Genomic DNA, 72,089 nt, shown 5'->3' with positions numbered 1-72,089 from the left:
CTCATGAAAAGGCATAGTACCACGTGCAGTGCCGGGAGGGACTCTCGAGGGCGCGTGGGAGTGAGGATAAGATCGTCCGCAAAGAGCGCCACCTTGTTTTCCCGACCGCCATGGGGGATACCATGAATAACGGGTGCCGGGCGAATCATCTCCACTAGGGGTTCCACTACAAGGGCAAATAGCAGGGGTGAAAGGGGGCACCCCTGCCTTGTACCCCTATGGATAAAGAACGGCGCCGTAAGCTGCCCATTAACCAGAATCCTCGCTTGCAGCCCTATATATAGGGCCATGATCCTCGTGATCATCTTCGGACCTAGCCTAAACTTCTGCAGGACCACCCGAAGGAAGGTCCAGTACACCTGATCAAACGCCTTCTCCGCGTCTAGCGAGAGAAGGCAGGCCGGGAGCTTCCAATGATGCTCTTTCCACACAAGATGAGCAAGCTTACTCACATTGTCCGCTCCCTGAGGATTTCGGATGAAGCCGACCTGATCCGGGTCCACGAGGCCCGGCATATAGGGATCTAGGCGTTTTGCGAGTAGTTTAGTATACATTTTTAGATCCGTATTTAGCAAAGCTATGGGGTGGTAAGATGCACAGAGCGTGGGGTCCTTTCCAGGCTTCAGTATCAAAGCTATCTCCGGCATGCCCATGTCAGAGGACGGTCCCTCTGCATCCATAAAAGAATTAAACAGCCTCAGAAGGTAGGGTCGAAGGTTTGCTTGGAGCATGCGATAGAAGAACAGGGGTAGACCATCCAGCCCCGGTGTTTTCCCCAAAGGAAGGTCCCTCACGGCTGCCGTTATCTCCTCCTCGATGATAGGGCCCTCCAGAGTCTTTGCACAGAGTGGGTGCAATGGCGTCCCCTCGTAACTATTTCGAACGGCCGCCACCACGGCTGGGGGCGGAGACTCCCCCTTGTACAGGGCGGCATAGTAGTCCCGCAACACCTCACATTTATCTCTCCCCGAGATGACCCTGGTCCCATCCGGCAGCTGGATATTGGCTATGTGGGCTCTAGCCACACGCGCTCTCAGTCTCCCCGCCAACAGCCGGCCCACCTTATCCCCTCTCTCGAAATATCGCTGCTTCAACACAAGCAAAGAGTGTTCTGCCTTGTTAGTACGCAAAAGCCTGAGCTGCCCTCTCAGGTTGGCGAGCCGCCGCCTGGACTCCAAAGAAGAGTGCTCCCGGTCCTTTAGCTCAGCTCGCTTTATGTCCTTTGCCAAGCTATCCTCCAACTTACAAGCCTCGCGCCTCCGCGCAATCGTGAGAGAGGTGATGTGGCCTCGGATCGTGGCCTTAAAGGCGTCCCACACCACGGAAAAGGGTGTCTCCGGAAGGTCGTTACTAGCGAAGTAAGAGTCAATGGCGGCCAGGATGCTTTCAACGTCAGCCGCATCCCGGAGAATACTCGGCGGCAAGCACCACCGCGCCTCCCGAGCAGGGCAAGCGGCAGGGTCCTGCAGGAGCAGCTCGACGTGGGCATGATCAGACAGCGAGATATGTAAATGTAAATGTACATGTATTTATATAGCGCAAATCACTGACTGAGGTCAGTATCTAAGCGCTTGCTTAGGGAACCCGTCCTGGTATTCCCCTGTGAGATAACCCCGGCAGGGTATCCACAAGGTGAAAGCCAGGCATCCCGCCGCGAGGAGCCGTTGTGGAGATTAAGCAAGCTATTGCCCAGAGTCGCAGAGTGTGAACCCGTGAGTCGAGAAGGCACCGGACCGAGAATTATCGAGTCCGTGGAATTTTTGAGCCCAAGACCCGCCGAGGCGGGGAATTGAACCCTGGTCCAGGGCCGATCTCAGCTTCCGGGTCTGCCGCCTCTAACCCCTGAGCCACACTTCTCCACATATCCAGATATCCGAGATGGAGGCTCCAAGCAGGTCACGCACAAGGGTGTGCGAGGTAAATAAGTAATCTATGCGAGAGTACGAGCGGTGGGCATGAGAATAGAACGAGTAGTCCCTCAACCCCGGGGAGTGGTAGCGCCACGCATCTATCAGCCCCAGCTCTGTTATCTGCTTGCGCAGCGAAGAGGACATGGCCCCGGTTCCGCTGAACAAGGCGTCGCTACGGTCCGTCTCCGGGTCCCAAACTAAGTTGAAATCCCCTCCCAGCGTCAGTGAAGGGTCGCCATACGGAACATGTTTCCGCAAAAGTGTCTGGAGGTATCTATCCTGCATCTGGTTGGGCGTATAAACATTACACAGAGTAAACCGGCGCCTCCCGCTCTCCACAGTAACTTTAAGAAAACGCCCGTCCCCACTTCAAAAAGGCTTAGTGTCCCCCCGCCTGAAGCCAGTCTTGCACAGTATCGCCACACTCGCCGTTTTAGTATCTGCTGCAGCCCAAAATTAGAAAGAATATTTAGGGTGCGCCATGCGTTTCACATCCGCTTGCAACAGGTGGGTTTCCTGCAGGAATATGATGTCGGGTTCTGCTGGAGAAGGCAGCGCCACGTTTGCCTCCATTTATTGGGGTAGTTCAAGCCCTTGACATTGAGCGTTAAAATCTTTAAGGGACTAGACAAGGTCGCAGTCATGTTGAGTGCCAAGCGGGGCCCACCCACGTCCCCCAACTCCGCCACTGCAGGGACATAAGACACATAAAGGGGCCCCTCCACCCTCACCCACTCAGAAGACCGCAGCCACCGGATCCCCCACCCATCGCACACAGATAGAAAAAGAGAGAGGAGTAGAAAGACCAGTTAGGAGATAGAAGAGGAAGAAGAGGTCAAGAATCCCAAAGGCGGCCAACCGGGCCACACAGCAATGGGTGTCAACAAAGGCCAACAGGGCCACACTGTACCATCCCAGTCACAGGGCATCCTATACCCAAGGGTTCAGATGCACTCAGGGATGTCACTCCCCTAAGAACAGCCTGGGGGACTCCTGTAGGTGTCTCAAGGGCAAACAACGGTAGGGTCCCGATGACCCTGCCACGCTGGCCGGGAGCTGGAATGCAGGTTTAGGGTTCACTACATAGAACAGACCGAGGGAGGAGGGGACAGTATCAGTAGAGGTGCAGGTCTCGAAACAGAGCAAATCGATGATCAGTTGGTCATGGAGTGGAAGGGCGTGAAGGTGTCTCCTCCCGGTCCCCTTCAAGGGACCGAATGTGCACTATGATATCTTGTTTGACCTTCGAGGCAGATCGCTCATCAAGGGGAGGGGAACGGCGGTGACGCTGTACTGTGGTTCAGGATGGTCTGGCTGGGACCCGCTCCCGGCGCCGTTGTCGAGAAGGGCTGGTTGAAGGCGACTATGGTAGTCGAAGCAGCTGCGCCGCCTCCCGGTAGGACCTTATTACTCTTCGCTTGTTTTCCCACTGGAAGATGAGGGCAAAAGGATAGCCCCATTGATAAGAGATGTCTAGGGCCTGCAGCTTCTCTGTCACTGGCCTGAAGACTCGGCATCTGCGCTGGGTGTTGGGTGCAAAGTCTTGAAAAATGTGTATCTTGTGCCCTTCGTATCTGAGATCTGGCTTATCCCTTGCCGCCTTTAAAATAGCCTTCTTCTCTGTAAAGAAATGTACCCATGTCAAGCTGTCCGGGAGAAGTTCCGGTCTTCCAGTGGGCCCGGAAACCCGGTGGGCTCGGTCCAAAGCCGGCGGGGAAGCGTCCTCATCCCCTCAAACCTCATGGAGGAGTTGCGCCACATAGGTCATAATGTCCTTTCCTTCTGCCCCGATAGGAACCCCTTGAATACGGAGATTGTTCCAGCGACTCCGGTTCTCCAAGTCCTCTTGCTTGACTTGTAGATCTATGTTCTGTTCTTCCAGCGCTGCCAGGCGCTGCCACAGTTGCTCCTGGTCCTCCGTACGGGCGTCCACCGTTTTCTCAAGCCCATCTACCCGATCCCCCAGGTCAGTGACTTCCTTCCGGAGTTCCCGCACGCAGGAGTGCACCTCAGATCATAGGGAGCCAATTTCCATCTTAAGTTCAGACATGAAGGATGTCATAAATGTCTGGGTCACTGGCATTGAGTCCCCAGCGGCTTGCAGTGGCCCCTCAGCGGGCGTCGACGCTCCTTCTTTACGGCACATTGCCACAACCGAATTGTCCTTGGAGGCCACCGTCTGGTCGGCTTTGCCCCCTTTGGAACGTGTCATCGCCAGTTCCGCACTGGCAGGCCGGCAACCAAGCAGCACACTTTGTACCTGCCAGGAGTTGTGTGCCCGGGAGGGACCCCCGTCCAGCCCCGACACCACAAGGTCTAACTAGCAGTGAGCAAGGAAGCAACTAGAGGACCAGATGCACACGGGCCCCGCCAGCCCCCAGGACTCAAGCACCACCTCCCTGGAGGCCCCTATGGACCCCACCGCCCCAGAGGCGAGACCACAAGAAGGACACTGTTAATCTCAAGGACCACCCCGGGCCAGCAAAGTCAGGGAGTCGCTATGCAGAGAGCCAACCCTCCCTACCAAACAACATGGACCTCCCCTGGCCCCCGCAGTAAGCAAGCAAGGAGCTCAGTATGTCCAAAGAGTTTGCGTAAGTTAGTCCAATGGTCGCGCTATCCACCTGCTCCACAGCCTCTCCCCCCCACACTGGGAGCTTCGCTCTAGGCGCCTCCTCCCCCAACTTTGGCACTGTAAGGCACCAGGACCAGGGCTAGCCCCCCAGCAACTGCACGGGACATATAGTACACCAGTCCTCCACGCAACACAACAGAGGCAGACCAATGTGTAGGGGCCACTCAGCAGGAGGCCCAAAAAGGGGGAGGGGGGTGCGCGCCAGTTCACGCCGCTCCTTGCTGTCCGATCTGGGCCATATCCACCCCACTCCAGCTCACCAGTCACAAGGGCAGCCTACACTGGACCTCCTCACACCATAAGGCACAGGCCCTCGCAGCGCCACCTGCGCACCACCTGACCACCCCCAAACTCCTTTCAAGCCCCAGGGTAGCAGCACAGGCTAAGGAAGGGGGCCCCCGCTGTAGCTCCAGTCTCCGGGGACGACCGAACTTCGAGTCTGAGTCTCAAAATGGCGGCGCTCACCTGCAAGGCCTCCGGGGGCCCGCCGCTTGCTTCAAGGCCCCATCGAGTCCAGCTTCACTTTACTTACTGCGGGCTCCAGCAACCCCATCAAGGAGAGACCCCGGGCCACTCAATCCTGCGAGATCAGCTGGCCTCCGCCTCGCCAAAGCCGGCCACCCTGAGCCTCCGGGGCGACCCGCCGCTCAGAGCCAAAATGGCGGCACGTTCACCCTGAATTGGGCGCCCTCCGTCACCTGTGCCTGATGTCCCGGTCGCTCCCAACTGCAGCTGCTCCACACCCCCCCTCGCACCTCCCCGAGGGCTTAATCCAGAGTTCGCTCACCCCCTGGGCAGCGAGGCAGGGTAGGGCGGAATGTGAGCCTTCACTGTACCAGGGGAGATTGATCAGCACCTCTAGGCCGCCCCAGGACGAAGTCCCAAAATGGCGACCGATGGTGTTGCTGCCCTGCACTCTCCCCTGTCATCGCGCAGTGGCCGGCCAGCAGCAGTTTCTCGCAGGCAGTGGTCGGTCCTCCCCAGGCAACAGTTCACAGCAGGACGGGAGGCCGTAACTAGGGCACAAGCCTCCGGGAGCAGGAGCACCTAGGGGCTAGAGTCTCCAGGCTTCTCAGCGCAAAGAAGCAAAATGGCGGGGGAAGCGTGCGCCCAGTCTCGTCTCTCACCTCCGGTCCAGGTTGTCACGGTGCCCAGCAGCCCCAGGGGGCAGAGGCCGCCTGCCCCACAATCAAGAGGCCCACCGCCAAGACCTCTCCCGGATGCTCCACAGGGCTGGCCCGGCTCAGCTGCCCCTCCGCTATCTGCAGCCGCTCCAGCCCGTGTCACCGGGGGCACTCGCAAGGCCCCAAGCCGGAGCGCCAGCCACAAACAATGGGCGGAGCCTCCGTAGCTCCGCTCAATCTTCAATCCGGCGGGAGAGATCGCCAGCTCCGTCCGGGCCTCTGCCTCCCGGTCGGGTTTCCACTCTGCGGGCCCTAAGCTCTCCGCGAATGCCCAGGGGTCGCCTGTGGCTCCGCACTCGCTGGTCTCCGTCGATCCCCAGCTCGATCTCCGCCGTCTCCTCACCGCATCCACCGGCGCGGATTCTCTCCCCACCTCAGGGACGCTGGGACCCCCAGAGGTAGACAGGCAGCGGGACGGGCTCCACTATGAAGTGCACAAAATGCCGGCTCCCGCCTCGGTTCCGCTACGCACCCTCCGTCGCTGCTCAGGGGGACGCCGCAAACCAAAAAGACACTGCCCCTCTAGCTCGCCTGGTCACTGCGGTCAGCGTCCACCCCAGCTCCGCTTTAAATAGCTTCAAACGGTGGCGGGGGACCGGAGCTCCCAAGGAACATGTCTCACCACATCGCCAGTCAGACTACACCCCCCATTTTACACGTTTTAACAGATTTCGTTTAGCAGTGCTACTTTTACATGTTTTTCCGATATTATTCCGAGAAAATGCTGTACGTGTTGTTTGTTTTTAGGAAGCCTTTCTTGCTAGATAATCTGTACATTCCGTTCAAGGCTGGCAGTGAACAAGATATCCTAGTGCTTGCATTTGCCCGTTCAGAGATAGCTTCCGACATCTAGACACATCATTGCATCAGAACTGTACCTCAAACACAGTGGTTTCTATTATGTACACTGGCCTTCAGAGGTCAGAGAGGAGCACTCTGGTCACAGCTGTCCTGGAACTAAGGTTGTGTTCGATATGCAGATCAGGTGTCTCTGATGTTTGCCTCCTATCCTCACCCAATCTCTTCCACTGCATCTTGGGTGGGCAAATGTCAAGTTATGATAATTGTGGGGCACCTCGACTATGTTGATACCCTTTTGGAAAATGTGTTTTGTCATCCAGATGCTGTATACCGCATCTGGACTTTTCCATGTTACTTTTGTGACTTCAGCTTTGTTACTATTCTCAAGCACTTTGGCCTTCACTGGTTCTGTTATAAAGCAATGTGTGATTTGAGTAGAAGATCTACTTTGTCCCTATTAAAATATCCTGGTGAGACCATGCACGTTATACTCTGGCACAAAGTAGAGCAGCTGGAGGTCGTACATCTTTTTCATTTTCGAACTATGGATTCCTGGTATGGGGTTAAAGCACAAGTAGTTAGAAGAACCATTCATGAATGTACTCAAGAGAACTACAAATGCCCTTTCCTTCTCACAAACCATTGCCCCATAGAGTGGGGCAAGCAAAACGAAAGGCGAAGCACAGGGTTTAGGACTGCATTAAGTGTCCTCTCTGTATTACTTATATAAATGCCCAACCCCCCTAGAGCTTGGAGGACAAGGGTGTTCTATAGTGGTAGTAGATTCTCTCTGATACCCCTTATTCATCAGATTAGACTTGTGACCTGGCTGGGGATCACCCTTCCACATGTCGCTTTGCGTACCCCTTTAACAATACATTCCCTTCCTCTACCATTTTCGAGCTGATTTCTGTAAGTACTATTGCAGGACCATTACCCGAAGAAGAATCTTGAGGAATATAGTATAAGAAAGGTTTATGACATTATAAAACTAAATAAATCGCTTTTAACTGGGCCATTTTTAAAGTCGAAAATGCACTTTCATGGACCTGTAATTTGCCACATTACATACTTTACCTATGCTCATCGGTGTCACCGTACTGTATTGCCTCAAACATAGACTCTCTAATGGACTTTGGTTGGTTATGGTATTTATCTATTTTAACTTTTAACTATTTTGACTCGTCCTAGTGTTTTTTTACCTTTATGTGTGTGCTCAGAGTACGTGCACTGGGCTCTTCTGAGACAGTTGTGCAGCTAAGCCGTGCAAAGCCAATACCCTGTGATCTAGGTGTTGTACCTGCCTTTGTGGGTTTCCTTTGATCTTTTAAGAGCAGCGAATCACAGACCATCGTTGCTTCAGCAGAGCTACCTAAATAACAAATAAACGTCCATGGCTCTTAAGCAAAGGCTCATGGTGACTGTTTGGGGCAAGAGCTGTATTTACTGGATATGGTGCAAGTATTTAAATGCATCTGCCCCGCAGTGGTACCCCTGATGCTCAACAGCGCACCGATTTTATTTACCACTTGCACTCAGCACAGTTTAATCGGAAGTTGCAGTCTTCTGGGAAGTTTGCAATTTTTCCACGATGACTTTACGCCTTTCGTTCTTTTACTAGTTAATGGTATTAACTTATTGTTTTAATCCATTTGTATCTTATTAATGTGTTAGAACGTGATTTTCATTATTTGCACATTGTATGGCTTATGTATATAAGGTGACACAATAAATATATATTAAAGGGCCTATTGGATTGACCTTTTTAACAGCGAACTACAAAGGACTTGGCCCTTTTATTATTACTAATCTTTTTCAGTAATCTTGTTTTTCGTATGTAACAGGATCTGTGGTGGTTGGTTAACTGATGTAACCCTGGCTCACTTATCTTTTCCAATTCTGAATGAGTTGATGGGTCTGTTGGGGCACACTTCAAAGGGAAAGAACAGGATGTTAAGATAATTTTTGTCAAGTCACTGTCTGACTGCTAAAGGAGCCCACTTTTGTCCTATCAGACTTCTGACACTGAGTTTGTTGTGGGTAATATGCTTTCTTGAAATTGGATTTTAGTGTTAGATTAGGGAGGACAGTAGGAATACTGTTGTATCCAAGGAATGACAGGAGAAGGAAATAAACTTAAGGATTAAGTTTAATTAAGAGTTTCAAGTACAGCATAAGATCCATCAGAGTGCACATCCAACAAGCTCCAGTCTTCAACTGAAGATCAGGAGCAGAACATTCTACCATAACCTAGCAACCAGATGCTAGGATGCAAAACATAGGAAAAGCATTAGCAATGAAGGAACATAGGATATAACACACCTCCTTTCCCACAATAAAACAAAACAAATTAAAACAAACAGATAAAACAAAAGATGAAACAACAATTTTACAATTGGAAAACATATCAAGTAATGTAATCATTCAAATATTTAGGTGTAAACTTAACTCTAGATGATTTTGAACAGGAAGCAGAGACCTCAGAAGGACCTGAGGCAATTTCATTTATATCTAAAGAAGTCGAGTTATTATCATCAGAACTGGTCAAAGCAGTGGATTGAAGGGATTCTTCCTCATGAATATTAGGATTGTCAGACAATGACAGAGCCCCATCAGACACATTGGAACTACATGAAGGAAGGTTACATGGAGACAAAGCGTGAAGGTCAACTACATTTGGAATAGCGTTAGAACCTGAAACATCAACAGAAGCAACGTCCGAGCCCTTCACTTTTGAAACGGCCCTTTTACTCCACCACTTACCACCAGTAACTTTAACAGCATGTTTGCCGATTTGAACAATAGATGTCTCTGGATAAAACTTTGAGCCTTTGGCCTTACATGGTCTTCGGATTCTAACTTTGTCACCAACGCTTAAAGAAATTTCTTTCACATGTTTATCCAGATCATATCTGACTTTGGACTTGAGCTGAGCAGATACAACCTTATCTTTGACAAGATCAAGATCAACAACATCTTTACCTTGAGATGTTTTGCTAACAACCCAACCAGGGGATAACTCATTAAAGGATTGTCTCCCTCTTAATAAGAGGAAAGGTGTCACCCCAGTGGTTGAGTGTGGTGTGTTGTTGTACGACCAAACTCTGTCGCAGACAACATCCTGAACACAAAGGCTAGATGAAATAGCTAATTGGACTGCGTCCTTCAGGACACGATTCGCTCTCTCCACTAAGCCGTTGCCCTGTGGGGAGTACAAAGCAGTGGTAAGGTGTTTAATGGCAAAATTATCCAAAAAACTATTCATTTCATAAGATACAAATTGTACCCCATTGTCCGGAACTAGGAACTTGGGAATTCCTTCGGACTGGAAAAGTTTCTTAAGACATTTTATGACGTTATGAGTATTAGGTTCTTTTAAAAACTCACAGGCAACCCATTTGGAGTGATAATCTACAATGGTGAGTATAAATCTGAAACCCTGGTTTAAACCACCAATAGGCCCTAGAAAATCCATACCTAATTTCTCCCATGGACTGTCAGGGAAGGCAACGGGACACAAGGGTTTATTAACAGTCCGCAATGATTTCTCTGCGTGAGAACACTCACTACAGCCATTCAAGAAGGTATCTACACAGATGTCCATCCCTGGCCACCAATAATGAAGTCTCAATCTTTTTTTTGTACTTGTGATCCCCCCATGACCTTTGTGAGCAATCTCAATGATCTTGTCTCGAATAGAAGGAGGAGGGATGAGGGAAACACCTCTCAAAAGGAAATCACCCTCCAAACTTAATTCATCCCTAACCTTGGAAAAAGGAAGAAGATCCTTATCAATAAGATTTTCTCTAGGCCAACCTTCAGCAATATATTTTTTCAGTGTAAGAAAAGAAAAATCCTGCATAGACTCTTTAATCCAATCGGATTCAGAAACCACGTCCTTTGCTAAAACTAGTCCATCCAAAAGATTAACTACTACTTCTTTGTCATCAAGGACAGGAGAAAACTTCAAAGCACTTGAAGGACACCTAGACAAAAAATCTGCCGTGAAGTTCTTTCCACCAGGGATATGTCTCATGACAAAATTAAAGTCATAAAGCTTTGAAAGAAGACGACTCAATCTAGGGCTAGCATTCCTTAAACCCTTGTCATTCCAAATAAAAATCAATGGCTTATGATCTGAAACTAATACAAACTCACGACCCCAAACATATGTGGAAAAATGTCTAACTCCCCAAACACAAGCTAAAGCTTCTTTTTCGATGGTACTATAATTTCTTTCCGAAGAGGAAAGTTGACGGGAAGCAAAGGCAACAACATTTTCCATCCCACCATCAGCTTGACTCAGAACAGCACCTAAACCGGTATTACTAGCATCCACTGTAATGAATGAGAGAGAGTTCCCATCAAACGGTTTGAGAGCCGGGGCATGTATGATCAATTCCTTTAAGGAATCAAAAGCCACTCTATGTACTTCATCCCACACAAATTTGACATTATTCCTAGTAAGTGACCTCAAAGGCTCACTAACATGTGCAAAATTCTGTACAAATCTGGAATAAAATTCACTCAAACCCAAAAATGATCTTAATTGATCTTTGTTAATGGGTTGAGCGCAATCACGAATGCCTTGTAAAAGATCATGTTTTGGAGCAATGCCTTTGTGAGAGATGGTATGACCAAGATATTCAACCTCACTAAGGAGAAATTTGCATTTCTGTTTTTTAACAGTCATGCCATGGTCACTTAAAATACCAATAACTTGATCAAGTTTGACAAGATGTTCTTCCACAGTGTTAGTAGAGATTAAAATGTCATCTTGGTAGGCTAAGACGTCACGAACTTCCCCAAATAACTGAAACATTAGTTTCTGAAAAACTGAGGCCGCTGAGGCAAGACCAAAAGGTAACCTCAGATACCAAAAGGAGTGTTGAAAGCAGTTAAGTCTTTAGATTCTTCACACAACTCTATCTGGTGATAGGCTGCTCGTAGGTCTATGGTAGAGAAAACCTTTGTACCCCTTAATTGAGCCAACATATCTTGAATACGTGGGAGAGGAAAACAATCCACTTGAATGTTTTTGTTTAGGGCTCTTAGGTCTACACATAGCCTGAGCTCATCGCAGTTTTTCTTAAGTGCGACTACAATTGGAGAAACCCACAACGAAGAGTTGATGTTTTCAATGACTCCCTCTTTACTCAGTTGTTGAAGATGAGTCTTCAGTCTTTCCATAATACTCAGTGGAACATGTCTTACCTTATGAATCACTGGAACAGCATCAGGCTTCAAAATAATTTTATGTTCGTAGCCTTTAACTGAACCAAGATTGTCAGAAAAAACATTGTTGTACTTATTTATGATACTTTCCAGAGAAAGTTCTTCAGTGACCAGAGCATTAATATTGATGGAACGGTCTAAAGAAATGGGATTTCTGGTACCAGGTCTTAACACTAAAGGGAATTTACCTTGATCTCTCCAACCCAAGACATTATAACCTTTTTTTGAAACATAGATTTTGGCCTGAATAGAACGGTCTTCAAAAGTTAAACTGTCATTAAAGAAACCCATTAAATCAATGACTTTGCCATTAAATGCAACAGTACGTATATCGGGAGGTAGAAGTAAATTTTCATCCCAATGTTTAAGAAACAAGAAATCCGCAATGATGGTAATAGGGGATCCTGAATCTACAGTGACCTTAACAAGAATCTCACCAATTTTTAGATCACATACTGGATCATAGATAGAAGGATCTTCATGATCATCTATCATATCAACAGACAACAATATTTTTTTTACAATCTGTTCTTCATATGTATTGGAATTATCAGAATCAGAGACTTCAAGGTACATTGTCTTGGACTTGAACTTGCAAACTGCAGCAAAATGACCAATCTTTTTACAGTTAGTACATTGTTTTTTTAAGGCTGGACAGGAAGTTGAATTGGCAAGGTGTAATTTTGATCCACATCTATAACAAACGGGAGGTTTATCAGACTTTTCCATTCAAGTTTAGGAGGTTGATTACGTTGAGAATTGTTTTTTGAGGAGGTAGACTTCACTAAATCTACATGTGTAGGTTTATTATTGCCTAATTCTTTAGAAGCAAAAGCAGATCTTTCTATACCTCTGGCTAATTCTAATGTTTCTTGTAAAGAGGGATTACGACAACATAAAATTCTTTCCTGAACTTTGTTATTAAAGCAATTCACAACAATTTGATCCCTGAGATATTGATCAATAGGGCCTTCGAATTCACAAGTTGCAGCCAAAATTCTCAACTCAGCCAAAAATATATCAATTTTTTCATACTCCCTTTGTTTGCGTGTGTAAAATCTATGTCTTTCGACAATTACGCTTGGTTCGTCCTTAAAATATTTTTCTAAACGAGTAATAGCCTCAGTGTACTCATTCCAATCATCTGAGGGAGGTCTAATAACAGGGGGTTGATGATCAAAGATTCTTTGACCCTCAGCACCCATGGCACTGTATAACATTGCATTTTTCCTTGCAGCAGAAAATTTCACGGCATCTATGGCAATTATATAGCTATTAAAGGCTTTAAACCAATGGGACCATTTTATTTTTGGAGTACCTGGTTCTGGAAGGAAGGAAGAGGGAAGAACTGCAGTCTGTTGTGCCATCCTGGATAAATAAATAACAGTATCAAATAAGAACTAATAAGACATATTATTATTTAAAATTATTAAATGAGAAAGTTAACTGTAGTAAATATGGAAAGTAACTCCAGAGTTAACTGTGTGTATGAATATAAATGACGCAAGTAAAGTCAAACTATGAAGTCAGCTGTGTGTATCAGCGTAGAAGATACACGTTGTAACAGTCTTATATCAGCTGTGTGTATCAGCGTAGAAGAAAATGCACGATACACATTGTAGTAAGTATGCAATGTCAGCTGTGTGTATCAGCGTGAATAATACACGTTGTGGTAAATATGCGATGTCAGCTGTGTGTATCAGCGTGAATGATACTACGTAGAAGAAGATGCACGTAGTGTTAATTATGTAGTGACAGCTGTGTGTGTCAGCGTAGAAGACACACGAGTATGTTTCTCAATAATCGATATAGAAGACACGCGTTGTATTAAATATGCAGAGCCAGCTGTGTGTGTCAGCGTAGAAAACACACAAGTGAATTCAAATGGTAGTTTTGGTTGAAAAGTAAGATAATTATAAAGTACCTTGTAATCGTACATTCGAGTCGCGGAAGATCGTGATGTTGACGAAGGTATCTAAGCAACCGCAAAATGGCCGCTACGTTGTGCGTGCGTGATGACGTGTTCCTCACCGTCAAATCGAGATGACGCGCTTTGTTGTTGAAGAGAATGAAGGGCGAAGGAGAAGAAATGCAGCGCGCGTCGTTCTCGTGCTGCACAAACCGCCAAGGAAACGGTAATGGCGATTTTCGAATAGCGAGAATTCTACAAGGTAGAAGGCACTGTATATTAGTATTAACTTTATGAAAATTTGACAAAATGGGTTAAAAGTGAAATGGGGAGTATGTCATTTCTAGCAGCACTTAGTAAAATAAAATACGCTGCCGGGTCTGCCGCAGGTGCAATCAAGGGCACAATTCAGAGACAGTTAGGTTATCAGCCGCTGAGAAAAATGAAGAAAGTTAATTTATGAAGAAAGTAAAATAAAATAATCAAATCTGGCGCTGGTGCAATCAAAACACAGTAGAAAGAAATAACCAGGCGCTGGTGCAATCAAATCACTGCAATCAAATCACCAAAGGAGCTGATTGAGAGAAGTCATGGTGATTTTACTGGTAGATTATTTTACTGGTTGTTGTGAGATTTAAAAAAACAAAGTCAAATTAGGATGAAAGCTGAAACACTATATGAATTAGTGGGCAGCCGCTGGTGCAATCAAGACACACTGGGAAGTACAGGCGCTGGTGCAATCAAATCACAAGTAATAAAGTAAAGGCTTACTTTTGAAGTTAACGTTGTTTCTTGAAAGTACTCAGTTTGAAGCAAGTTGACAGAAGACTTAAGTTCATGGAGGAAGGTAAAAATATTGAATGAGCGCTGGAGTCTGATGAGATCTGTATAAAATTGAAAATCTTGAGCGTAGGTTCGTAGATAATGCTGACTTGACCACCTCGTCGCCAATTTATGTTGTATCCAAGGAATGACAGGAGAAGGAAATAAACTTAAGGATTAAGTTTAATTAAGAGTTTCAAGTACAGCATAAGATCCATCAGAGTGCACATCCAACAAGCTCCAGTCTTCAACTGAAGATCAGGAGCAGAACATTCTACCATAACCTAGCAACCAGATGCTAGGATGCAAAACATAGGAAAAGCATTAGCAATGAAGGAACATAGGATATAACAAATACCATAGTGCACTCCCCAAGCACACCCCAGACTCAGAGCCTACGTTTAGTTTGGTCAAACACTTTTGCCGTCTATAAATACCCTGACATATTTCATTTTTGTTCAATACAGATAGGCAGATGTGATAATAACACAAGATTTTGTACAGCACAAGCTGGTTGGGGTAGAACGTCTATAGAAAGAATAGGTATTTAAATTCTGGTGCTACCAGAGTATACAATGCTGGTAATTATGGTGTTACTTCATAGAATAACACACCACTAAAACCCAAAATAACCTCCAAAAGCACTCCAACAATTTGTTTCAATAACACGGTTTGAAGATAAATGACCAAAGAATTAATTTCATAAGTCCAAGGTAATGGGATATATTTTCATCGTCTTTATTGTGTTTACACGCTTCCTACCAAGTAAATGATCATCAGCTGACACGTGTTTCATCCCCACCTTTTTCAAGGCTATGTGTAGTAAACAAATATGAAAATAGGGTGAGACCAACCTGACATATAAAATCTGCTCATTTCCTACATGAGTAACATGTATTGCGTGCTGTCGATCGAACAAGTACAACTTAAAAATTAATCACAGAGAGAAAGCCATAGCAGACTTATAATACTTTTTCACAGGACCTTGGACTTATGGACTGACATTTTTGGTTATTTATCCTCAAACAGTGTTATTTCAACAAAATGTTGGAGTGCTTCAGTGTATGGATTTAGGATATCCAATTTTAGACCAGTTGCAGTAAGACAAAGAGGAACTACTTCACACATAGGTAGGTCAGGGCCTGCAAAAATTAACACCATGTGGTTAGGGAGGGGCCAGGAGTCACCTCCACCTATTCGCTTGGCCAGGCATAAATGTGGCATCCGCAGGCACCCTCTTCAGAACTCTTTCTGGAACTGCAGAAGGTTAGACGAGGACTGGACCTCCTGTTTATGACCCGAGAGAAGCCCTAAAGGACTGGATCTGCTCTCACGTTCCCAGGACAAAGGAGTGGACTTCAAGGGTCAGTTGGCTAACCTTCTGTGTGGCTACAGGGAGACAAGTTGCAACAGGCCTTTTTATGGGAGTACCCAGCTGACCAGTGACAAATGGACCTGGACTGGACCCTGCTGCTACTTCTGTCTGGCACTATGAGTTTTTAAAGGCCTTTTCCCGAGGTACCGGGGGGCTCAGAAGTGTACTCCAGAGGTTAAATAAGACTTAAAAGACTAATAAATTAATATCTTTGACAAGGATGCACCTGATTGGTCTATCTGACCTGCGCTCCATTGTGATCAGCCTCAAATTGCATTTAGGTCTTGATCTACCGCAACCATTAGTTAACATTGGCGCATTGTGCTTTTTTACACTATTTCTACATAAACATTTTTTGAAGCATCTCTTGTTCCCCTTGTTGGATTTTTGTAATTTGGTATAATTTTGTTTATTACATCTTACTCTATTATTCTAATTTGGTTTGGGATTTTTATATATTTTGAATTTGAGCTTTATTATTATTTTGGTACAGTGTAAATGCATAACCCATTGCCCTAAGCCAAGCTTGTTTGCTCTGTGCTTTAGTTACCAAGGGGTTGACTTCAGGTTAATTTAGTGACTTTGTAGGTTCACCATGATAAGAGCTGTAACTATCCCTTGAGGTGGGAAGTGACCCACTCCAAACAATAACACAATTTCTTAAACTCAGATATCCCCAACAGGTTGGGAAGTTAGGCGCTTTCCCTTTAGTACAGTCTGCCTTTAACACCATCCTCCTTGACTATTCTGCAATTGGCCTTCATTGTACACTGAAAGCTTTGAACTGTTACTATAAGGCCTATAAAACTGTAGTCAACACAAAAAATTCTGCTGCCATTGTTTTGGGGTGCAGGATATGAAGAAAGTGAAAGTGTCCTGAAGGGAATGTAATAATTGAAAGATCTTCCAAATACAATTACCTGGTGTCTCCATGGAGGAAAGTGGCAGAAACTAAAAGTGTAAACTGTTTTGCCATTTTTGTAGGTAATATCCTACATGTAATGGCTTTTACTGCTTATGGGCACTTGAGCTTTCCAGGTAAACTACCTTGATGGCACAATATGGCCCACTTTAATGCTTTTTCAATGGTCCTCCATCTTCTTCATTCTGTTCCCCAGTGTCAAATCAGATTTGATTTTAACCCTTGAGACTGAATTCCCTTTTACAGTGCCTTCGTCTATGATCTGAAAGTAAGAGCTCATTGAAATATGTTTGGCAGGATTTATAAAAACTGCAAGTTCTGGTAACGCTTGGTCAGAATTTTTATTTAAGTCTTTGAAAGTGCTTAAGGTGAGACAACAGTGGGTTTTTGGGGGTGTCAATAGTGATTTTTAAAAAACTCTCAGGCAACATTTGAGGGCACAGATCTTGCTTGCCTTTAGCACACATAACAATGCTAAATATGTGGCCAATTGTGACTCATTAGGCCCACTTTCAAATTGACATAGTGTTAGACCTGTTAGCCTTAGGGTGGTCTTCCGCCAAACTTTTTGTCTTACTCCTCCATTTTCGCTGATCTTGTTTTAGTTGGCTTTAGGACTCTGTGCACTTTACCATGGCTAACCAGTTCTAAAGTGCGTGTCCTCTTTCCTCGAAACATAGTGATATTGGCTTTCCCCAATTAGCACTTTTAATTTACTGGTAAATCCTAGTAAAGTGTGCTACACATACCCATGGCCTATACATTAAATACTATTAGTGAGCATGCAGCACATATTGTGCCACACACTTAAAACATAGTGATATTGGCTTTCCCCAATTAGCACTTTTAATTTACTGGTAAATCCTAGTAAAGTGTGCTACACATACCCATGGCCTAGAAATTAAATACTATTAGTGAGTATGCAGCACATATTGTGCCACACACTTACATTGCCCTTTTAGCCTATCTCGGGCCTGCCATTGAAGACTGTGTGTGCAGTTTTAAACTACCATTTTGACCTGGAAAAATAAATCCTTTGCCATACCTAGACTTACATTTTTAATATATAAGTCACTCTTTAGGGGAGGCCCTACAGAGCCCATTGGGCAGGGTGCAGTATATTTGAAGTGTTGGACATGTACTTCTAACTTTTACATGTTCTGGTAGGGAAAAGCTCTTAAATTTGTTAGTAAGCACTGCAAGGAACGCCTCTCGCTTAGGATTACATTGGGTTAACTTGTTTAATTTAACAAGTGATACATTTCAATTGGGAGCAGGTTGGAGTATCGAGTTTGTTGTCTTAAAGATTGCAATTTAAAGCCTCACAATTCCTCACATTCTTTTAGAAATTTAAAACCCAATCAAAATGTGTACAGCTGGAATGCACTCAATTCAACAAATTATAATCAAACTGATCACTTTATCAAATCACTGATAAAGAGTTGAGTGTGCACCTAGTAGGCGGCTCTGCCAGCTGCCTTATTCATAAGGAAAAGATAAGACCTGGATGCGTATCCTGGATGCTAAGTGCACTACTATGCACTTCAACTGCCACAAACTCACCATCAAAGTCAATACACGTAACCTCTTGTAGAGTGCTTCAACAATACCGGACTAACTATACTGGAGGTAATGGGTATCACACTCAGTTGGCCCTAAGCACTCTCTAATTCACTGCACGACGATTATCCAACTCAAACAAACTCAGTCAATGGCTAACAAAACATAGCTTATCGCTACTATCGAGAAAACAAGCAATTTTCTTTCTCCCAAGCCAGGCTGGGAAAAAGGGAACTGAAAGATGACTTTTCTCTAAGAAGGAAACTAAACCACTTGGGAACCTAAAACAATAAATATTGGATAAACCGCCAGCTCGCCAAACCACTAAGATCCTGAACCTCCTCCAGCACCTCCTAGATCTGCCACTCCTACTCTAATACCCTGGGGAGATCCCTTAGCAGAATCCTGCTTAACTGTGGGCAAACACCATCAAGACACCCACAGAGGCAAGATGCCACCTGATTCATCAACCTCCCTCCGCCCCTTTAGGAAATGTTTGAAAATCCATGGTCCTAACTCTTTCTCCATAATCTTCCCACCTAATCTCTCCCTCAAAGCAAGAAGAAACTTCAAACATAGGTAATCAGAAAACTCCCGGAAACTCTCCTCACCGATATATACCACTGCTCCTCCAAAGGCCAACAGAAAATGGATCTCATCTTCCACACCCAGCATTCCGCAAAATGGAACACAATACTTAGATCCCACCTCCACATATCCAGAACAACTAGTAGCCATCTCAGCTGCAAACTGATGATCTCGAACGTGGAGCAGCAACTCCTCTGCTACCATCTACAGCAACAGTACAACCCTGAATCAAGCCAACAACACCAACCCAGACTCATTTGACTCCCAATTCCACACGCTACAGAACGCCATTACTCACTTACACTTTAAACACTTGCACAACCCCCTATCTCCAGTCTCCTGCCTCCAAATGTAATCTCACCCCCTCCGACACAACCCTCTTTTCCTCTTATGTCACTTACAACTCACTCACCAAACACTTCTCATCCAGAGCATCTCTTAGGTATAGCTCTGCTAAAACTCCCCATCCCCTTCCCTTCCCTTTCCTAGAAATTCGACCACACAGACAACCAAGGGAGCCGACACGCATTCAAAGTCTCCCAACTCTCACCACCCAACAGTACTCAACAAACTGTTGCTTAAAACACAAGAGTACTCCCACCACGTATCCTCGGTTAACCACAGGAGCAACATACGTACCAATGACACCGTAACTCACCCTCACACTGAGAGGCTCTCCCCATTCCTAGACTGTCCCACACAAGACATCTTGAATCTAAACTCTTTTACCCCCTCCTCGCTGAATATGTCTCAAAGACTCTCTCTGATGGAAAGCCAACTAGAGAGTGTATTGCAGGGCCTAAGCAAAATATTACCGAACATTACCACAAATCTGGAGCCTATCCAACACTTACACTCCCTTCCTACGGACTCTAACAAACACACAAGTCCTCACAAGCCACAGCCACACAGATGGAACTCAACCCCCTTCACTAACCAAACTCAGAGACCCAAAAGAACATGCATCGCAATGTCCCTGAAAGACGTGACCGATCTTGCCAACTCTTATGACTCCTCTACAATTAGCAACCCCAGCCCCACGATCTAGGTAATCACGGGATTTGAGAGAGACCCCATCACACCAAGAACAGAGAGACCATCAGCTCCCCTCAAGAACGTGCCCATAGCCCCTCCACAGAAGAAACCAGACAACAAGACAACGACCCACTGCATGCTTATAGACTGCAGATCTGCATCCAAACACGCAACAGAACTGACGGAAACCATCCTAACCCACTGCATTAATATCGCATTCATCCCAGAAACTTGGCTGAACGAATCCTCCTTACCAATCTTTGACATGCTTGTGCCCCTCGGGTTCTCAATCATAAACAAAGACAGAAAGAACAATTGTGGGGGGATAATCATTCACAAGAGCAACATCTCCATAATGGAAATAGACTCCTCCTACAATACATTTGAATATCTATCCTCCACCATTAAGACTAAGGACAACAAAACGATACACTGCCATCTCCTCTACCATCCTCCAGGCAACATTCCCACTTTCAGAGAACACCTTTCTGACCTGATTACGCACTGCTCACTCTTAGACTCCAACAACATAATACTAGGGGACCTCAACCTACATTGGAATGATGAAAATAGGACTCTGATCCATTCCCTAAACGAACTTCCTCTTAACAATAACCTTATCCAACACTGCACAGAGCAAACACATAATAGAGGCTCAATCCTTGACGCCATCATAGCTCACGAAGATACAGTTACTATCGACCACATCCTTCCTGTCGACTGGTCAGACCACCACATCCTTCTATTTCACATTAACCATCTGACTCACTGCCTACCCCGTACGCAGGATGCCGTTCATTGGGCAAGCAATCTAAGACAGATTCTTTTTGTGGACCTGGAAGAAAGGGTAAGAACACTACTTCCCCCCCCCCCCAACACAAATGACCTATCTACAACTGAATTTACTACACACTACAATACAACAATGACAACCATACCAGACCAAGTAGCCTCCTTGAATCAAAAATTGAGAGCCTGGATCAATAGACATAAATTCCGAAAGAAGACATCTCAGAGCTGTAGAAAGACTCTGGCGGAACAACCCGTCCTTGACCCACCTAGACTAACTCAAATCAGAACGCAAGAAGTATAAAAAAAATATTAAGAACAAAAATCTACCTTCTTCTGTAGTGCACTGGACAATGCCAAAAATCGTTCCAAAGAACTCTTCAATCTCACTAAACAACAAAAAGCCAAGCCTCCCTCATTAACCATGCAGGCTACCAAAGAGCTATGTGACACCTTTGCCAATTTATTTCACGAGAACAGATAGAACTCTCCCTTGATGACCACCTCCTGTCAACCAACAAAAACCCGCCCACCAGCAACAAAGGCATAAACCCCCCTCGGCACCCTCCGAGCATCTGGAAGACTTTCAACCCCATCTCCGAAGCAGACATCGCGGAAATGATTATCAGGTCCCAACCTTTCTCACACATAGCTGACCCTATTCCCGCCCAACTGGCTAAAAAGCTCAACCTCACCCTAGCCCCTCTCTGGGCCAAGATTATAAATAGCTCCCGGAGTACTGGAGTCATGCCAGACTGTCGGAAAATTGGCCAAGTCACGCCATTATTTAAAAAAACAGGCTCTGACCCAAACAACTTCAGGCCTATCTCCAATGCTCGCTCTCTTAGCCAAAATTCTGGAAAATGTGTTCTCCTCCAACTTAACCAACACATTGACAGTAACAACCTTCCAGATACTCACCAATCAGGCGTCAGAAAAGGTTGCAGCACAGAGACAGTGATCCTGAATGTCTTAGTAGATGTCTACAAATCACTCGATGCAGACCGGGGCTGCCTACCCATACTCCTTGACCTATCGGCAGCCTTTGATACGGTTGACCACAATCTGCTCATAAGTGTACTACGAGAGCGAATTGGTGCAGACGAGGTGGTCCTACAATGGTTTACCTCCTTCCTTCAGAACCGCTCCCAAAGAATACAAATTAACAACTTCACGTCTGACCTTCTCCCCATTACCATGGGAGACTCACAAGGATCAGTTCTCTACCCATCACTGTTAAACATCTACATGAAGCCCCTCACCTTCATACTCAAAAAAGCCAACATCCACTTCCACCTCTATGAAGATGATACCCAGATCTACCTAGAAACATCCTCAATTGGAGACATAAAGACATTAAATAACACTCTACGAGAAGTCCAACACTGGCTATCCCACAACCAACTAAAACTCAACCGAGACCAAACGGAAATCATTTTCATATCCAACAAAGAGCAGACGCCCCCTAGTCACAGAATGCTAAAATCCATTGACGCTCTTAATTGCAATCTTACCCTGGCAGACTCTGTAAAATCCCTGGGAATCACTCTGGACCCAAGCCTAAACATGGACAAACATATCAAGAACTCTGCGAAAAGCGCGTTCTTGAACCTTAAAACTACTCAACAAAATAAAACCCTTCATCCCCTCCAACGACCTTAACCTGGCCACACAAACCTTGGTTCTGTCCCAATCGGATTACGGGAGTGGAACACTCACTGGCACGGCAAAATCTCACTTAGCTCCCCTCCAATCAACTCTAGGTGCAGCTGCTAGGATGATCACTGGAGTAAGGATATATGACCACATTTCTCCCTCTCTAAGAGAACTAAACTGGCTCCCTATCGAAATGCGTGCCAACTTCAGAACTGCATGTCTCACACATAAAGCTCTTCACATCGGTAAACCGGCCTATCTGGCTACCAAACTCAAAAAAGCAGCACAAACGAGGAACCTCAGGAGCTCCAACACTCTTCTTCTCATTCCACCGAAAACCCGCAAACACAAAACCCTATCTCACTACTTCTCGGGAAATGTGCCCAAAATGTGGAACCCCATCCCAGTCCATATCAGGACTAACCCCTTCTTCTTAAACTTCAAAAGCCAGCTCAAAAGACCTCTTCCTCAACCGATCTAAAAGTGTGAATGTTCTGAAAACTCATGCATGAAAGTGATCCTCGGAAAAAGCAAGAGAGCGCGTCCGCGTTTGCTGAATCTTATCTCAGTATTGTGCAACCTTTTGTTTGTTGTAACCTCGTTTTGTCTAGGAGTGCTGAACAGTTTGTTTTTTAAGACCACTCTATAACGCGCAGATTCAATCAATTTAAATTTTTCCCTTCACTTAATCATGTTGGTGTTTTTACTATTGCGAGTATGTAATTTTTATTTTATTTCATTTTTGTCCCTATCTTTATTGAATACGAACACCAGTTTTCAACCATAGTCCTATTTTTATGGCCATGAATTACGTCAATCACGTTACAGCTAAAGTTCCCGTAACCGAGATACGATTCAGCAAGCACGTATGCATTCGCTTGCTTTTTACGAGGATCACTTTCATGCACGGGGTTTCAGAACATTCACAATTTGGATTGGTTAAGGCACCTTGGCATGGGGTGCTTGATGAAAATTGACAGTAAGGTTTCGAAACACACTGTCTTGGTCGGTGGTGGGACGAGCTGCAATAGTCAAGATTGTTATGCTGCCTAAACTTATATATAACTTTATCAACCTACAGGTTTAACGAGCATTCTTCAAAAGTCTGGATCAACTTTTGGAGGAATCTACTGTGGGCCGCAGGAAGAAAAGGATTGACATGGTCTAAGCTTAGATGACCTATTGACATGCTGATAGGGCGTCCAGGTGTTTGATGAATATTACGTTGTGGCTCAATTACAATGGCATGATTGATGGTTAGCGAGTCACTGTCTGACTTAAACTGAACAGTCTCCAACATAGCTTGCATATGGGGAGCTTCAGGCTGATTCCCAGCAAACACAACAGAGCTCAAAACTGGTGAGTGTAGCAGTCTCTGTGCTGAAATGGGGGCTACTTCCGACGTGGCAACATGTACCCTATGAATGAATGAATGACTACACATTTGTATAGCGCACGGCTACCTGAAGGCATCCCAGCGCTTCCGTGGCCCATTCACTCCCATGGTTTAGGAAAACAAGAAGGTTTTTAACATCTTCCTGAACCTGAGATGGTTTACTTCCAGTCTGACAGAATCAGGGAGGTTATTCCAGAGCTTTGCGGCCTGTAAGGAAAAACGCCTGCCGCCCATGCGGACTCTCTTTGTCCTGGGGATTGCCAATAAGTTCTTATTTTTGGATCTTAGGGTCCGACAGGTTTGATAGGGGCGGAACAGGGGTTGGATCAAAGCTGGTCCCGCTTGGTCACAGGTTTATGAACGATGGTCAAGGCCTTAAACTCAATCCTCTGTTGCATTGGCAGCCAATGAAGTTGCCGCAGTGCTGGTTTGGCCGATGTCCTTTGCGGGATGTTCAACAACATCCGGGCCGCACAGTTCTGTGCGGTCTGCAGGATCTTAATTGTCCCCTGTGGGGTCCCTAAATAAACCGCATTAGAATAATCTACGCGTGACAGAATCAAGGCCTGTACTAATATCCTCCTAGCTTCGAATGGAAGGAGCCTAATGATTTCCCTGAGTAGTCTAATAAGGGCGTAGCATGTAGATGCTACCTTCCGGGCTTGCACCAAGAAATTAATTCAGAGCTGGGTCCAGCCAGACCCCCAAGCTCTTAATTTGCTCCTTTGGAAGAGGGGGCTGGCCAAGGCTACCCGGCCACCAGACCTCCACCGAGGAGGGTGCCTTATGTCCCAGCATCATGACCTCAGTTTTTGCTCAGTTGAGTTTTAGGAAAGATTCATCCATCCACTCACGGACTTTGCTGAGACAGGAGGAGAGGTTGCCATGAGGAGCGTCCTGCCCTGCCAGGGTGATAATAAGCTGGGTGTCATCAGCGTAAGTCACCAGTTGCACACCTGAGGGAAGCATCACCTCAGCCAGTGGCCTCATATAGATGTTAAATAAGGCTGCTCTGAGGGATGAGCCCTGGGGAACGACACACTGTAGGTGCATCTGGGGGGAGGAAGCGTCCTCCTCAAACACAGCAAATGTCCTGTCGGACAGGAAAGAGTGCAGCCATTTTAATGCGGGCCCATGACCCCTACATTGCTCAGCCTTTGAATCAAGATGGAGTGATTCACGGTATCAAAGGCCGCGCTGAGATCTAAAAGTAGTATGGCTGCACAATTTCCACTGTCCGCAGTCTTCCTCGTTTCCTCAACCACCGTAATGAGGGCTGTTTCGGTGCCCTGTTTACATCTGAACCCTGTCTGGGTAGAGTGTAGGGAGTTGTTATTTTCAGGAAAGGTGGCTAACAGGGCATTTACATGTTTTTCGGATAGCTTACTGATGGTAGGCAACAGGGAGATGGGATGATAATTTGCCCAGCCTTCTGAGTTGAGATTGGGTTACTTCAGTAACGCTTTTTCTCTTGCCTGTTTCCATGAAGGTGGAACTACTCCAGATGCTAATGAAGAATTGATCACCTCCTGGATAACTGGGGCCACAGTGTCTGAAACCATGTTGAGAATGGTGGGTGGTGCAGGATCAGCCGGGGAGCCTGATTTCAGATTATTTAAGAAGGCCTGAACTCTTGGGGAATCGAGCGGGGTGAATTCCTTGAGCCTAATCATATCTAGGGGTGGGGACAGAGTTGGCTCTGTATGAATCTGCTGAAAGGATGAATATATATTCGCTACTTTTGAGGCAAAGAATTTTGCTAATTCCCTGCCGCAGGTATGAGCTAAGCAGGGGTCGCTAATGGAGGAAGGGGCGGTAGCAAGGGATTTAAAAATTTAAAAAATTTCCCTAGGGGAGCTAGAGGCAGACTTAATTTTGTCCTGGCAATAATTGGACTGGGTGGCTTTAATTTCCTGTTTATAATTCCGTAAGGCCATTCTATAGCTGTCTTTACTAATTCCGGAGTAGTTTTTCCTCCACTTTCTCTCCTGTTGTTTGCATACCTGTTTAAGGGCTTTTAGCTTGGGCGTATACCAAGCTTTTTTATTCCCACCGCTGCGATGGGAGAGTTCAGTTTTTGGGAGGGTAAGATCCAATGATGCCTCCAACCATTGATTATAGCGGGCGTCAGCTTCAAGGGGGTCATTAGTATCTTTAGGTATAGTTTCCTTAAGATTCGAGATCCATTTCTCAGTTGATAATTTGGACCAAATTCGGCTTACTTTCTTAGTTATGTTAGCAGGTCCTAGCTGCTCCTGGGGAGCCAGAGAGAAGAGCAGGAGAGCATGGTCGCACCAGGGAACTCTCATAGAGTTGTCAAAGTTCAAGGTGTCCACGTTGGTATAGCAATGATCCAGCGTGTGTCCTGCTTTATGCGTAGGGCCTTTGACTATTTGCCTATGGGGGAGGACCTCCAGACAGGTGGTCAAATTATGACAATCCGGAGTGTCTGGCTCATCTAAGTGGATATTAAAATCCCCAAGATGGTGAAGTTGGGGGCACTACTGAAAAATGTTATTGCACTATTCGGGAGATCTTCGCAGAATTGGCTGTGCACCCCTGGGGGCCTATAAAGCAGGAGCCCAGAGAATGTGCATGTCGGTGACAGTGTAATGGCAAACATTCAATCAGTGACTTGTATAGCGCGCTACTCACCCCGAAGGGTCTCAAGGCGCCGGGGGGGGGGGTCCGTTACTGCTCGAAAAGCCAGGTCTTGAGTTGCTTCCTGAAGGAGAGGTGGTCCTAGGTCAGCCGTAGGTGGATGGGGAGGGAGTTCCATGTCTTGGCCGCCAGGTATGAGAAGGATCTTCCTCCAGCGGTGGCTCTGCGAGTGCGTGGTACGAGGACGAGGCTGGCCGATCGTAGCTGGCGGTGGGTGTGTAGAAAGTGAGGCGGCTGTTGAGGTACTTCGGGCCCATGTCGTGGAGAGCCTTGTGTGTGTGGGTGAGGAGTCTGAACGTGATCCTCTTGTTGACGGGGAGCCAGTGCTCCCAGTCTCTCAGGTGGGTCAAGATGTGCTGTGGCGAAGGATGTCCAGGATGAGTCGTGCGGAGGCGTTCTGTATGCGTTGGAGTCTTTTCTGTAGTTTGGCGGTGGTTCCCGCGTAGAGGGTGTTTCTGTAGTCCAGTCGGCTGGTGACGAGTGCCTGGGTGACTGTCTTCCTGGTTTCGGTGGGGATCCATCGGAAGATCTTACCGAGCGTGCGCAGGGTGTTGAAGCACGATGATGATACGGCATTGACTTGTCTGGTCATCGAGAGGGAGGAGTCCAGGATGAAGCCGAGGTTTCGTGCGTGGTCCGTGGGCTTGGGGGTGGTGCCCGGGCAGGGGGCCACCAAGAGTCGTCCCAGGTGGCGGGCGATGATCCCAGGATGAGGACTTCCGTCTTGTCTGAGTTCAGTTTCAGGCGGTTGTTCTTCATCCACTCTGCGACGTCTTTCATCCCTTCGTGAAGGCTGGCTCTGGCGGTGGCGGGGTCGTTGGTGAGGGAGAGGATCAGCTGGGTGTCGTCGGCGTAGGAGATGATGTTGAGGTTGTGTTGGCGTGCAATGGCTGCGAGGGGGCTCATGTAGACTTTGAAGAGGGTGGGGCTGAGTGAGGATCCATGTGGTACGCCACAGATGACTTCGGTGGCCTCGGATCTGAACGGGGGAGGCAGACTCTCTGGGTTCTTCCGACGAGGAACGAGATGATCCACTCCAGAGCCTTCTTTGGATTCCGATGTTGCTGAGGCGCTGTACTAGGGTGCGGTGGCAGACAGTGTTGAACGCCACAGATAGGTCCAGGAGGACGAGGGCGGCTGTTTCCCCGTTGTCGAGCAGAGATCTGATGTCGTCGGTGGCTGCGATGAGGGCTGTCTCGGTGCTGTGGTTGGCTCGGAAGCCGGATTGCAAAGGTTCGAGGGATCTGTTTGTCTCGAGGAAAGCGGCGAGCTGTCTGTTGACGATCTTCTCGATGATTTTGGCAGGAAAAGGGAGGAGCGAGATGGGGCGGAAGTTCTTGAGGTCGGTGGGGTCCGCTGTTGGTTTCTTCAGGAGGGCGCTGAGCTCGGCGTGCTTCCAGCTCTCCGGGAAGGTGGCGTTGTTGAAGGAGATATTGCTGATGTACCGGAGTTGGGGTGCGATGATGGAGTCGGCTTTGTTGAAGACATGGTGGGGGTTGGGGTCGGTTGGTGGTCCAGAGTGGATGGTGTTCATCGTGCGGGTGGTATCTTCGGTGCTGACCTGGGTCCAGTTGCAGAGGGTGGTGGTGGGGGGTGTTGGTTCGGTGGTTGGGTGCGTGGTCTGTGCGCCGAAGCTGTTGTGTATGCCGGCGATGTTGCGGTGGAAGAAGGTGGCGAGTGAGTCGCAGAGGTCTTGCGAGGGTGTGATGGCGTTGGTGTTGGAGAACTCTTTGATGATGCAGAAGAGTTCCTTGCTGTTGTGGGTGTTGTTGTCCAGTCGTTCTTTGAATGTTTTGTTCTTTTGGTGGTGCGGATCAGCTGGTGGTGTTCGCGGGTGGTGTTCTTGAGGGCAGTCATGTTTTCTGTGGTCTGGTCGTGGTGCCAGGCTTTCTCGAGGGTGCGGCAGTTTTTCTTGGATGTTTTGAGTTCGTCGGTGAACCAGGAGGCTTTCTTGCTGCCGGATCTGCTGGGAGGGCTCTTCAGTGGTGCGAGGTCATCGGCGCAGTTGGTGAGCTACTGTGTGAAGGTGGGGGCTGCTTCGTTGCGCTGGTGGGGGGGTTCCGGCTGAGGGAGGTGGTGAGCTGGTCGGCGGTGATCTTGCTCCAGCTTCTGCGAGGAACCAGTTGTGGGTGGTGGTGGGTCGTGGTTCTTCTGAAGCTGAAGTGGATGCAGCTGTGTTCCGTCCAATGAAGTCCGGTGGAGTGGCTGAAGGAGATGTGCTTGCTGGAGGAGAAGACCGGGTCAAGCGTGTGGCCGGCGTAGTGGGTGGGTGTTGGACCGGGCCTCGTGGTCCTCGCTGACCCCCCATAACCCCGAACGACGGACAGAACTAATTTCCGTCCACCCAGAACTATCCAGGAGACTCCTACATCGGTCCTGAAACTACCTCCAGACCGCGTGCCTGCAACCCTGCACGTGACCAGCCGACTCCATGTTGGGCCACCCCGGCCAGCCGGCCACCAGCTGTGTATTGCTCCCTACTTTTATCTTGATAAAGTTCATACTTGATAAAGATTCACGGTGTGGTGTCCGTTCGTAAGTGTGGTGTGTCGACAGTATGTACGATCAGTCCTCCCCGGTGGGGACTCCCCCTCGATAAGACTCGGCAGTAATTGTGGGAGAGGAGGTTCCGGGTAGTTAGGAGAGTCCTCTTGACCCCTGGGGTCACCGCCTTCCAACAGTGGGGTTGTCCACCAGTTGCTTGAGTCCGAGGCTGGCGAGGTTGTCCAGCAGGGCGGTGGTGTTGCAGTCCTTGGTGTTCTCCAGGTGGAAGTTGAGGTCCCCTAGGAGGATGTAGTCAGTGGAGGGGAGGGTGTGCGGGCTGATGAAGTCTGCAATGTCTTCGCTGAATTGTGTGCGTGGTCCTAGGGGTCTGTAGATGAGGGTGCTTCTGAGGGTGGTCTTGGGGTCGGTGTGTATCTGGAAGTGGAGGTGTTCGCGGTGGTGAAGGGGTCGTCGGAGTTGGTCATGATGCGGATGGTGTTCCTGTGGACGATGGCAATGCCTCCTCCGGTCTGGTTGACACGGTCCCTGCGGGTGATCTTGTATCCGTCCGGGATGGCTATGGCGATGTCGGGCTCTGGGGAGGTTTCCGTGAGGAAGGCGACGTCTGGTGAAGTTGTGTCGAGGAGGTTTCAGAGTTCGACGGCGTGTCAGTGGACAGAGCGGGTGTTGAGCAGGATGCACTTGAGGTTGTTGTTGCTGGTGCCTGGCCTTTTGGGTGCGGTGCAGGCCCGGAGGCAGATGAACTTGCAGGCTAGGCAGGGTCCGTGGGTGCGTTTCGGGGTGGCTCGATAGTAGGCGGGGTTTGGGTCGGGTTTAAGTGCGTGAAGGGTGGCGGCGTAGTAAGTTTGTCGCGTGGGCTGACATCGACGGGGCCAGGGGTCCTGGCGCTGGGCGCGGGCTCGGCACGGACGGGCGTAGATGGGCTTGCCTTTGGCACGCCTTCGGCGCACCATACGCGCGCCCGCTGCGCATACGCGCGGTCCCAGCCATAATTGGCAAAGTGGGAGGGCGGGGCAGCTGGGAGGTGGGAGCTGGACGGCGAATCGAAAGGGAGCTGGGCCGAGGAAGGTAAAGGGGGCGGGGCCGCAGGGAGGCAGCGGCAGGGGAGCGGGAGGGTGCACAGGCGGGAGCGGTCGCGCTGGGCGGAGAGGACAAGGTGACCAGGTACAAGGCACGGGGGAAACACAAAGAGACTGGCACAAAGGACTAAACAACAACAGCAGAAGCAGGGCACAACGGTCACAAACAGTCACAGGGCGGGCTAACAAGAAAAATCAGTCACAGGGCACAGCGGACTAAACAAAGGGCAGAGCAGGCACTAGTCACAGGACAGACTAAACAACCAAGCAGTCCCAGGGCACAACGGACTTACAAGGGCTGAGCAGGCACAAGCTCAACAGCAAGGCGGGCCCAGGGCAGCAGCGGGGGGAACTCGGGCGCAGTCACGTGGGGGGGCCGCGTGGTGCATGGAGCGACCGGCCCTGAGCGCAGGGTCAGAGGTCATTATACTCTCCGCACCTGAGATGGCGCCTTTCTCACTTCTGCATCCCAAGGTGTTTTTGTACACAATAGCAATGCCCCCCCCCCGCGGCCGTCTGCGCGGTCTTGCCTCAATATAGCGTAATTGGTAGGCAGAGCTCGGACAATATGCGGCTCGGAGCTGTCATTAGTCCAAGTTTCCGTCAGGAAGAGCACATCCAGGTCTCGTTCCTCAAGGAGCAAGGAAATCTCAGTTGCATGTTTAGGCAATGAACGGCAGTTAAGTAGTGCAAGTTTACGGAGGCTCTTGCGCTATCTTGGCGCAACTGCAAGGCAGCTGAGAGGCGCTGGCGCCAGAAGTATGACCCCGAGGATAAAACTACCTACAGGGCCCTGATCAAGGTCTATCATGCGAACATTATGACCGAAAAGAGGAATTATTTCTCTGCACGAATTGAGACTGCTTCGAGTTCCTGCAGGGAAATTTTCACTATTGTAAAGGAGTTTATTGCTCCTAAGGCTAATGCATCGCAACATGAGTTCGTTGAGCCTTGGGTGATCTCGATGGCAAGTTTTTTCACCACTAAGATCAAGTTGATTCAAGACTCTTTTTCTCCCCCTGGCCCGAGATGTGTCACCACCTCGAGGGACCTGTTAAATAGGACAACCGATTTGGGACCCTCTCTCTCAGAGTTTCCATCTATTTCTATCTCCGCCTCCCAGAACTTCCTGGCTAAGCTCAAGTCAGGTTCACCTTCTGACCCTTGCCCGGCTAAATTTTTAGCAAGGGTATCGGAGTCTATCAATCCTTTGATAAATCCTAGTCTTAATATGTCTCAGACTAGTGGCGTAGTCCCGGCGGTGTGGAAGCAAGCGATGGTGGTACCACTCCTTAAAAAAACTGGCCTTGACCCCGAGCTCCATGCCAACTATAGGCCAATTTCCCTTTTGCCTGCCCTCGCTAAAATTGCAGAAAAACATGTACACATTGTGCTTTCCACCTATCTCGAAACCCATAGTCTGCTGCATTCCACTCAGTCGGGTTTCCGATCCAATCTTTGTACCGAGACAGCACTCCTGGAGGTCAATGAGGCCATAAAAGATGTGTTGGATGCAGGAGGAAGGGCTATGTTGGTTATGTTGGACCTGTCGGCGGCTTTCGACACCGTACCTCATGAGGCTCTTCTCGGCAGACTTTACGAGATCGGTCTGAGAGGGACGGTGTAGAGCTGGTTTCAATCTTATCTTGCAGGTCGCCGACAGGTGGTCTGGGCCCCCCCTTACTCAGCCGCAGTGCCGCCTCTGGAGGTCGGAGTCCCTCAGGGCTCGGTGCTGAGCCCAACTCTTTTTAATATCTTTATGACCCCTCTGGCGGTACTGGGTGAGTCTTTTGGGGCTCAGATCATATCCTACGCCAATCATACCCAGCTCCTTTTCACTTGTCATAAGGGAGCAGAGTTTGACGGAGAAAGCATTCGGAGCTGCCTCGGGGCTGTCTTCGAATGGTTTCAACGAAATAGCCTTAAATGCAATCCTGACAAGTCAGAAGTGCTTTTCTTTGGATGTCAGGCGGACCCGAACTGGCAGGATTGGTGGCCTATCTACATGCGTCCTCCTGCATCTTCCTCGTTAGTTGCTAAGAATCTGGGGGTCAAAATTGACAATGGCCTTTCGTTTAAGTCCCAGATTCTGGGTCTGACTGGCACTTGCTATGGTTTGCTCAAAATGCTACGCAAGTTTCTTCCCTTGCTCCCAATAGTGCATAGGAAAACAACTGTCCTGTCTTTGATTTGTTCTAGGCTGGACTATTCCAATGTTCTCTATTTGGGCCTCCCTGACTATTTACTTCAAAAACTTCAGGTGGTCCAAAACTCGGCGGCACGGGCGATTTTTTGCCTTCCCTGCCGAGCAAGAGCTTCGGCTCTGCTAAACTCCTTACATTGGTTGCCTATCCGCAAGAGGATTGTTTTTAAAACACTGACGCTGGCACATAAGGCACTGAATGCTATGGGAGCGGAGTACATCCAGAAACTGCTTGCTTTTTACAAGCCTACTAGATCCCTTAGGTCCGAATCCCTTGGCCTTGCCACTGTCCCCACTGTCAGGAAGGCTAGGATTGGGGGACGCTCCTTCAAACGCCTGGCTCCCCAGCTATGGAACAGCCTTCCTCTGTCACTTCGATGTACTTCGAGTCTGCTGGTCTTCAGAAAGGACTTAAAGGCATGACTGTATGGACAGTACCCTGTTTTTTTTCCCTCTTCCTTTCTGCCATTCTTTTCTGTAGTCTGTTGTGGGTTGGAAAAAGCGCCAGGACACTCCATGGAGTAGCCGAGCGCTATATAAGACACCCATAACATTAACATGTAGAAACGTGCGCGTTTCCACTGCTGCACCTCTGTGGTTGTCTGGGGTAAATTTATAGTTGCAACCTGTACAGGACCTGAGGTCCCTCGAGAGGGTGGCTAATTGAATACATTGGACGCCTTCCCTCCCTCTTAATTTTAGTATTTGATCACGACTGTACCTTATAACAGGCCTTATTTGCCCAGTTGGAGCAGGGAGACTGGCCCCTGGGCCCAACCTGGCCCGGACGGGCCCAAACGGGCTTACCTTAGGCGTTCCTTTGGCGCTTTGTTGGCGCGTCCGCAGAGTGCGTCCGCTGCGCGGAGGCATAACCCTCTGATTATGTACTAGCGCTGAGTGCCTTGCGCCTGCGTAACTAGACTATGCCCTCATTCCTGCCATTGATTGATCTCCCCATGCACACAGCCTGGCTCACGTCTATGGCCAGGACCAATGGTCCACCATAAAATTACTCACGTGGGTGAGCTGTTCCAGGATGGAAACTCAATGGCTTTTTGGAATCTGATGGAACAATATGATATCCATAGAGCGGGGGTCTTCAAACTGGGGGGGGGGGGGCTCAAGTGAACCATGGGGGGATATGGGGGTGGGTAGGCGTCAGGCTCTGTCCAAGAGAAGCATTATGCTGATAACTGTACATGTTTTCAGTGGGGGTGGCGGGTGGGATTTATTTTGAGCAGAAAAATTGGATGGCAGTAAGGCGCCCTGTAATGGGCCATTACTAACATCTTTTGTCATTTATATCCTGGCTGGAAGGTGTCAAATGGGAAGGTACTCCAAATATTCTTCAAAATGCCATATCCCCATTTCTAATGATCACACTGAGGATACTTTTATATGTTAGTCAGGCCTGCCGGACTAGAATACTAGGTTTGGCAATCTTGTATTTGATTGCATTTTGAAAACAGCAGAGAACTTAAATGCAATGTTTAAATATGTCTAGGCATATTTAAACATTGTAAGTTTAATAGAATTGTGATACATTTTGAGGGCCCCCCAATGATTTTTTTCATGGGGCGTTGTGGCACTAAAAGGTTTGAAGGCCACTGCCATAGTGGGCAATTCATAACATACAGGCGTTAAACTGGAGCATTAAATACACATTGGAGCACAATACCGCATGAACCTCCCACACATGAACAACTTCAGACTATGCACACTTTTAATGATGGCTGTAAACTGGTCCAGTGGCAGCCATCTAACACAGAACTGTCATTACTGAGAGAACAATGGGGGGTTGATATTGGGAGATCATTTAAAGATAAGGAATGGAGTGGTGTGATCCAAAACTCAAAAGTTTTGCATAATTCTAGATTTAAGTTGATAAAACTATACATACTACATAGAGCATACTTTACCCCAGAGAAAAGTAATTAAGATATTCACATCCCTCGCACGGCCAAGATGCTGTTCCACTCAAGCTGGCTTGAAACAAGTTATGAACTTTACCCTAATTGGTGAGCTACTATGATAGTATTCTCACACGTAAGCACTGGGGAGCCCAACGTATGTGCTGCTGAAGTCTATTGGAAGCTTTTAAAAGACCCAAGTCTTGCAGAACAGCGGCAATATTTGTAGATCTGGCTCTTTTATTTGCAAAACACAAAATCATTGTCTTTAACATGAATAGGCACAACACCTCCCACTATCGCCAAATGGCACAACAACCTCTTGCTCTGGGTCATGGCAGAAGACCATACTTCACAGAGAATCTTAAGAGGATTGCGTAAATTCCCTATAGTGCATAGATGGGAAGAATAAACTTAGCAACTACAAACCCATGTTAATAAAGCTAAAAGCCGCCCTGGCTCTCTGCTGGAGTTGAAACATTGGTCTTTGTATGTTCCGCTTGTCAGTCTTTTTTTATTGGAAACACTGACCAGTGTAATATGCAGTCAAGCATAGTGACAATGGCCCATTGGACCTCCTTATTCCTAGCACTTTTGAATGTTACCTGTTTGCATGCACTAGTTTTTGGGGGGCTGGATCCTCCTTTCTCCAATCTGGCTTTAGCCCACAGATTATTGTGGCCAGAACTGTGTACATAATCTATATTTGGTTTCCTACCTGGTGCCTTAGGGTCATTGGACTTGGTAACTTCTGAAACTAGTATAGGGGGTGTTTGGGCAAAGGATATGGTTGGATGTTAGTTGGTTTGGGAGGCATTATTTTACCTTCGAGTCATATTTATTGTTTTTGCATTAGTGTACCGACTTTATTAAAAAATAAAAACAGATTTTAACCATATACATCACCTTAGGCCCACTGGCAAATCACAGTACAGGGACAAGAGCAGGAGGCTTAGTACTATATGAAATTATTAAAAGTGCTATGTGGTGTGGTTAGGTTTCAAACGTCATTTAGATTTAGAGTGGATATACACAGACAAAGCAACACAAAAACCCTGCAGCTTTAAGGTATTTGCTACTAGAAGGACAGGCTTTTAGTTGGAAACTTATGGCTGCAAGAACAGCCTAGGGGGGATATTTACAAGGGCATAGACTTTGGGTGGCTTAACGCTGCCTTGCAAATATGGCCCTCCTTTTCTGCGGCAAAGGGATGTGCAATGGGTGTTGCTGTGAGTGTTCCCACGCAACACCCATTGCTTTCCGACACTGCCCCTTCCTTCCATGGATCTGTAAACCTGAGGCAGCTCCAAAACTAACGCTTTTCAAAAGGAGGTGTTAATGTGGCAAAACAAAGAGAAATACTTTTATTTCTCCTCGTTTTTTGCAATATATGTTCTGCATTCTACAGCAAACAGAAGCAAAACAACATTAATGATTGCTTTTGTTCAATGCAAGCACCCTTGCACCATGTTGCAAGGGTACCTACGCGGGTGCTAGGAAGCCAGTTAGCTCAGGGGAGAGTACAGGGGTGCACCATATTCTTACTACGGTGTATCCCTGTACTCATGAAATGACGCAGCTCGGCGCAGCTAAATGGCTTGCAGCGCCATACCATTTCATTGTAAATATCCCCTTTTGATTGGAGGCAGTTATCACATTTTCCAACTCTAGACTGTGGTCCATGAACAAATGTTTTCTTGGGGAAAATAATCCACGTACCCTTTCAACCACCTCGAAATCAAAGGAATTTTAAACTAAGAATCCTTTTTTGGTGAATAGACGCTGAAATATGTGCCACACAACCTTTAACTGTGTTTAGTTACTCTGTTCCTAAGCAAGGAAGCACCAATGTCTTAGTTATGCATCAATAAAAAAAAGATTACAATAGTTGTCCTCAAATCAATTTTAGACGTTGTAGGAACATTTTTTGTGAAGAGACCTACTGGCTGATACCTTACACAACAGAAACCAGTAAGGAGCAGAATAATAGGGTAACTTTTCAGTTTCCAAGGCTTATGAAGGGGTTTGGAAATTACATACCTACCTTGTCCGTTTTGGGACAGCTCAATCCGTGCTGTCAATGTGACTCACATACAAATGCTGAACTTCTTTCTGTGTTTGGCCCAGTATGAAAAAATGAGTATCTACTCCAAATCATGGAAGAACACCTTCTCCAGAACTTCAAATAATATACATATGGAAATAAACGTTGAGTAAACTCAAACTTCCTTGACAGTGGATGAACCTTCTCCCAAGATCAGCCAAATGGAAAATACCCTTGAGCTACCAATCTGGTCTTGATAATATGTTGCTAAGAGGATAAATATGTGAATTGTTGCTTTCTGCCAACTTGGCTCCCAGTTTGGGTGGCCCATCACTAAATGCCTCTTCATTTAGGCGTTCTGAGCCTATACTGTCCCTATAGATCAAATGGGCTCATCCATAAAAATCATATTAGAAATCAGATCCAGAAGATTAATACCTTCTTCTGATCAAGAATAAATCCCACTAATAAATATCTTATCCAATAGGGCTCCCAATCCTGAAACATCTAAAACTGATTTTGCATGCACTCCTCTGGAGGAAAGGTGGAGCACTTCTTCTCTACGGTAGGCAAAATATACTAGAGCATTTGTGATGAAATGCACGAATGCAAAATCCATTGAATATCTCTGGTCATGCAAAAAATTGAGAAATTCCTCACAGGTGGCTCCCCGGTGTAAAGGTGGTTTTCACTGGTCAATTGTCCAAGTACAGGGGAGACATGAATCCTTCTCATGGGGATTGGAACTCAATTTCCCAGAAGCCACCAGCAGGGTCCAGGGCAAATCCAATTGGAAATAGTCTGCCTGTGACAGGGTATGCTCCTTTCAAGTTTGTACAGTCGGTGGGCATATCCTACCAGGAAGAGGCGACACCTCCTTCCAGCCAAGAACCTTTGATTCCCTTTCCTGGGAGCTATTCGCACCTCCCAGCAGGCAGCCCGGTGATCATTGGAGATTAACTCTGCAAAGGCTATTAGAGGCTCAAGGCAGGAAATGCCATCCGCCTAAAAGTCAGCTGTCTTTCAATAAGATTATACCTGGTGTTCCCCATGCCTTAGGCCCTAAATGTTGTTGTCTCACATAAACCAGCTGTTGGTTTCACTTAATATGTATGAAAAGAAGATATTGAAAACACATAGAAAATACACACACAAACACTAAAACAGCATAAATATCAATTTATGAAAGCATTGCACCAGTCAAGTATACAATGGTTTCTGCTGAGGTGCTTTGTGATAAGTGCAAGAGACTTCATGAATGTGTTTGGACCAGGCCTATGCATATATAGAATGAATATGATTATTATTTTATACACCAACCTTTGCACTGCATGATCACTTATTATGGGCACCTCATCAGAAACCATTGCATAATTAACTGGTGCAATGCTTTCAAAAATAGGAATCTATGCGGCTTCATCTTTCTTGAATCCAACAGAACCGCCGTATAGGAGAAAACTTTCTAAAAAGTGGCATTTTAACAAAACGGATTTAAAATCCAACGTGACCATCAAATTGGATTTTACATTATTGAGTCCTTGAACTATGCTTCCAACTTTTCCCAAATTAGTTATGCATTATACGGTTTCACAGTGAAGCCCAGAGCTTTTTATGGGACAGCCAGCTTGCCACAACAAAACAAAAAACACAACACTCCGTGGGAGATTTTTCACTGCTAGGACATTTAAAACGTGTATAAATGTACTTTGTTAAAGACCATGCATCCTCCCCTAAGCACATTTTGAGCCTACCTTAGAAGTGACTTACCAGCATTAAAAAAGAAAGTTTAGGTCTGGTAAAAGATTCGTTTTAGCAGGTCAAATGTAAAAACAAAATGGTTGCAGTAGCAGGCCTAGTCATCTTTTCACTTTAGAGCTGCAGTTCACTAGAGACATTTTACTTTGAGGCCCCGGGTACACACAGAACCATATGCTTATACATATGTTAGAGATGCCACTTAGAGAGCGGCCAAATATGTTTTCAGGTGTCAAGAGCACATAAACTTGAAGCTGGACGACAATGTTCGTACCATGTAGTGCTCTATATTCACATGCTCCACATACTTCTGTCATCTAGTGTTGGGCTTGGACGTCTCAAGTTGTTTTATCGGAGTCTTTCAAGTGACAAGATACACTGCAACTCCTCCCTTAGTTGGCAATGTGCACGAGCCCAGACTCCATTTTGTTTTGTTTTACAGTGTATTGTAGTGGCGAGTAAAGAAAGTATGGTGGCTATGTGCATTAATACATGAAGGGGCAGATTTATGTTGGTAATGCGCCACGTTTGCATCACGCAACTGCGGCGTAAACGTGGCGCATCCCTACGACCCATTTACAACGTGACGCATCTAGGCAGATGCGTCACGTTGTAAAGCCCTGCGCCACTTGTGGGCGTTCCGGAGCAGGGTGGGCGTTCCGGGGCAGGTGCGCCTCGCAAAAGTGGCTGAGTGAAATCTATAAGATTTCACTCAGTCACTTTCAGGCCAATGCTGGGTCAAAACCCTGCGCCTGCTTGAAGAAGGCGTAAGGCTTGACGCAGCATTGGACAGATAGGGCACCCCCGAGGCTTTCTGGAGCTGCGTCGCGCTTGCGACAAAACTCCAGCAATGCGCCACCTTAACGGCACAGATGCGTCACGCATCTGTGCCGTTTTTGCCCCATGGTGCGCCGCATTGTAAATGCTGGGGATGCGCCAGTTATCATAAATCTGCCCCGAAGTTATTTAGTAACGGACGAGACCAGTGCAGTAATTAGAGCCACAAACTTACAAGGATGGTGGCCGCATGTGTATTTATAGCGCAACAGATGCTTACATGATAACGTTATCTGTTCGTAGAATGTGATGCTGTCAACATACATGCTCTGCTCAGACCATAAAGTAGTACCATTCTACAAGCGGCAGCTGGTGTGTGGGTGGTGCAGATGCCGGAAAAAGTGCCTTGAGGATCGTTTGGCCAACCATTGCCTGTTGTCTGAGATAGCCACACAATGTTTAGGGATGGGTGTGTAAGGGGAGGTGTGGGTGGATGTTTGACCACGCAGCTCCTTTGCATATGTCAGCTAATATTACCCAGAAAAGCCATGATTGAAGTCTTCTTGGTGCAGAATGTGCTCTGGGGATACCAGGGCTTTTAGCTTTACGATAATACATACTGTTGACTGCATTTCACTATCCACCTGGCGATGCCTGCTTCAGAGATAGGCTTTCCCTTGTAGGGTTTAGAAAAGGGTCTAAAAAAACTGATCAATTTTGCAAAATGGCTTGGTCCTGTCGGTATAGTACATGAGAGCCTATACATCTGACAACTAGAGCGTGAAGGCCTCTTTCCACTACAAAGTCTGGCAGAGTGATAAAGACTGTGAGTTCTATGGTTTGATTGAGGTAAAAAGGGTGAACCAGCTAGGGAAGGAATGTTTGTTTAGTCTCAAGTCCCAATCTACCTTCATGAAGGGGGCTTAAAGTTCACAAATACAAAATGATGGTATGGACTAGGGCATACAACGAATATTATTTGGTACTATTAATGTATCGCATTCATATATACACACATATATAATTCCATTTTTATATATAAGCAAAATCTCCTTTTAAAAAAAACAGTTCACAAATACATATGAGATGTTATAGCCACAAGAAATGCTACCTTCCAGGGTTAATGTTGAAGAGAGCAAAGGCTCAAAATGAGTCAAGATATTATGGCAAGAATTATATTGAGGTTCCTTACCAGTGCAGAAGAGGAGTCAATTTTTTGAGGTTGAGGGTCCTTTTTTCTGCCCTATAGGCAACCCTGGGGTACTATTGGGCAGTCTGATGACATGTCTACAGCGGCTTCTAGTACGAAGGAGTACATTTTGGGGACCCCACCCTGTATTGTGGTCTCCAACAGGAGCCCCTATGTCATGGGGTTTGAAGGGCACTCACACCTATGCAGGGTCAGTTTTATTTTTTCAAACATCTGTTCAGCCCTCTAGTTGATTAATGTTCTCCATTGAAATGTAGGTTGAGTAGATGTTGCTTAAAGCCCGCGTTATGAAGCCAGGCATGCCACCCGATGAGGATTCGGATATGGATACCCCCATGGATGTGCTATCTGCATCATCAATGGGGTGGTAGAGATAATTCCCTCTTTTGTCATTATCTCCTCTGCACCCTTATAACTTGTCTGGCAGGTGCTGCACTAGTAGACATGCATGTTCACTTTGTGGAAGGTGGGCCACCCGTTGGGCCACCTGGCAGTAAGTAGGGTTGTAGTGTCATCCGGGGTCAATGCCTTTGCCGGATTATAATACAAGTCTAAATAACAACAGAAGTGTTGTGTGGTAAAAGACATCAGTCGTCCAACGGGTCATCTGTGAGTACAGGTTTAAATGGTGCCCCATAAGGCTTGCAGGGGCGAATAGCCTGCCTTCCCCATAGGAAGAGTGAGGAGACCCTCGCAGGGGGGGTATGAAGACAATGGAGGTGGTGACAGGGGGGGGGGGGCGGGCCGTTAGCACTGTGCTTATAGTTTTAGGGTTGTGAACTGAAGGCGGCTCCAAAGCCAATCATTATAGAAACATTAGCTTCCTCTTTCAAGGTGAAGTCTCCAAAAGGTTTGGAGGGAACTCTATAGATTTCCAGTTTGGGGAAGAATAAGGCTTTACCTTGCATACAACTCCTCCTGCACTCTTTGTAAGATAGGTTGTTCCAAGTCATCTGACAATGCAGTCTATTAAATCCCCAGTACCAATGGCTGCTTTGGAAGATGCACAGGCCTTGGGATCGAAGAGGGCCTCTTTGCCAGCCCAGGTGGCTTCAGCTCCCATGGTCATCGAGGTTTAGGGAGGATCTCAGGGCTCGGTAGCCAAACAGGGTTTGTGCTCTGAAGCCTTTGGTCAGTGCTGACCAGAGCCTGAAGGCGGTGGAGGCCCCGAAGGCTGTAGTGTTGGGAGGGCTCGAGGCCCAAACCCTATGGGCAGTGCTCTTGCCTCTGCATTAGGCTTCCTGTGGGGGGGCTTGGTGTGCGGCGGGCCAACCATACTTACAGCCCTTGCACAGGGCTTCATTCAAGGGATGGAGGTTGTCTTGGTGAGAACAACATCTTGGTCTTCCTCCTGACTGAAGTCTGAGGAACAGACTGCCGCCTCAGGACTTCGAGACAGGTGTCAAACGGTTGGTATCATACCTGTTTCCAGAAGATGTCCAGAGTGTGATCAGTAGCTTGCCGCTGCATCTTTTGACGAACTCGCCTTCTCTCCTAACATTGTGGGGTCTTCTACGAGCAGAAGGTGACAGGGGCCTGGCAAGCAGTGTCACCACAGTCACAGGAGAGACAGTGGTTACAAACCTCATGGTGATCGACCAAAAATATTTGTCATGGCACTGGGTAGAGTATTGGACTGTTGTTTTTTCCGTCACCAAGTGCATTCTTTGTTGAGAAACTGAAGACGATGGGCGAGCGCCCCTGAAGAGGGGCTATGACACAAGCGCTAAGGAGCTGATGGATTAGTTGGTCTTCAGGCTGTCGCAGAGAGTAATGCTCATGATGATGGCTTTTTTTGGTTTGAAGTAGAAGTGTAGAGAATGTGTCAAAACTTGGGCGCAGTAGTATACTTCTGAACCAGATGGCGGGTATGGTGGCTATTGGAATCTAACATGGAGCCAGTACCCAAGTGCACTGCAAACTCAGGAAAGTCACAGTAAATGTTGGGACTCCATTTTCTTCAAAGAAAAACATCTTGTAAAACGTTAATATCAGCACTAGATGGAAGTAGTATGTATCGACAGCAAGACATACTACGACAAACTGGTTACAAAAAAAAAAAAGATGTAAAAGTGTGGCATATGAAAAAAAGTAGTTCATGTAACATCTTTATGTAGCTGTGACATCACTTTCAGATGACATTTGTGACTCTCCCCTCAAACTTATTCTGGAAACCAGTCCTACATAATTTCTTAAAAATTCAGTTCCCATCTGTTCATTTATTAGCGACAAATTATTAATATTCAGGATACTGCTCAAAGGGAGTTGGAACATTTCTGCGCATCTAGAGCCGATGAAATTTAGACAAACCGATCATAGTCACGTTTGTCACACAGTTGTAAAACAGTTCAAACTTTTTTGTATTGAAATATAAAAAATGATTCATAAAATATATAACATAATGAAAAGTAGTCTGGCTTGGCAAGAAAGAATCACTTACTAGATAGGCTTTCAATAGTGCGTGTTTCATTTTCACAAATGACCTTCTATCTCTTATGCAGCTTTTTAATTCTAGCATTAAAAAAAATTCCCCCAGCCCAAAATGACAGTACGCTCAATGCATAAATGGACATACATCTCAAAGAAAACTTTTATTGTACTTCCGCAACATTACACTATAAAAACTCCATCTCCAGTAAAACCACCTACTCTGTATCCTACAAAAATAGTACACCGACTCAATGTGCACGCATGTCAAGCAGATCCAGAAACCTACATAATTGTTCACAAATTGCATGCTTCGTTCTAATTTCCTCTTGTCTAAGTTTCCCTCAAACTCATAGCAACATCTGACTGGTTAATTCACCAGTCGGGCCCAACAGTTAAAGGACAATTTTCACAAAAATATAACGTTTTTCTCAAACATTCTAGTAGCGCTTGTGTTCCGGTTTTAAAAGTCTGAAGACCAATTTTGGTGCACGAGAAAAAAAAATATACATACATATTTGAATTAACTACATACTGTGTATATATAGATGGAAAAAAAAGTCTACCACTTCAAGGTGCATTAAGAAAAGAACTTAATATGCATGTAGTAGAAACAAGTACAAAATTCAACGGACAACATAATATGTTGCATCTATCCGATTGAATCAGTCAGGCATTAAAATGAAGCTTTCCCCTCCCCCAAGACATTTCAATGTGCCATATCGGTATTTACAATTCAAATAACATTTTCTAAAGACAAAAAGTGTCAAACATTTTAAGTGCTTATGTTGAGGTTTAAAAAGTCTGACGACTTTTGGTGCACAAAAAAAAAGATATATAGACACATATTGGAAGCTACATACTTTATACATATCGTTGGGGGGGGAACAAATCTACCACTAAAGGTGCACTAAGAAAAGAACTTAGATTGCATTTAGTAGAAACTAGTACAAAACTCAACGCACAACACCCTATGTTGCATCTATCCAACTGAATGAGTTAGGCATTAATCACAAGCCGCTCCCCCCCACTTCCCCTCCCAAAGACATTTAAATGTGACATATCTGTATTTATAATTAAAATAAAATTCTTTAAAAAAAATTAAACTTTTTTTCTAAACATTCTAATAGTGCTTATGTTGAGGTTTGAAAAGTCTAAAGACTTTTGGTACACGTCAAGAAAATAGATATATATTTTAATAAACTGCATACTGTATACATAGTTGAAAAAAATATCTACCACTAAAAGGTGCACTGAGAAAAGAACTTACAATGCATGCAATAAAAACAAGTAAAAAAATTCAAAACACAACATCCTAATCTACATCTATACGACTGAGTCAGGCATTAATCACAAGCCGCCCCCTCCCACAAGACATTTCAATGTGTTGTATCTGTATTTAAAATTCAAATAAAATTTAACAAAAAAATATTTTCAAACATTCTGTTAGTGCTTATGTTGAGGTTTAAAAAGTCTGAAGACTTTTGGTGCATATGAAAAAAAATATATAGCTACATATTTTAATGGACTTCATACATTTAATTTTTTTTTTCTTTATCTACCACTAAAAGGTGCAGTAAAATAAAGTAGGATACGTTGTAGAAACAAGTACAAAAATGTATTTCGCATCTGTCCCTTTAAATGAGTGATGCATTAAACGCAAGCTCCGCCCCCCCTCCATCAAGGCATTTTTATGTGCCACATTCACCAATCTAGATACAAAAAAATAATTCAGCATTGAGATATCATTTTAGATTACCCGCTTAAAAAACTTTGCAGTGCTTGTTTTGCTCGAGTTCCATGGGAATTCTTCCTCCCACATCACTATGTTATCACTGTATACCTAACAGGGTTTGAAGGCCCTTGTGTGACAGGAAACTGCACGGAGTAGAGTGGTGGGGCACAGGTCAATAATGCGGAGAGCATTTCAGCCCATATTATGACAAGTGTGTCACTGATTTTGAGACTACTATGGTACTAAGGAAGGCATCAGAAATTTGAAGCTGCTCTCGAGTAAGCAGTTTCCTTCAAGAAAGCAAGGGAGTCGCTGTTTAGCAGCTCTGCCAGGTGAAATAGTCTAAAGGAAAACAATTACACCATCCATAAAGTAGCAGTAAAGCATGTTCCCACTACTGCTGGACAACAGGAAACAATGTATTACTGTTGGTGTCAAAATAGCATACTTGAGAAGCAGTGTTAAACTGGAAGTGCTGTGAGCTACTCAATAGACAAGGTTCAGCTAGCAAATGCTCATGCTCCGAGCTCTGCTATACGCTTTATGCACATCATTGACAACCGTTGTAATCTGAAAGCTTCAGCATCAAGTTTAGTTTGACCAAAGTAGCTCAGAAGGGAGTATGCAGCAATACACCCTGGGACACAACAAATCGGATTCCTGCATGCTGCAATTTAGCATGGAAGATCAGAACTTTGAATGCAATGCCAAGAATGTAAAACTTCCTGCACTATTAGATTGTTTGAGGGGTCATTAATTTAAGCTCATTGATTTTGCTAAATTACCGAATTTGAAATTGGTGTACTGATTGAATGCTCTTGCTTAAACAAGAATAAATATGAACTATGCACTGAAGAATGAACAAAAATGGGACTAGAAAGAGCAGGTTACTTAATTTTACTGGTAAACTGAAATAATGGGTGGACTGTCACCGTGTAATTAGCCTTCAGCTTCAACAAAATAAGTATATGATGATCTGCCCATTGGCGATTCAAAAAATACTTGGGCAAACTGTAACTGTGTGATTGGTGCGTCATCTCTAGCGAGAACGAATGTTTAGTGCGTCATCTCTAGCGAGAACTAGTGCCTGTAATTCACCAAGACTTATTATATGATCTGCAACTTTAAGCTTATCGATTATCTTCACTTACAAGTTCATGTCCACACAGAAGTTCCATGTACATCTCATTCAAAAACTAGATGGGACACTGATGCCTTTTCAAATAACTCCAATAGATATGAAGTAAAAAATGTTTTTTTACGTGCACAGCAAAAAAAATGTTATGTCCAGAATACAAAATAAATTGATGGGGGAAACCAATGGGAAAAATAAATAGAACTTGCTCTCATCACTAAAATACTTGTCATTTTAGGGTGCAAGAGGATGGTGGTGTTCCGAAATTGTCCATTTTACACCTCCTGTCTCTGCATCATAGAGGGTGGAAGAAATCCAGGAGAGAGTTCGAAGTTTCTTCCAAATAAAAAGAGACAACACTTACATTGTGGCACCTGCCAGGATTTCTGCCACCCTATTTCCTGCCTCCCCCATCTTCAAAGTATACATGCATTCAGAATCTTTCCCAAAGTTAGTTATTACGAAGTCTCTGACTTCTTGCCTTGTACACCTCAATCAAGAGGTCCTTCACATATTGAATCTCTCGCTCGATAGAATCAGACTTCTCTTTCAGCTCACGATTGCGAACCTCCAGACACTGGCACTCTTCATCTAGGGCATCATATTCGGCCCGTTTCCGTTGGCGGTATCTCAAAGCTGCTGTCTTGTTTTGGTCTCTTTTTTTCTGCTTGCGGTCCCCTTTCTGTGGGGAAGAGGTGGAGCTGGCGATGCTACAAGTGTCTGAACTGATAGGGCAGTCATAGGGCGTCGGCCAGCGGCTCGCCCTCTTGGTTTGTGCTGGCGGGTCGGTGTCACAATGGTTGCTAAGGTCACTGAAGTCCTGCAGGTCTTCTCTGTGAAATTCACCAGGAACATTGCAGTACAAGTTGAGAAGATCCAGGCAGCCGGAGTCTAAAGTCTCCAGTGGGGCTGTGGTACCGGCAGTCGCTGAAGCGGTTGCCTCCACCACCGCCATTAAGGCCTGGAACTCTCCATGTCTTCCCTCTGGTTCATGATTAGGGAACTGGAAGTGGATCTCCCCAGAGGGCGGGGTACTGGGTGCTACTTGATCTGGCACCACAGGCAGACCTGGAGATAGAGACTCCTCCAGGAAGTAGTCCTCCATCTGCTCAAGTTCCTTCTTCAGGAGCGTTGTCATGGTCTCCAGGTCTGGAGCCTGGGGAGTCGGCAGGGACGGGTCCATTGTCATTGGCAGGAAAGCAGAAAAATCCACTCTCTCTGTCATCCAGTCTGTGAATCCATCACCTGTAAATTTGAAGGGAAAAACAGAGGTTGGATCAGAATTCCTATACCCTTAGTTTGTGATAGTCCCAGAACTCTGCCTGGCTGTGGCTTACAACTAACTGGTTCTACTTTTGGCAGACCCTTTTTTTGCTTATGAATTTGAGTCGAAACTAGTGAAGCTCCTAAATGCAGTTGGTCACTGAGGCTAAATTATGTGACATGTACAACTCTGCTACAACTTTTTTCTCTCTAAATGCTACATGTGCAGCTAAGATACGCAAGACATGGTTACAATTTAAACTCATTGTGCTACCCATGACCACACCGAAGGACCACAGTTCTCAGTACTGAACAAAAATGAATGTGGAGTTGAGCTGTATGTACTTCATTACATGAACAGAGAAGTTAGGGCCTCTGTACCTCTACTAATTCGGCTGCAAATCAAAAAGTCACCTGGAAAGAGCTGCACAAACCATTAGATGAGTAAAGGTGCTATTCGCCTCATGAGTCAGTTTCTTGACCCTGGTACATATACTGTTTTACATTGAAAATGAACTGTTGAATAAGTAAAAAAATGAAATAAAAAAAGTCCTAACCTCAGACACAAGACTATGACACACGCACCTCAAAAAACAACCATTGGTTTACCTGCCAGGCCACCGGGCTCCGCCCTATGGGCGTGCCCCACTTCCTCCATAGGTACTGCCATATGTTCACAGTGGATTCCGTGTGCAGGAAACTTCATAAGCTCCGCCCGCCAGGGGAGAGCGCTAACTGGCAACATAGACATGTCCAGGTCGAAGTTTAGGGCCATGAGGTGAGACATTGTGGCCATTGTGATTCAGATCTGCGCCAAACGGAGAATTAGGAATACCAGACTGCAACTTGGAGACGCAATTCCTGCTGTAGGTGGCTGCGGCAGGTGCAAAGAATGAACTGAAAGACCTGTAACAATGGCAGAAGATGAAAATTTTTAATAAGCAAGTTTAGTCAGCAGTAGAAAGTTTACCAAAACTATGAACAACATACTTGGCTCCACCTACATGCCTATTTTTTTTTTACCTTTTCTTACAAAAATGCACTAACCCCCACATGTTCTCTGGATGCAGTTTTTCAAACACTATACTAACCAGTGAACGATCATTTTTAGTAACCAGGTAAAAATGCCCTCTCTTTGCCATATCCTTCACACTGATATAATAGCTCTTTTTTTCTTCCTATGGATCATTTTTATGAACAGCAGTATAACCTCGTAATTATTTGCAGAGGGCTTCCCTTAAAATCATAACATTTATCTGATCAGTCCCCCCTCACCCCACACACACAACCAGAGGATTTATGTGTCCAAATTAAAGCTAAGCGGGGTGTTGAAAGCCCGCCCTACGACAGCTGGGATCCAGTCACAAAGAAGTGGGACACAGAGCAAAATCACAGCTAACCCCTTAGTGACAAAGCTTTATTAAACAGCCTCTTTGGGTGGTGCAGTATACCTTAGCATCCTAATTGTAATTTCCCCACACACTGAAGAGTTCAAGCATTGGATACAAACAAGCGATCCCAAAAACAATATTCCTCAACAAAGACTACAAGTGGAAAGTAACATGGTATACCCCCGCTGCCTCCATCCATTCAGTTCTAGGTTCAGAACCAATGTAGCCATTTCCTTAAACTCTACTGACATGCTGGAGTAATTTTATCTTATGCAGAATATATATATATACATATACACACACATATATATATTTATATATTTATATATATATACACATATACATACACGCACACACACACCCCTATACTGCCAATGTTATGTATTGCTTGGATAGCATAGCTGCCATGGTTTTGTTGTGCTTTACTTTCTACCTCAGTTTACTGAAATGTACCTGTTCCATTTAGGACTTTTCACCAAGAAGTATTATAATGCATAGGTTTGTTAAACCTAAACAGGAAAGAATCCATACTTCTAGTATATGGGCAATAAAGTCAAAGCTCGAAATACTGGGAGTTAATAAAAGGCTCACCATCTTAACATAATTCCATCCTGAATAGATGGAAACATAATTTGCCCAAAGAAACTTCCATCTTAACTGGTGAAGCCTAAACAAACTGTGCCTTCAAAGCTTCCATTTGCTCTAAATTCTAATTCACCCCTTTCAGATTCTCATTATACCAATTAACACAAGTGCCCTTTGCTCAGCTGTGAGTACATTTCTGTATTACTCTTCAAACAGGCTATAATTCCATTGGTACTGACAGATTTAATGCCCTGAAAATAAATTTAGAAAAATCCATTGCACCCTTAAAAGCAGAGCCATTTCAAAATAACTTCCTCCCCCCATAAAAGATCCATAAAATAACTAAAGCTTGCGATACAGTTCTTGTAAAGCATATACACACTCCATTGTACTGTGCTCTTTAGAACAAAACTAGTGTTATTTTCACAAGAATAAAATCAAGCTACCTTCATACATGGGATAAAAACAACTCACTCAAATAAAAATATACAGGTTTATACACTTTTTTTGTATTTTATGTTGCACCTTTGCACCAAATGTAGAGCCTGTTATAAGTAGCATATCTTGCAATAATCGTATCTTACACCTACGTCCGTTTTTAAGATTGTCCTACAAGCCATTCAACAAGGCAACGATAAATAACTTTACAATGCCTTAGATTGGTATTCACACAAAACAAATGCTAACGTAGGTGAAAAGTGATGTTACTTACACCGCGCCAAACTCACACTAGTGGCAGTAAAATCAAAAACAAACCAAACATTTTTCTCCCAAAATGTTTCCACGACATACCTTCTCTTCCGCCACCCACCCTGTGAGGATGGGGCTGATTGCAATTCCTTCTCACGCTTACCGGCATTTAATCCATCAATATGTACTTTACACTTAGAACTGGCTAAGGTGACCGGATGATTTGCATAACTTTTGTTAGTTTCCATAAAGTGCGTGTGGACCAGGCAGTCCCCAATAACTATTATCTTATGCTCCACCTTTAATAGTGTGAATATTGTAAGAGCATAATCATGACAAACTACCTCCACTGCGGAGCTTCATTTGTACCTGACAAAGCAATTTCAGTTGTTTAGATGCGTTCCTTATGCATGCACAGAACGTGTATGTATAGGGAGCATATTAATTGCATTTATGCATAATTTACTTACACGCTCGTAAAATACACACTTGTTTTTTTTTTTGTCAAGCGTCATGTTTTATAGGCTCGCGTGCCTTTGTTGGGCGCTGAATGACTTTATGCGTCCACGGAATATAAGCGTGTGGAAAGTGCTGTTTCTGGATCATATGCATAACTGCTCGCGAGTGCCGATACATCTTTGGATTTGATTAGCATGACCTAAATTGATGTGGCTTATGTATCTGGCTTGACTGTAGTCCCTGGTGGCGGCACTCCCTGTAACGTTTCTGTTGCAAAATCCACAAGTTTCATGAACTTGATATTTGTATTGCTTTCTCCTGGGTATTTTTTAAAGAATGACTGTTATACGGCTTTCGGGTGGCGCAATTATAAAAACATTTTTAAAGATGCATATTTTGTTTACTAACGTTTGAGAAAGTTCAACAATGATGCACTCATTTCCAAAGAATAAATAAATAAGACCAAGAGTAAGTTAGGGTTTTTTTTTACATTAGAAATCTTAAACTCTGGATTTCTCCTTCGTAAGTCAACCCTATAGATTTTCCAGAGGGACCAGCTAAGTGGCTTACATTTTTTCCCGATAAAGATGTGATTTGGGGTGCATAAATAAATAAAGACTTGAGTACCTGGCCTACAAAAAAAGGTTAGAAGCATCATGAAAGCAGATTGCCATAAAAATAAATGCCATGAATCCCTGAGCACATAAATAAATCAAGCAGTATGTCTCTACATATTTCCATACCCCCTCATTAAAATTCACGAGTTATACCAGTTTTAATAATTTACTTCAATATCTTAAAGATGACATGGGGAATCCAGAGTCTGACCAGGTGTTCTTTGGTGGTAAGTGTTAAAAGTTTGCGGGCTGCCTGAGTGTGCTAATGCAACTAATTATATGATACCCCATTCTGCACCCACTAGATACCATGAAATGGGCGCCTCACACTGCCCAAACAAAATCTAACACACCCAAGAAGCAGTCTTACAAATCCAGGTTGACCGACTGACCACCCCTTTAATGTGCTACGAGACAGGGATCAAATAATGCTTCCCCTGTGACAAGATCCCACTTTAAAAAAATATATTTAAAGAGTTTTATATAGCGCGAACTAGACCCGTGCTATCGGGTATCAGAGCGCTTTACATGAGAACCAGTTTCGTTGGAGATGGACACTCATTTTTTTTGCTAGGCATGGGTTGATTAAGTGATTTGCCCAGAATCACAGGACGTTGAGCGTCGTTGCCGAGACAAACCCGGTTCAGCCACTTGGAGGTCAAGGCTACATCCTCTCCCCAAGAAAGTATGCTAGGCAACTGGATGTCCAAAACTGCACTCCAAAGACTTTCTTTTTGATTGAGGGGGGGGTTCGGGGGCGGGAGACACGTTCGGTTCAAGCCTGCACGCCCCCACTATACTTCACTGTACTCCAGTACAGGTCGCTCTGCATTGCCCCTCCCCCTTTGTAGGCCACACCGCTCCCCTTCGTTTCATGGTAGTTGTTTTGTGTAGCAACAGTACGGGCAGCATTCAAGGGCGACAACGAAGGAGAATAACAACCGAACATCTCCTGGGACTTGTCTGCACCTGCTGTTGAGCAAGAGATCTACCCTTTCCCCTCCGCCGTAAAGAATAAAAAGTACCAGTTTGCCCAAAATGTACTGTTACAAAAGAAACTAACTAAAGGCCTAAAAGTATATGAGATGGATTAGAAAAGGTTTAATAACCCAACCAAATGTCAGATTTTTTGTTGGCGATTGTTGATGAAGGACTTAAGATTAGATAGATGGGTAAACGTTTTTAACCATCAATTGAGCATTTTAAAACGGTGGAGATGGGCCACGTTAGGAAGCGGTTGAAAGAGCCGATTAGTTGTCCGGAACTGCGTGTACCGGCTAATTGAATGAGCAACGTAGGCCACATGGACAGAGGGAATGGAGCTATAGCGAGACGCATGTTGTCTACACCCAGATTTTGAAACGATAACCATTTACACTACGATGTTGGTTGTATGTGGCTTTGTTGTCAACTAATGGCGTCACTGCCTAAGGAACTAGAAATGTACAAGTACAGGGCATAATGAAAAGTTTGCCTCACGGGACCATGGGGTTATTTAGTGCACGTCCACAGCGTACAAGGATGACATGTTCTAAACCTGCCCCTTTCGAAGTTACTCTGCCTCCTTCAAAGTCACAGGGAATTTTTCCTACCGACGAACTACAATGTTTACTTTAAGGGTACGGTAATTCACCAGAGATTCTTGCTGGGAAAAAAAAAATTCGTAAGACTACGCTGCATACCGTAAACATTTATTTATTTATTTATGCAATTTTATATAGCGCGGACTTTACCCGAAGGTGTCAGAGCGCTTCACATATGGACCAATAATTATATACAGGAACAAAATACAAATGCAAACAATAAGTTACATGGATCAAAAGTGACACTAGTGAGCAACCAAAATACATGAGGTAGCAATCGGTGCATTACATGAGAAAAAAGTGAACTCATAAAAACTGACACAGTGAATCACATACTTAAATCTACCAAGGAGCAGGGAGCGTCTTCTAAATGTCTTAGAAAGGCAGGTCGTATACTCAATGTATCTCGTGTGCTTATCCTGAACACGTTTGATACAACCATCAGACCCAACTGAGCCTACTTACTGTCTCCAAACTGATCTCCATGGATAAAGAAGGCCCATTACAATCAATGTTGGCAGGGTTTTAGGGCCTCTTCGCAGGGTGTGCCCTACACGGGGTGACCGGGACAGCGCCCTGGCGTTTGTGGGGTGGATCGTTGCGGTGTGATGGCAGCATATGTGAAGAAGATTGGAAGGGGACAGGGGTTGGATGGGGTGCAAACAATTTCGCGGAGATACATTAATGCTGGCTGGCTACAAAGTCTTTAACGGGACCCGATGGAGACTGAGTGGGATGGACATGCTACTGTTTGTACATTAAATAAGGCACCACCGTGTTCCGCCCAAGGGAATAATGGCGGCCTTTGCCCTGCCTCTACGGAGTTTGACAACAGCGGCCTTGTTTACCTAAAAGGCTTCAAATTGCTTTAATTCCGCTGAAAACAATGATTTGTAAAACTACAATTCTGAAAATGCGTCCAGTGTCAGAATTCCCATACACGTTATAAACAAACATTAACAGAAAAAGATCAGCTACTCACTCCATGGTGGCAGGCAGTAGGAGGGCAGCACAAGTGTAGCACACACTTGTCGGACTCGGTGCAGGTCTAGAAAGCCATGGTACGCGGTGGCCGGTGCTCGGTGGGTCTCCTGCTGATGTTCTCTAGTCTTGTATCAGATGACTGTATGACTAATCCCTCCCCGGGTCTGGGATGTGTACCTCACCGCAGGCTGACGTCAGCGCGAGGATCACTCCGCCACCAAATACACTGGTCGCGTTGCCACTGTTACTGTAGGTGGAAGGCCGCGCCCAGGATGACATCAGCTGCTCGGTGGATAGTCACCCGCCCGTGCTGAAGTGTTCTTCCGCCACTTTTACTAAGTATTTTAGTCTTCGGCGTTGCATTTATACAACATCGTAAATAAGGCTGAATATATTTCCTTTTGGAAATGTCTTGTTTTTTTCTTGTATGTCTACTTAGTGCGCTCTAAAACTTACTGCTATAATTATGAGGTGGGTGGGGTATATTTATCATTCAGATTTGTAATCCTTATGCCCCTCCCCATTCCTCAGCACAATGCCTACTATAAACTGTACTGCTTAATTCTTTGATATTACAGTGGGGCAAGGGTCCACAATTGTTATCGTAATGTGCGTAAGAGGGGACTATTTTCCTTTGCCTATCCTTTCCGCTTTAAAAATGTGACGTTTGTGTCTTTTTGGTACAGTCCGCTGTGATGGGAAAGTACTTGTACTTTCTTCTGGTAGGAGCCAGTCTGGGTGGTTTATGTATCTTTCGGATATTGTCCGTGGTGAGGAAGACCATATCTTTTACTTTTAATACAGTTTGACATGAGGAATATGTCCCCGTGGCGTTTAGTCGGCTGTTATAAGGATACATTATTTTCTTTTTTGATACAGTCACTTCTGATGGACCCTTGTGTTCTTGGTACGTTCCATGTCGATTGCAGCTAGGTTACATCAGCCGTCTGCAAGGAGAAAGTGGGTGGAAGGAGGAGCGAGTTGAGTTGTTCCGCTCACTGCGGTTGGTAGCGATGCCATGAGCCGATCGTTGTTCATTGGGGGACTTGTGAATGAGTGGCATGTCCAGCAGGTGTGCTTGTGACTCGGCTCTAATTAGGGGTGGAGCAGGCTGCAGCCATTTTTTTCCCGAGTTTTATATGGAGGGAAAGTTTTCGGGCGCTTTAAGTGATCACCAGTTACATTACACAAGGACCAGTGCTTGAAATGGAAAAATAGAAGTGCAGGTACCAGAGTACCTGCGTGTTTCTGAGAAGTGTCAGTACTCTCCAATTAAAAGTATAGCATTTCTCTTGAGAAGTGCCAGTTCTCTCCACTCTCAAAATTAACAAGCATTGGCATAGCCAATAGGTCTCGCATTTGGGACCTTATAAGTGTTTAGTTATCCAGCACAATATCCTTGGCGCAACAACATCAAGTGTTGCATGGCTAAACACTTATAAAGTCCCAAAGGCGAGACCTATTGGCTATGCCAATGCTTGTTTTGAGTGAATGGCTCAGGCAGGTATGCCACTTTGAGGTAGAGATGCTGCGTGTGCTTATACAGGAGCCCTTGTGACATTGCGCCTCTTCAAAAGGTATCTTGGGTCTGGTGTAATACTTTTAGCCCCTATCCCGCACCCAATGCATCCTTAAATGTCCCATGTACAGCCGGGGTTGACACTCCTATTACCCCTTCCCTCCAGTGACACTTTACCCGTCATGGGTGGTGGTAGTGGACGTGGTGGTGGTGGACGCTGAACCCTCACCAACCACCCCCGACACCCCGAAGCCAGCGATCGACAACTGGACAGCCCTCCCCACCAAAGACACACTGAAGACGATGAAGTCAATCCACTCCAGGGCCCCCACGGACCCTTGCCCCCACCACATTTTCAACAGAGCCGCCGACATCATCGCACCCATGCTCTGCCACACCATCAACCACTCGCTGGCAACCGCCACGTTCCCCGACGACTGGAAACACGCCGAGGTCAACCCCCTCCTGAAGAAACCCTCGGCGGACCCCACTGACAGACGCATCTCAGTGCTCCCGTTTCCAGCGAAAGTCATTAAGAAAGCCATCAACAGCCAACTCGCCAAATTCATAGAAGAGCACAACATCCTCGACTCCTCCCAATCCGGCTTCCAAAAAAAACCACAGTACGGAAACCGCCCTCCTCGCTGCAACAGACGACATCCCCACCCTACTGGACAAAGGAGAAACAGAAGCCCTCATCCTCCTCGACCTCTCAACGGCGTTCAACACAGTCTCTCACCGCACACTGATAGGCAGACTCCACGATGCCTTGATCCGAGGCAAGGCCCTCAACTGGATCTGCTCCTTCCTCTCTGGCAGAACGCAGCGGGTCAGACTCCCCCCTTTCCTCTCTCCGACCCTACACTTACCACCTGCGGAGTCCCCTAGGAGTCCTCCCTCAGCCCTACACTCTTCAACGTCTACATGGCTCCGCTCGCCCCCATTGTCAGAACCTACGGACTCAACGTGTGTCATACGCAGATGACACCCAACTCATCCTCTTCCTATCCAACGAACCCAATACCGCCAGACACAATTTTCGAGAAGGCATGGAAGCCGTCGCCAAATGGATGAAAAACAGCTGCCTACAACTAAACACCAACAAAATAGAAGTACTCATCATGGGCCCTAACCCAGACGCATGGAATGACACCTGGTGGCCCCATGTCCAACGGAAGCCCGCCCACCCCCATGGACCGCACACGCAACCTGGGAATCATCCTGGACGCCAAGCCCAAAATGGACTGCCAGATCAATTCTGTCTCGTCCTTCTTCTTCCACACACTCCGCCTCCTACGTAAGACCTTCAAATGGATCCCCCTCGAACACAGAAAGACCGTCACTCTTGCCCTGGTCACCAGCAGACTCGACTACAGCAACGCGCTCTATACCGGAATAAACAAAAACCTCACCGCAAGCTACAGAACATCCAGAACGCCGCCGCAAGAATGGTCCTCGACCTGCCAAGACACTGCCACATCTCCCAGCACCTGCACACACTCCACTGGCTCCCCATCGAAGCTAGAGTCACCTTCAAGATGCTCACCCACGTCCACTAGGCCCTCCACGACACCGGACCAGCATACCTGAACAGACGACTCAAATTCCACGCACCCCAGAGGACCCTACGATCTGCCCAGCTCTCCAAGGCTGTGGTCCCCCGCACCAGAAAGACCAGATCGGGAGGCCGCTCCTTCCTCGCGGCCCGAGCCTGGAACGTCCTGCCGCTCCACCTCAGACCGACAACATCACTCCCCATCTTCGCAAGAAACCTCAAAACCTGGCTCTTCGACAGACCCCCCCCTTGATGGACTGGAGCCTGCTATCCCCCTCCCCCCTCCACCGCCTTGAGACCCTTACGGGTGAGTAGTCAAGCATAAAAAAAGTCAGATTGATTGATTGTTGTGGTGATGGTGGATGTGGTGGTGGTGGACGTGGTGATGGTGGACATGGTGTTGGACGTGGTGGTGGTGGACATGGTGGTGGAGGTGGTGGTGGATGGGGTGGTGGATGTGTTAGTGGACGTGGTGGTGGCTGATGTGGTGGTGGACGTGGTCGTGGTGGTGGTGGTGGTGGCTGATGTGGTGGTGGTGGTGGTGGACGTAGTGGTGGGGGACCTGGTGGTAATGGTGGACGTGGTGGATGTTATGGCCTGGCCGTAGTGGTGGTAGTGGTGGTGGTGGACATGGTGGTGGACGTGGTGGTGGTGGACATGGTGGTGGAGGTGGTGGTGGTGGTGGAAGTGGTGGTGGTGGACGTGGTGGTAGACATGGTGGTGGTAGTGGCTGACTTGGTGGTGGTAGACGTGGTGGTGGACTTGGTGGTGGATTTGGTGGTGGTGGACTTGCTGGTGGTGGACATGGTGGTGGTGGACGTGGTGGCGGTGGACGTGGTGGTCGTGGACGTGGAGGTGGTGGACATGGTGGTGGTGGTGGAAGTGGTGGTGGATGTGGTGTGTATATGGTGGTGGTGGACGGGGTGGTGATGGAGGTGGTGGTGGTGGGCGTGGTGGTGGTGGACATGGTGATGGTGGACGTGGTGGTGGTGGACGTGGTGGTGGTGGACGTGGTGGTGGACATGCTGGTGGGCGTGGTGGTGGTGGTCGTGGTGGACTTGGTGGTGGACGTGGTGGTGGTGGTGGTGTTGGACGTGGTGGTGGTGGTGGACGTGATGCAGAGTGCGAGCGAAAGACAGAGTGAGTGAGAGGGGTATAAAGAAAAGAAAGAGAAAGCGAGAGACAGAGTGGAAGCAAAAGACAGAGTGAGTGAGGGGGGAATAAAAAAAGAAAGAGAAAGCGAGAGACAGAGTGGGAGCAAAAGACAGAGTGAGTGAGGGGGAATAAAAAAAAGAAAGAGAGAAAGCGAGAAACAGAGTGGGAGCGAAAGACAGAGTGAGTGAGGGGGGAATAACATCGTCAGATATCACAAGGGTACAAGAGAACAAGGGCTTTCTCCACAAGAAAAGATTTTTTCGAACGGGAAGTTAAGATGCATTGGCCTGCAGCTGGTAGTAGGAAAGTGACATGCAAACATAATTGAATAAATGTGATGTGACACTTAGGAGAGAGAGCCGAGCAAGAGGGAATGACTTACGCAAAAACTGTAACAGCAGCTGTTTTCAAGCTCACTCGTGCTTGTGGCACCATTCGCCTTGCGGGAGCGAGCAACAGCCAATTAGCATGCGCGCCGCTGCTCGCTCCTGCAAGGTACATGCCGCCACAAGCACGAGTGTGTGCTTGAAAATGAAAACTTCCGGAGGAATGGAATGCAGCTCAGATGGGTCAAGTGGTCTCCAAGTGTTTTTTCCAGCTCAGAAAAATCAGGAAGGTGCGACGTTTTTTTACCCCAGAGGCCATTATCCAGGTGGTGATCACCACGGTACTTTCCCACCTGGATTATGCAAACTCCGTATATCTAGGCCTACCTTTATATCTACTGAAGCGCCTCCAGATGGTCCAGAATTAAGCGGCCAGACTTATCACTGCTCAACCCAGATGGCACTCATCATCTCCCCTGCTCAGGAACCTTCATTGGCTCCCAGTGGCCCAACGCTGTGCTTTTAAAACTGGCTGCATGATTTTTAAATCTCTCCACTGCAAAAGTCCTAAATTAATTGATAATCTCATCCTCAGACATATCCCCTCTCGCAATCTGCGCTGTGCCCACCTATCCCTCCTCCAGATACCCGCCTTCAAACGCAAACGCTCTGGTGGCTGCAGATTTGCAGTTCTCGCATCTTGTCTATGGAACACCTTCCCCTTCGAGATCAGGTCCTGCTTGGATCTTTTGTCATTCAGGAAAGCTTTGAAAACATGGCTCTTCAGACAAGCATATCACTAATCCCTTCTCATTCACGTTCCCAGGTTCCGGTCTCCGTCTATCTCAGCGCCAGGAAACCAATCAGTGACAGTGCGCTTAATAAATATTTTTTTAACATCAGATCCGGCCCATCAGGAAAAATGCCAAACTCCCCCCTAATGACGTCACTAACTACCGACCCATCTCTTTACTGCTGCTACAAAGTAAATTACTAGAGAAACACATAAATAAACACCTGACCAGTTTCCTTGAATCCTCGAATAGCCTCGATCCTTCACAGTCAGGATTCCGACCCAGACACAATACGGAATCAGCACTAGTGACAGTCACAGACAACATCAGAATGCTAGCAGACAGGGGTAAGACAGTATTCCTCATTCTGCTTGACCTGTCTGCTGCATTCAACACAATTTCTCACCAGATCTTGCTAGGAAGGCTCAGAGACAGTCATTGAGGGGAAAGCTTTAAAATGGATGACAAACTTCCTAGCTGAAAGAACACAAACCGTCAACCTAGGCCCTTTCAGATCACAAACTACCAAGGTCACCAAGGGGGTTCTCCAGGGCTCTTGCTTGAGCCCAACCCTGTTCAATACATATGTCACCCCACTCGCTAACTTAATAAGAAACGTAGGGTTTGTCCCAATTTCCTATGCCGATGACACACAACTGCTTCTCTCATTTGACAAAAACTGCTCCAACGTTCAGGACACCTTTTCAGAGGGAATGAGATCCATCACTGAATGGATGAGCAATAACTTCCTGTAGCTGAATGCTGAGAAAACAGAAATAATGCTGTTTTAGAGAAGCAGTAACAAGATGGTCTCCAAACTGGTGGACGGGAGACCTGGGCCAAGCTACCTCCCCCAAACCGGTGGTAAAGAACCTAGGGGTAAAAATTGACTAGAAACTTAACCTCGAGGAGCACGCCACCGCAACAGCCAAGATCTGCTTCCATGTACTAAGTTTGCTTGTGAGAGGGGTGGTAATGGATATATTGATAGAGGTGTAGAGTGAGAAATTGGTTATTGCATTGAGTAGGTAGGTAGGAAACAAGTGTATTTAGACACTTGTCCATAAAACATTTTAAAAACTCAATTAACAATTAAAACATTTTAAAAGAACCCCCTCCTAAATACAGATCTCCCCATACCCACTAAATGTCATCATTACAATTCTGTTTAATAGATCGTAAGAACAGAGCAATTCCAACTGCCACATCTAAATAGCTCATTTCTGACAATAGCTCCATAGCTTTCCTCCTAAGGAGAGCATTGTATTTAAAAAACAGAGGTCTTAAAAACTTAATTCGATTTGCAAGATAAAAGACACAGTCTATAAGAATATGCGTAAGGGAGCATTTTACTTTCAAAGGGCAGGGGCAAGGACCCACATTATTCTGCACCCTGATCCTGTGTGGGTGGGATGAATAGATTGGAGTACATCCCACCCTAACCCTTATTATTTCATTTCTTAATCCTGGGTCTGAAAACTGCGATAAATAAGAAAAAACATTACCCTGGCCCAGTGTGAAAATTGAGCAGCTGATGGATGGTTTCATCCTTAGATACAGTAGGTTAATCGATTCAGACACCGTAGCAACAGATTCTCTCAATGTACGTTTGACTGGAAAGGAGAGCCAAGATGTAATTGTACCACTATTTGAATGGAGGTTCCTAAGTGCAATTATTCTTGTTCTTACGGCCTTTGCCCACATCCTTTCACTATATCGGATCTCTTCCCAGCACAATTTGGAGACTTTAACCACCTCATCATCCTCCAACAATGTGTTAAAGTATCTTAGAGCCTGACTAGAAGCCGCCATGTTCCAAGAGACCAAATTGCACTCTCTCCTTATGGCCTGAACCATGGTACCTTGGGGGAGTGATAGGACCGTGTTAGCAATACCCCAACTATTCTGTCCCATTGATAGGTTGAATCAACAGAAAAAATCTCTCCTCTATGCAGACCGTACGGATTTATTTTTCCGTCATAAGCCCTTAATAATGGAATATGAGATAGCCCCCTAAATCTACTATTGAATCTTGGCAGACAGCTAGCCTGCAATAGGGCCTCTGCTTAATGCCATCCCAGTTCATACCCCAATTCAAATTCCTGCTAAAGGTTAAACCCAAATATTTATATTGATCAAATTGTTCTACCTCCTGCATATCTAAATGCCAGGTAAAACTCTTTACCTTTTATCCACAGTTCAAGATCTTGGGGCCAGATGTAGGAGCCCTAATACCGGTCGGAAACGGCCGATTTCGGCCGTTTCTGACTGGTATTAGGGTTCTCAGATGTAGGGGGCTGAAAAATACAGAATCGGTATATTTACCGATTCGGTAAATTACCAAATCGGTAAATATACCGATTCTGTAATTACAAATGTAGGTGGCACAGTTTACAGTGTCACAGGCCCTTAAGAGTCGGTATTTTACCACACAATCCTATTGTGTGGTAAAATACCGAATTCAGGTGTGCATGCACATCTGTGCATGCACACCTGTGCAATGTGACACACAGACATGCCCTTAGGGCATGTATGTGTGCCACATTGTACACACGCCTGTACTTGAGGTGCTAAAGGGTGTCAAAGTGACAACCCCTGCACCCTTGCAGGATTCGGTATTTACCGATTCTGTAAATACAGAATCAGTATTTCCCATTGATTCCTATGGGCTTCAAAGCCCATTGGAATCAATGGGAAATACCGATTCTGTATTTACAGAATCGGTAAATACCGAATTTTACAGATTCGGTAATTCAGATTTAAAAATTACCTAAATTTGCCCCCTTCCCATTTACAGACTCTTAAATAACAAATCGGTAAAATTCGGTATTTAAGAGTCTGTAAATGGGAATTACCTACATCTAGCCCTTAGTCTTTTCCAAATTAATATGCAGCTGGTTCTGCTTGCCATAGGTTGTCAGTGTGTTTAGTTACCTCTGCAGACCAATTGGGGTATAATCCAGTAATACCTCATCGTCAGACAAACAATGTGCTGGTTCCCAATTTTTTGGGAAAAAGATTTAGATTGGGAAATAAAGGTGGGAAGGACGGCCAAAAATAGACTAAAAAGCAAGGGTGCTAAAACGTACCCCTGACGCAGGCAGTTGTCAAGAGGAATTCTTTGTGGTAATCTATCCAAGTTGTCTAACTCCACCTGAGCCCAATTTCCAGAATGCAAGGATTGAAGTGCCCCTAAGAAGGTTTGGTGGGAGATCCTAAGCGGCAAGTTTCCCCCACAAGATATCCCTGTCCACAGAATCAAAGGCTGTCTGGAAGTCTACAAAACAACATCACAGCCTTTGATTTTCCTCCAGGGCCTTTCGAATAATGGCGCACAGAGTTAAACAGTGGTCCATAGTGGAGTGACCCTCACAAGCCCCCCTCCCCCGTTCTAATGGGATTCTCTTATTTTCAGTGGCCTAATCCTTAAATTTAGCTAAAATAATCTTGGAAAAGATCTTTAGTGAGAAATCCAGGAGGATAATAAGTCTAGAGTGAGGAGGGTCTGTACAACTCCCTTTTTAAAATATAGGTTTCACTATGGACCCTTGCCATGAAAAAGGATAGAGGCCAGACATAGCAATCCAACTAAATAAGGAGGAGTAAACCGTGGCCCACCATACCCTATTTGTTTTAATTATCACTGCTGGGATGTTATCGGGGCCAGCGGATTGGGAGAGCTTTACTCTCTCGATAACAGCCTTTACTTCCTTTACTGTAAACCATGTAAGTTAAAGATTTTGCCCAAAACTTTTCTGAGGTCCATCGGAACCAGAGGGTCCCCTGCATAGGTCTGTCAAATAAGTAGCCCACTGTGCTTCTGAAATCGTACAAACAAGTATGCCCTATTTTGACCATTAAACTCATTGACCTTTGCCCCAAAATTTTGCTGATCATTAAAAAGGATGTGTAGGACTTGGCCCTTTTTGGCTAAAGTCCCTAAACTTTTTGCTTTTCCCCTAGACCTTTTTTATGACATGGTGTTGCCAACTTAGATGTTTTGGACACTTTGCCACAGCTAACCAGTGTGAAAGTGTAAGTATTCCCTGTATAAAGTAATGGTAATTGGTTGTCCATGATTGGTATGTTTGCCTTACTAGTAAAGTCCCTTGTAAAGTGCACTATGTGTGCCAGGGCTGGTGGTGCAAATGCTAATAGTGGGCCTGCATTACAATTTGCGCCACCCACACAAGTAGCCTTAAAAAGGGAACTCAGGCCTGCCATTGCAGGGCCTGCGCGCAATTTGTGAAACTGCCATGCTGTTCTGTCAAGTGCACTCACTTGCCAGACCTTACCCTTGCCTTTCTGTGCACCTGCGATACCCCTGTGGTAGTTCTGGGGTCTCCCCTGGACAGGGTGTAGTGCTTGTGAGAGGTAGGACATGTACTAAGGTGTATGTCATGTCTTGACAGTGAAATAATCCCCATTTCGTTTTTCACAGTTGAAAGGCCATCTTGCCCATAGGACAGAATGGGAGGGCTGTGTAATATGTTTTCCAGCCTGTCCTCCCAAAGGCTTAAGATGGAAAGGTGAAGTTTAGTATGCCTGAACTCACAATGTAATAACACATCTTTTGATGTAGGTGGTTTTTGCATTGGGTGTTCAAAAGCCACTCTTTTAAAAGTGGCTGCGTTTGTGTGCTCTGACATTTCTGTGTGTCTCTGCCTGGCTGTGGATTGACTGTCTGGATTTGCAAGTGATAGGATTTGGGGAATGTCTTGACCCATGGGAGGAGGTGAGACAGCAACAGGCTGACCTGCATCTGGAGTGTAGGGGGACAAGAAGCCCCTAGAGGTGAAGAGGCCTAGGCTGCTGCTATAAAACAATTGTCCCATCTCCTGCTGAGTGATTGAGAATCCAGACCACCATTAAACAAAGGAAGAAGGTGTCACTGGTAGGGCACCCAGCAGGGGTGCACCCCTGAAGCACAAAGACTTTAAAGCCATTGAGGGGTATAACTAAGAGAACTAAAGCCCCTGAACTTTGGAGAATGGCTTGATCAAGTGTGAACAAGACTGGAGCTACTTCATGGTCAAGAGGATCTTTGCCAAGGAAGAAACAACTGAAGAGACTTGCTCTGTGATTTGGGTCTGGCCTGCAGTTTGCTGTTTTTAACCAAGGAAAGGCTAAAGGGATTTTGCTGTGTGCTGTGTCCCCCTGCATGAAGGACTTTGCGGTGTGCTGTGCCCTGAAGTAACTATCCCCAAGGGCCTGAGGTGAGCTGGCTCCCTGTTCGGAAACACAGGAACATAAATGTTTCCAAGAGAGTCTCAGCTGTGCTGTGTGATCGTGCCTGTTGCAGTCTGAGACCCTTGTAACGACTAACTGTGATCGTAGGCGCCTAGCGTCCAAATGAGTCTCAGTTGCAGTGTGTGTGCATGCTTTGTGCAGCCTGAGATCTTCAGGAGGATTGGTCTGTGATCGGGGGCACCTGGAGCCCAAGCAAGGATCAGCGACACAGTGTGCTAGTCCTTTGTGCAGCCTGAACCTCTTTGTGAGGATTGTCCAGTGATAGTGTGCATCGAAAGCCAATTGATTCTCAACGCCGTTGTGTGCGGGTGTGTTGTGCACTACAAGACTTTGTGGGGATTGGCCTTGTCATCTTGTGCACCAGATTCCAAGTGAATCTCAATGCTGTTGTGTGCGTGTGCGTTGTGCACCGTGAGACCTTCGTGAGGATTTGCCATGTTATTGTGTGCACCGGAGTAAAGTGAGTCTCAGCGACTCTGTGCTTGTGATCTTCGTGCAGCTGGAGACTCGTGTGTGGAGTGCCCAGTGATCGTGCACCTGGAGTGAAGGAAGATTCAGCTACACTGTGTGCGTGTGCTTTGTGGCAGCCTGAGATCTTCATAAGTGAAGTGGCCCGGACCGCCAGTCCCAGAGGAGCTGTGTTGCCGGCCCGAGCCGCCGTTGCCATTTCAGAAAGTTGCATTTGCGGCCCAGGGGCTGACAGAGGAGAGGAGAGTGAGTTCACGCCCCCCCAGGTAATGTGTGTCGACTCCTGGGGCGGGGTGTGGGCTCGGAGGGAGAAGCTCTCGGCCTCTCTCTCGTGTTGGCAGCGCAAGCCTCTGCTTTGGCTCGTGTCGCGGCCCGTATCGCCAAAGGAGTGGTGGTACAGGGGCCAGAGTACGAAGCTGCACTTTGGGATTACATCATACTGTGTGAGGGGAAACTGTGAGAGGCGGAGAGTCCGCCTAAGGCCCGGTGATCGAGGCCTGAATGTATTTTGCATTATTCCATTTCTGAATAACAGAGTACCTGATTGTTGTATTACACATTGCATCATTTCTGTATAATGAACTACCTGATTGTCATAAGACGCATTGCATTGTTTCTGAACAACAATCTACCTAATTAGCATATTGCGTATTGTATTTCTCCTGCATAACGAAGTACCTGATTAGTGTATATGCATTGCCTTATTTTTGCAGAATTACATATCTGGTGGTAGTATCACGCATTGCATTATTTGATCTTGCAAAGTGCCTCATTGTTACGTTACGCATGACAGTATTATCACATTGCACAAGTATCTGATTCTAGCATTACAACTGTATGATATCATTTGAGGAGTACAGGAGAATGTTTAGAAGTGCTCATTGATATTGCCAGAAATTACAAGGGCTGGCTGGCCTAACAACCGGCCAGGAGAAATGTTACACAACCTCATATGTTGGTTTTATATTGTGTGGTCTTATCGTATATCTTTTTGTATAAAGTTTATACTAATTTTTACAAAACTCGCGTGGAGTCTATTTGTGGTGTCATCATTGGATTATTGTGACCGTGGTTGCGAATACTTTACACATTTGCCTTGAAGATAAGCCTGACTGCTCATGCCTAGCTACCGAGGGTGTGAGCGGGGCTATTTATTAAGGTGTCCTTCTTTTTCCTGACATTGGAACTCGGGTCCCTACTTGGCCTAAGGTACCTACTTCAGCCAACCAGGGATCCCGGGTCTAACATTTTGGTGGTCAGTGGTGTGGGATTTGGATGTGTATTCACAAATTCACTCACAGTGATTGGTGTTCATCATAAATAGCACAGACTATAACACAACCACATATTGTGTCTTGATTTGTTGGGTCTAGTTGGTTTTGTTTTGATCAACCTTTAAGCCACACATCATGTCGCAGAGGAGTCAAGGAGCCGGTGAGGCTAAAGAATTAGAGTCCAACATTGAGGCATTGCTTAGCTACAAGGTTGATCAGTTGAGGCTATTCTGCAGGGTTTTGGGATGTCGCATGAAGAGTAGGACCAAGAAGGAGGAGCTGCAAGTGGCCTTGAGGGCCTTGTGGGAAGCCAAAGACACTCAGGAGGCGGGTGATGTTGAGGTGGATGAGGATGACCCAAGGAATGGATTTGGTCCACAGGATTTGCAAGTGGAGGGACCAGCATCAGGGGCTGGTAGTAGCCATTCACGGAGGAGTTTTTCACCAGAGGAGTTGGAGGAAAACCAAAGGGTCAGAGAGCATGAGTTGGAGATGTTGAAACTTAAAACTCAGGCAGAGGAGAAGAAGCTGTTCATTGAGAGTGAAAAGCGAGCAGAGGAGAGTAGGAATGCCCTTGCCCTGGAAGAGATAAAGATTCTCTTAGCTCATGAGTTAAGCATGAGGGAACTGGACATTAAGGTTAAACAGGCAGAGTCCAGTTTGAATGGTGGCAGCGTACAACCAGTGCCAAGTGTGGATAAGTACAGCGGGCACTGGATGACCGGGTGTTGGTGAGCATGGCAAATCATTGGGTGCTCAACCTTACCCCTAGGGAGCCTAGGCTCAGTAATTATTTTCCAGGATTGCGCCAACCCGTGTTAGTGTGCAAGCTCCTTGATTCCCAGGAGCTGGCACAAGAGCCGGACCCATGGTCATGGGTCTAAGTGCCTGAAAAGTCCCTAGAAGGCAAGAGAGGTGAAGTAGAACCGGTAGGTCCCAGAGTAGTGGGGGGGGGGGGGCATGCGGGCTAGCGCCCTGTCTCAAAGGAGAGGGAGGGAGTGTGAGCTGCGTCCCCAGGGGTTTGCCACCCCACTCCAGAGATTTGAGGGTTCCTTACAGGAGCATTCAATGGGAGGCCTAGCGCCTACTTACCAGCTGTGCAAGGAAGAACACATAGAGTCAGGAGGGTGTAGGGCATCGGTCACCAGAGCTCCCCCAGTCCTGACCTTTGTGGGTGCCATTACTAAATGGCAGGCACAGAAATCTAAAAGGAAGGTTGAGAAAGGGAAGTGTCCCTCGGTGGGAAAACCCGAGGGACTGGGTACAGCCGGTAGGGCTGGGTCCCCTAGGAGTGACCAGGGTACACCCACATCTAACCTGGAGGACAGGATAACTGGAAACAGTGTCCTGACTGATGGGTCTTCCACGGATACCACTCTAGGTGGGGATTGGTAAGGAGCCAGCACCCCTAGAGAGGCCCTAACTGTCTGGAAGTGCCCATGGAGTGGCATAGTTGGCACAGGGAGTAGTGACTAAGAGAATCCCCTTGGGTCAGAAAGGCATATAACCATAGGCTGTTCTATGGTAGAAGGCCTGTGTCCATGTTCTATTGCCCTAAGCATGGAAGTCCATCAAGGTAGTTGATTGGTCTACCCTGGCTTTTGGCTTGGAGGGGGTTGTGTAGGACTTGGCTGTTTTTGGATAAAGTCCCTAAACCTTTTGCTTTCCCCCTAGACCTTTTTTCTGACATGGTGTTGCCAACTTAGATGCTTTGGACACGTTGCCACTTCTAACCAGTGTCAAAGTATAAGTGTTCCCTGTATAAAGTAATGGTAATTGGTTGTCCATGATTGGTATGTTTGCCTTACTAGTGAAGTCCCTAGTAAAGTGCACTATGTGTGCCAGGGCTGGTAATGCAAATGCTACTAGTGGGCCTGCAGCACTATTTGTGCCACCCACACAAGTAGTCTTAAAAAGGGAACTCATGCCTGCCACTGCAGGGCCTGCATGCAGTTTGCGAAACTGCCATGTTGTTCTGTCAAGTGAGCTCACTTGCAAGACCTTACCCTTCCCTTTCTGTGCACCTAAGACACCCCTATGGTAGGTCTGGGGTCCCCCAGGATAGGGTGTAGTGCATGTGAAAGGTAGGACATGTACTAAGGTGTGTGTCATGTCCTGCAGTGAAATAATCTCCATTTTGTTTTTCACTGTCGAAAGGCCATCTTGCCCATAGGACAGAATGGGAGTGCTGTATAATATGTTTTCAAGCCTGTCCTCCCAAAGGCTTAAGATGGAAAAGTGAAGTTTAGTATGCCTGAACTCACAATGTAATAACACATTTTTTGATGTAGGTGGTTGTTGCCTTGTGTGTTCAGAAGCCACTCTTTTAAAAGTGGCTGCATTTTTGTGCCTGACATTTCTGTGTGTCTCTGCCTGGCTGTGGATTGACTGTCTCCATTTGAAAACGATAGGATCTGGGGAATGTCTTGACCCAGGGGAAGAGGTGAGACAGCAACAGGCTGATCTGCATCTAGAGTGTAGGGGGTGGAGAAGCCCCTAGAGGCGAAGAGGCCGGGGCTGCTACTATAAAACAATTGTCCCATCTCCTGCTGAGTGATTGAGAATCCAGACCCCCACTAATCAAAGGAAGAAGGTGTAATTGGTAGGGAGGCACCCAGAACTGGTTTGAGCTGTGGTCAATGCCCCCGAAGCACAAAGACTTCAAAGCCATTGAGGGATATAACTAAGAGAAATGACGCCCCTGAACTTTGGAGAATGGCTTGATCAAGTGTGAACAAGACTGGAGCTACTTTGTGGTCAAGAGGACCTTTGCCAAGGAAGAAACAACTGAAGAGACTGATGGATAGGACTGCTCTTGCTGCGTGATCTGGGGCGGGCCTGCACTTTGCTGTTTCAACCAAGGAAAGGCTAAAGGGATTTTGCTGTGTGCTGTGTCCCCCTGCTTGAAGGACTTTGCGGTGTGCTGTGTTCTGAAGTAACTATCCCCAAGGGCCTGAGGTTAGCTGGCTCCCTGTTCGGAAACACAGGAACATAAAAGTTTCCACGAGAGTCTCGGCGGCGCTGTGTGATCACGGCCGTTGCAGTCTGAGACCCTCGTAAGGACTACCTGTGATCGTAGGCGCCTGGCGTCTAAATGAGTCCCAGTGGCAGTGTGTGTGAGTGCTTTGTGTAACATGAGATCTTCAGCAGGATTGGTCTGTGATCGGGGGTACCTGGAGTCCAAGCAAGGATCAGCGATATAGTGTGCTTGTGCTTTGTGCAGCCTTAACCCCTTTGTGAGGATTGTCCAGTGATAGCGTGCACCGGAAGCCAAGTGAGTCTCAACGCCATTGTGTGCAGGTGCGCTGTGCACCGCAAGACTTTTGTGAGGATTGGCTCTGTCATTGTGTGCACCGGAATCCAAGTGAGTCTCAATGCCGTTGTGTGCGGGTGTGTTGTGCACTGTGAGACCTTTGTGAGGATTTGCTGTGTTATCGTGTGCACCGGAGTAAAGTGAATCTTAGCACCGATGTGCGTGTGATCTTTGTGTGTGGAGTGCCCAGTCGTCGTGCACCCGGAGTGAAGGAAGATACAGCTACGCTGTATGCGTGTTCTTTGTGGCAGCCTGAGATCTTCGTAAGTGAAGTGGACCGGCAGTCCCGGAGGAGTTGAGTTGCCGGTCCGAGCCGCCTTTGCCATTTCACAAAGCTACATTGTAGGCCCAGCCGCTGACCGAGGAGAGGAGAGTAAGTTTGTGCCACCCAGGTATCGACTCCTGGGGCGGGGCACGGGCTTTGGAGGGATACGTTCTCAGCCTCTCTCTTGTGTTGGCAGCGCAGGCCTCTGCTTCAGCTTGTGTTGTGGCCTGTATCGCCAAAGGAGTGGTGGTACAGGGGCCGGAGTGCGAATCTGCACATTGGGATTACTTCGTACTGTGTGAGGGGCAACTGTGAGAGGTGGAGAGACCGCCTAAGGGCGGTGATCGGGGCCTGAGTATATTAAGCATTATTCCATTGCTGAAGAATGGAGTACCTGACTGTCGTATTACACATTGCATCATTTCTGTATAACTAACTACCTGATTGTCACAAGACGCATTGCATTGTTTCTGAACAACGATCTACCTGATTAGCATATTGCGCAATGTATTTCTCCTGCATAGCGAAGTACCTGATTAGTGTATTTGCATTGCCTTATTTTTGCAGAATGACATATCTGATGGTGGTATCACGCATTGCATTATTTGACCTTGCAAAGTGCCTGATTGTTACGTTAACGCATGACAGTATTATTACATTGCACAGGTATCTGATTCTAGCATTACGACTGTATGATCTGATTTTAGGAGTACAGGAGAATGTTTAAAAGTGCTCATTGATATCACCAGAACTTACAAGGGCTGGCTGGCCTAACAACCGGCCAGGAGAAATATTACACAATCTCATATGTTGGTTTTATATTGTGTGGTCTTATCGTATATATCTTTTTATATGAAGTTTATACTCGTTTTTACAAAACTCGTGTGGAGTCTATTTGTGGTGTCATCATTGGATTATTGTGACCGTGGTTGCGAATACTTTACACATTTGCCTTCAAGATAAGCCTGGCTGCTCTTGCCAAGCTACAGAGGGGGTGGGCAGGCCTATCTAAAAAGGTGACCTTCCTTTACCTTACGTGGGAACGCGAGTCCCTACTTGGCATAAGGTACCTCCCTCAGCCAACCAGGGATTCTGGGTCTAACAGAATGATTTCCTGGATCTCATCCCACTTACTAAGGTAGAAGGTGGCTTTTTTGCCTGCACAAGAGATTTATATTGACGTTTAAATATAGCCAACTCCTGGGTGGCCAAGAGTTTGAAATGACGCCTAACACTCTGAGCTCTCTGCCTCACCAATCTGTTCCGCTTTTGACAATTAGAGTCGAGCCAGCCCCTAAATCCCTTGCATTGGAAAGAGTGGTAGAAAGAGGTTTGAGATCAGTCAGAGAGTTGAGCTAAAGGATATATTGAGAGTGGTCTAGGGTGAAAAATAGGGTAGTGCATTGGATACACTGAGTTAGAAGTAAAGTAATAAATAAGTTAACGTAATAAATATACAGATCCAAAAGTAATAAAGATATAGATCCTTAAGTACATGGCTAGTGTATAGATGCATAAAGGAAGATAGTATGTGTAGATTAAAGATGCATTAGGTAAACTCTAGCATTAAATTCGTTTTATATATATATAATTTGTAGATCAATAGTGAAGCAATTGTAGATAAATAGTTATGCTAAAAGGATTTACTTATGTATGTAGTCACTTATATGCATGTTAAAAACATACAATAATGTAGCTGTCAGTAATATGTACATTTGTTAAGCAGAACTAATGAATATTTATGGTTCCTAATTGTTACTATGCGGTTCAACTGTTGTTATAAAAAGTATTGTAAAGCGCTCTGATATCCTTCGGGATTACGTTCGCGCTATATAAAACTTTATAAATAAAGTAAATAAATAAAATAGAAATAATTTTTTCAAGTATTCTACATGTTTATTCAAAGCAATAAACATATATAGGAACATATCTATAGTACAAATAAATGCTTATATACAGAGAGATATGCTGTATATTTCTATCTGTTTGTGTATGGTGGTTATGTGGGCAAGAGCCAATTCTTGAGTCGTTTTCTGAAGATAAGGTGGTTATCCGTGGCTCTTATGTTGGAGGTAAAGAGTTCTGCTTGAACAGAGAATGATGTGCCACCCATTTTAGGTCAAGCATCAGCGCGCATGCGCTGTCAGCAAGACCTGTGGTAGTCACTATAGGCATATAAATTCCGCCTGCTGCTTACCATTGGTTTAGTCCTGTGTCAGTGTTCAGTGTTCTTTACTGACCGCTGATTGGTTGGTGCTCCAGATAGATCACTTCTGTTTATCGCTCGGGAGCACCGGTCAATTACAGTTTCCTTGCACTATACGTGCTTGTATGCTCGTGCGGGGACTACTTCCTTGAATTCATGCTCAGCGAGGGAGGAGGAAACACGTACAGTTTCCTTACACTGTAGGGGCTTGTTTGCTCGTGTAGGGATTGAGTAGGAAATACACAATATACGCTGGTATTTTCTGCTTGCTATTTTTAATCTAATTGTACACCACGCTTCATGTTTAATGCCGAGACAGCCATGGTGATGAACGGAAACATCTAGTTGCCCCCCTATCATGCCCCTCCCCTTCCATGCTCTGTTGCAAAATTCGTCCATTCGGACTCCATGTGAAGTGACCTCCATGCTTTAGAGCTGCAAGCTATCGCTGCACTGTCAGAAGTGCTCCTTGAGGCACCTAATGGATAGCCTGCCCGACCCTTCCCTTGTGATCACTCACCAGGTCCTACCGCCAGCAGCCATTCACAGCAGGTTGGCTTTACATTTTGTAAGAACATATCACCTTATGTTAAAAAATCTTTAAAATCAACTGAAAAAAACAAAGTTTAAAGTGACGTTATAGTTAGGTGAAAATTTCAGTAACAACATAATGTTCTGAACTGAAAAGAAAGACACTGAAATTAACCAGTTCTAGTTATCTCTACTAAGTATAACTAATACCTTAAGATAACTATAGCTTGCTCCCTCCCCATGCACTGCTGATTACCCCACATACTAAATCACTCATGACGTCTTCTATGACCTCATTGATAATCTCACTACAACACAACATTTGCAATGGAATTATTGATTAGAAACTGTGCATTGCGATGGCACAAGGTATAGTTCCAAAAGATAACTGTACCTGGTGAATGTAAGTGTATTTTTTTCGGTTAAATCCTTACGTTGTCAGTGGAATTTTCACCTGTTTATAATGTCATTTTAACCTTGTTTTTTTCCAATTAATATATATACATATATAAATATAATTATGCTGGTTCGATGGAGAGAATCTACTAGCATTTTTCAGAAAATTGTCATTGGACAAGGAATACTGCGAAGGATTCATTTCTT

General features: G+C 46.0%; 1 protein-coding gene across 1 annotated transcript; it reads right to left on the bottom strand.

The window, feature by feature from the left end:
- Nucleotides 1-42,527: 42,527 nt before the first annotated feature.
- On the bottom strand, nucleotides 42,528-53,120 carry ATF5 (activating transcription factor 5). The gene is made up of 3 exons (XM_086930502.1): nucleotides 52,829-53,120; nucleotides 47,131-47,427; nucleotides 42,528-46,503 (listed from the first exon to the last, which is right to left on the bottom strand). The coding sequence occupies exons 2-3, from the start codon at nucleotides 47,315-47,317 to the stop codon at nucleotides 45,710-45,712; spliced, it is 981 nt and encodes a 326-aa protein (XP_086786628.1). The 5' UTR covers nucleotides 47,318-47,427; nucleotides 52,829-53,120; the 3' UTR covers nucleotides 42,528-45,709.
- Nucleotides 53,121-72,089: the final 18,969 nt, after the last annotated feature.

The sequence above is a fragment of the Lissotriton vulgaris genome, chromosome 7 (genome assembly GCF_964263255.1).
Source record: "Lissotriton vulgaris chromosome 7, aLisVul1.2, whole genome shotgun sequence".
NCBI lineage: Eukaryota > Metazoa > Chordata > Amphibia > Caudata > Salamandridae > Lissotriton > Lissotriton vulgaris.
This window is presented reverse-complemented; position numbering and strand designations above follow the sequence as displayed.

Excerpts from the sequence above, each read along its gene's own strand:
- ATF5 (XM_086930502.1), bottom strand. The coding sequence starts at position 47,317 with ATGGCCACAATGTCTCACCTCATGGCCCTAAACTTCGACCTGGACATG. Across the intron at positions 46,504-47,130 it reads GGAGCCCGGTGGCCTGGCAG|GTGATGGATTCACAGACTGG; the intron begins GTAAACCAATGG and ends TCAAATTTACAG.